At 45.4% G+C, this 70,003-nt stretch overlaps 4 protein-coding genes and 1 pseudogene across 10 annotated transcripts; 3 read left to right on the top strand and 2 right to left on the bottom strand.

Annotated features, from left to right (window-relative positions):
* The first annotated feature begins 15,234 nt into the window (after positions 1–15,234).
* Positions 15,235–16,182, top strand: Or2z2 (olfactory receptor family 2 subfamily Z member 2). The gene has a single exon (NM_214821.1). The coding sequence runs from the start codon at positions 15,235–15,237 to the stop codon at positions 16,180–16,182; it is 948 nt and encodes a 315-aa protein (NP_999986.1).
* A 1,117-nt stretch (positions 16,183–17,299) lies between these two features.
* Lypd9 (LY6/PLAUR domain containing 9) lies at positions 17,300–26,144 on the top strand. Of its 5 annotated transcripts, none has more exons than XM_006246405.5 (4): positions 17,300–17,450; positions 18,448–18,538; positions 25,119–25,295; positions 25,885–26,144. In XM_006246405.5, exons 2-4 carry the CDS (start codon positions 18,472–18,474, stop codon positions 26,076–26,078), a joined length of 438 nt encoding a protein of 145 aa, XP_006246467.1. In that variant the 5' UTR covers positions 17,300–17,450; positions 18,448–18,471; the 3' UTR covers positions 26,079–26,144. The 5 variants fall into 5 exon arrangements, with proteins under 5 accessions (XP_006246467.1, XP_063125969.1, NP_001103104.1 ...); NM_001109634.1 differs by lacking the exon at positions 17,300–17,450 and adding an exon at positions 18,007–18,032 and having other exon boundaries at positions 25,885–26,136; XM_006246404.4 differs by lacking the exon at positions 17,300–17,450 and adding an exon at positions 18,039–18,188.
* Positions 26,145–30,482: 4,338 nt separating this feature from the next.
* Positions 30,483–38,853, bottom strand: Lypd8l1 (LY6/PLAUR domain containing 8 like 1). 2 transcript variants are annotated; one of them, XM_006246377.4, is made up of 7 exons: positions 38,582–38,720; positions 36,852–36,941; positions 36,534–36,650; positions 35,930–36,082; positions 35,089–35,217; positions 31,573–31,705; positions 30,483–31,372 (listed from the first exon to the last, which is right to left on the bottom strand). In XM_006246377.4, exons 2-7 carry the CDS (start codon positions 36,922–36,924, stop codon positions 31,255–31,257), a joined length of 723 nt encoding a protein of 240 aa, XP_006246439.2. In that variant the 5' UTR covers positions 36,925–36,941; positions 38,582–38,720; the 3' UTR covers positions 30,483–31,254. The 2 variants fall into 2 exon arrangements, with proteins under 2 accessions (XP_006246439.2, NP_113725.1); NM_031537.2 differs by lacking the exon at positions 38,582–38,720 and adding an exon at positions 38,761–38,853 and having other exon boundaries at positions 30,486–31,372.
* A 14,773-nt stretch (positions 38,854–53,626) lies between these two features.
* Positions 53,627–58,586, bottom strand: Bpifb9a (BPI fold containing family B, member 9A). Of its 2 annotated transcripts, NM_001109633.2 has the most exons (6): positions 58,505–58,586; positions 57,922–58,011; positions 57,395–57,505; positions 56,826–56,978; positions 55,760–55,891; positions 53,627–54,031 (listed from the first exon to the last, which is right to left on the bottom strand). In NM_001109633.2, exons 2-6 carry the CDS (start codon positions 57,992–57,994, stop codon positions 53,793–53,795), a joined length of 708 nt encoding a protein of 235 aa, NP_001103103.1. In that variant the 5' UTR covers positions 57,995–58,011; positions 58,505–58,586; the 3' UTR covers positions 53,627–53,792. The 2 variants fall into 2 exon arrangements, with proteins under 2 accessions (NP_001103103.1, XP_063125968.1); XM_063269898.1 differs by lacking the exon at positions 58,505–58,586 and having other exon boundaries at positions 53,641–54,031; positions 57,922–58,181.
* Positions 66,946–69,137, top strand: Ybx1-ps15 (Y box binding protein 1, pseudogene 15; annotated as a pseudogene).

The raw sequence follows: 70,003 nt of genomic DNA, 5'->3' as shown, positions 1-70,003 counted from the left end.
AAAGTCTTGATGAGGACCACACAAAGTCCAGAGCTGGACAACCAAACTCAGTGGCCAAGGACTACAGGGAGTCTGCAAGGTGTGCTGTTTAAGTGCCAGGACCTGAGATGTCCCAAGCATTAGGTGGTGCATTAGTGACTTTTCTCTTGCTCTGACCAAGTACCTGGTAAGACAGAACTTAAACAAGGACAGGTGTGTTTTAGCTCACAGTCTGAGGGCACAGTCATGGTAGGGAAAGCACAGTGTCTGCAGGAGGCTGCTTGCTCACGTCTGGGTGAGAAGGAAAATAGAGAAAGGGGAATTCATTGCTTACACAACATTATCACTCCATTGCTGTTCAGTCCAGAACATCATTCCATGATGCTGTCCAATGTGGGTGTGTCTGCTCCTAATCCTCTTTGAAAATACCCAGAAACAAGCACAAAGGTGTCCCTCAATAATGTCCTTTAGAACTCTTAACCGAATAGAGTTGATGGTGAAGATGAACAAGCATAAACACCATGTTTGAAAAGGTGTTGGTCAGTGGGTGAGGGACCTGGTTGCCAAGCTTGATGGTCTGAGTCTGATCCCTGGAATCCACATGGTAGATCTGACTCCCACAGAGTCTCCTGACCTCCACATATGCTGACACACAGACTCTTGTTCACACACACACACACACACACACACACACACACACGCGTGCACGCGCATGCAAGCACTAAATAAACAAATAAATAAATGTTTCAAAGGTCCATTAAGGAGCACAACACCTCAGCTAAGAGAAATAAAGTGTATTTTTGCCACTTGGGATGTAGTATAATACATTCTGATGAGTACAGCAAATTATTATTACAGATTTTAATTTGCTGAGCAAATATTGTCATCATTGAATGTAGTATTTGATGTGATAGGATATGATTTGATATAATTATTTTGATTAAATCACTTGACATTGTTACAGTACAAAACCATGGCATACTTTTTTACCACATGAGCATGAAAACTGTAATTGATTGATTTTTGAATAAAATATTTTATAAGTCAAATGCACTCAGTTTTTAAGTTGTTCAGGAGTACTAATAGAAAGAAATGAGGTGTGAATGTCCCATGGCAGTTGAGAGGCAGAGCACTCCACTGAGGAGCGGATGGCCAGAAATGAAGTCTTCCAAAGATAAAGAGGGGACTCTGTTAGGGTCGAGGTGTAGAGTCTGAGGTATGAGGCTGAGAAGGAAGGTTGAAGTGGGATGGATGAGGTAGAAGGGTGGAGGTGTGAGGGCTAAAGCGGGAAGTCAGTGTGGTGTCTGTGGTATGAGGGCTGAGGTGGAAGCTTGAGGTGTGAAGGCTGAAGTGTGAAGCCAAGGAGTGAGGCTGAGATAGGAAAGCTGAGGCGTGAGGACAAGATGGCAGGGCCGAGGTAGGAGAACTGAGGTGTTAAGGCTGAGGTGGAAGAGCTAAAGTAGAGAGGGTGGCGTATGAGGCTAAGGGGTGAATTAGAGGTGTGAGGGCTGAAGTATGAGGTTGAGGTTGAACACTAAGGTGGGAAGGCTTAAATGGTAAAGCTGAAGTGTGAAGGGTAAGATGTAAGACAGAGGTGTAAAGACTAAAGTGAGGAAGATGATGTGTGAGGGCTGAGGTGTGAGGCTGAGGTATGACGGATGAGGTGGGAAGGGTGAGGTAGGAAAGTTAAGTGTGAGGGCTAAAGCTGGAAGGCTGAGCTGTGAGGGTTGATGTATGACACTGTGCTGGGAAAGCAAAGGTGTGGGGCTGAGGTGGACATGCTGATGTAGGAAAGGTAAGGTAGGAAGGTGGAGGTGTAAGACTGAGGTGGGAAGGCTGAGGAGGAAGGCTGAGGTACGAGTGCTGAGGTAGAAGGTTGGGGTGTGAAGGATGAAGTGGAAAGGATGAGGTGTGAGGGCTGAGGTGTAGGACTGAGGTAGGAAGACTAAGGTATTAAGCTGAGATGGGAAACGCTGAGGTATGAGAACTAAGGGGAAAGTGCTGAAGTGGGAAGACTGAGGTGTGAGGGCTGTGGTAGAAAGGCTGAGGTGGGAAGACTGAGGTGTGAGGCTGAGATTGATAGCTTGAGGTAAAGGGGCTGAAGTGTGAGAGATGAGATAGAAAGGCTAAGGTGTGGAGCTAAAGTGTGAGGCAGAGCTGGAAAGGGAGGTGTGAGGGCTATGGTGTGAGAGCTAAAGTGGGAAAAGTGAGGTGGGAAGGCTGTGTTATGCAGCTGAGGTGAGAAAGCTATAGTGTGAGGCTGAGGTGTGAGGCTGAGGTGTGAGGCTGAGGTGCGAGGCTGAGGAGTGAGGCTGAGGTGTGAGGCTGAGGTGTGAGGCTGAGGTTTGAGGCTGAGGTGTGAGGCTGTGTGAGGCTGAGGTGTGAGGCTGAGGTGTGAGGCTGAGGTGTGAGGCTGAGGTGGAAAGGCTGAGGTGTGAGGCTGAGGTGCGAGGCTGAGGTGCGAGGCTGAGGTGCGAGGCTGAGGTGCGAGGCTGAGGTGCGAGGCTGAGGTTTGAGGCTGAGGTGTGAGGCTGAGGTGTGAGGCTGAGGTGCGAGGCTGAGGTGCGAGGCTGAGGTGTGAGGCTGAGGTGTGAGGCTGAGGTGTGAGGCTGTGTGAGGCTGAGGTGTGAGGCTGAGGTGTGAGCCTGAGGTGTGAGCCTGAGGTGGAAAGGCTGAGGTGGAAAGGCTGAGGTGTGAGGCTGAGGTGTGAGACTGAGGTGTGAGGCTGAGGTGTGAGGCTGAGGTGTGAGGCTGAGGTGTGAGGCTGTGTGAGGCTGAGGTGCGAGGCTGAGGTGTGAGGCTGAGGTGTGAGGCTGAGGTGTGAGGCTGAGGTGCGAGGCTGAGGTGTGAGGCTGAGGTGTGAGGCTGAGGTGCAAGGCTGAGGAGTGAGGCTGTGTGAGGCTGAGGTGTGAGGCTGAGGTGTGAGGCTGAGGTGCGAGGCTGAGGTGTGAGGCTGAGGTGTGAGGCTGAGGTGTGAGGCTGAGGTGTGAGACTGAGGTGGAAAGGCTAAGATAGGAAGGCTTGTGTCTGTGAAAGATCCCTTAAATCTCCAGATGGAAAAGTCAACACATTGGAAGTTTTCTAATTCTTAGGAGTCCCCAAGAGGCCTGGGAATTTTCCCTGGGTGTCCCTCAGGCCCCTGATGGTTGTGAATCCCTAAGAGCTCATGAACAGAGTCTATAGGAACAGGTTCTGATTATCTGAATGTGTACTGAAGACTGCCACTATTTGTCAGAGCTGCCCACCAGGCACCACTCCGCACCATGAGCAGGGTGTGTCAGGAGAGAGAGTCCTCTGGAGGAGCATCATGAACCACCATGGTGGCTTTTTACCCTGCTGGGATTTGGTCCTCCCCACCCTTAATTGAAATCTAGAAAATGATTTCATGCCAATAAACAAAAATAATTATCTCCACTGTTGCCAGTCAACATAGGGGAGTACCAAAGCTAGCACAATTCCTGAGCTCCTTAGGGATGCCATAAAGCACACACACTTTCTGGTAAAATTACAGCCATGGTTAAGTCTGACTCAACAGTCTGACAATTTGAATTTCACTTATAACTAAGTGAAAATAGTCAGTTTACTATCACTCCATGCATCATTATAACTTATATTCTATGATAATTATATTAAGAAAAAAGGTAAAAACACTGATCATTGACCATCTCAGAGTTCAAATTTCCCCCACTTTCTGTATGTGGAAAACACAGTTTTTACCATTGTAATTATAATAAGCTTTAACATTGTATGCTGCACCATCCTTGCTTTCACTACATATGACATGCATGGTCGGTTTTAAGGATTAATGACACTCCATGGGGTAGACCCAAGAACATGCACATACCTACGTCTCAATAGCTTGGCAGCATCTTGGACTATGCTAGTCTAAGCTACATGGAAGCTATGAGCCTGCGACTTTCTCATCTTCATTCATAACTGCTTTAGCATAAGTCCACAGAAACAAAACTGGAGGATCAAAGTGTTCTCTGAACGTTTTGTTAACCCGTGCTGTGACCAAATCTGAACACACACGCAAAACTTAGCATGTACGATTTGGGATTTCAGGTTCCGTGAAAACCAACTACTTTGAGGTAACTCCTCCATAAACTTATGTGAATGGTCAGGACTCAGCACACTCAGCTCTCTATAGTCTACGAAAGGCTGCTCCTGATGTGTCTGTCCAGATCTGCACTAACCCAGCCAGCTGGAGTCAGGACACGGCAGCTGCTCCCAAGAATGTCAGATCCCCTCGGTGGTGTCGGGAAAATACTTCTGTGGATGGAGGATAAAGACTACGTGTTTCCATGTGATTCCCAGATTCTGCACAGACATAAAATCATGTACATATATGTGACACAAAAATGGAAGAGAAACTGTGTGGGGACAGAGCGGACTCATGGGAAAGGGAGGGAGAGGATGGGAGTGTGCTCGATGTACAGTGCACGTTGTGTCCTTACACAACACAGCACTAATATCTCAAAGCCTATCCCTAAAGCAAGCTATAGGGCCTGCTACTCCTTGGTTTAAATCCTGGCTCAGTCCCTTGGCCCCAAGACACTCATGTAGTTGTCCCTGCTGCCTTGAAGCTCATGGATGTGATGATTCATATCTCATGGTTACTGATGTGGGGATGAAAACCCTACATCCACACCCGACATATCAAGACTATGAGTGGTGACTATTTATGTTGTTATGCTAAATAATAATAATAATCAAACTGTCAGAGGCTTAAAACACTCATTTTAAAATATCACATTTCTTCTCTTATGTATATGCACCTCTATATGCATGTATGTGTGTATGTCCTTATGTGTGTGTCCTCATGTGTATATGTACACACAAGCTTGCACACACATATGAAGGCCAAAGGTCAACTTCAGATAGTGTGATGGTTTGCATATGTTTGGCTCAGTGAGTGGCACTATTAGAAGGTGTGGCTTTGTTGGAAGATGTGGGTCACTGTGCGGGGTGGGCTTGGAGACCTTCTTCCTACCTGCCTGGGGATGCTCAGTCTGTTCCTGGGTTCCTTCAGGTGAAGATGTAGAACTCAGCTCCTCGGGCACCATGCCTGCCTACATGCTGCCATGCCCCCACCTTGATGATAATGGACTGAACCTCTGAACCTGTAAGCCAGCCCCAATTAAATGTTGTCCTTTATAAAACTTACATTGGTCATGGTGTCTGTTCACAGTAATAAGACCCTAACTAAGACCTAGTATCCCTTAGGTTCTATCCACCTTATTTTTGAGACAGAGTCCCTCCTTGGCCTAAAACACACTGACAAGACTAGGTTGGCTGGCTAGGGAACCCTAAAGAACCCCCAGTCTCTACCACTCCAATACTAGGAGTAAGCACAGATCAACAAACTCAGCTTTGTTAGGTAAATTCTAGGAGCCAAGCTCAGTCCTCAGGCTTAAAAGGCATACATTTTACCAGCTGAGCTATGTCCCCAGCTCTAAAATAGTACATTAACAAAAATACTCATTATTTTAGGAAAAAAATACTAGAATGACCACATTTCCTATAACAATATTTAGTTGCTCACCTGCGTAAGAACATTACAGTGGGGTAACTACAGGATAGTAGACACAGGTCTAGAATGGGTGATGCCAAAGTGGAGTGGGTCCAGTTTTAAGCAACGATGCAAATAACTAGGGACCGACAGCTGGTGTCACCCAAACAACCACGTTATGCAATGGAATGACTGCAAATAAAATCGACAGAAATTGTATTCTAAATACAATTTAGAGCCTAGAAGTGACCACCACATTTCTATCAGTCAGAAAAGTGTTAGAACCCAGATGACCACAGTATGCATAAAACATAAAGAACTTAGAAGGTAATGAGGAGGGGAGTTCATCAAATGGAGGACAGACTTGCAAAGACGCCATTTAAAATGTATGAGTGTTCAGTGACTGGAGACAGGAATTGACTTCTCCTGCTCTGTTCTATGAAGCACCAAGCAGAGGATGCAAATTAAGCAAAAGCAAGCTAAACTGGACTACCAGCCATTCCGTCTACCAGTTCACTGAGCCCAGGGTGCATCCCAGAGCACTCTGTCATGGTAGCTTTAACTCTACATGTGCAGAGAACTGGGTCACATGACCTCATGGAAAACTTTATCTGATGCTTATGGATCAGAATGCTGTTAGGGTAAGCAGTGCTTTGCTAATGCAGCCCAACCTTGCAGGTACTTCCTAAGTACTGTTGGCCAAACAAAGTGTGAGATCACTTAAAGAGGACAAAAAGGCCTAGGGTGAATCTCAGTTGTTACCCTGCTTGCCTAGAACACATGAGGCCCTGGTTTCAACCCTCACCAGATAAAACTGGCATTCGTCGTGAATGCCTGTAATCCTAGCACTTAGGAGGTAGAAGCAGCAGGACCTGGAGTCAAGGTTATCTTTAGCCATACAGAAATTTTTGAAGCCAGCCTGGACTATATGAGACTCGGGTGGGAAAGGGAATAGCGAGAGGGAACAGCTTCAGTCCCACTGCAGGCACCTGTGTACCTGTGATGACCTCAATCCAAGGATAAACACAGGTCTGGTGGGCCACACGCAGGCCATGTTAAAGACCAGAGAGGGAATGGGCTCCATGGTGACCATTGACCTGTGCCCACATCTCAGATCTGCTGTTGGTTGTACAGGTCACCTGGGCACTGAACTACTTAACCGCCTGTGTTTTCATGTTTTAAAACAATGATTGATCTACCCGTGTCGGGCTATTGTGCAAGTGAGATAAGGTTGTGCATATCTAACACAATACTGCAGGTAAAGGAAGATGAGCTCACTTCCCATCCTAATTTCTTTCAAGTTGAGAAATAAAAACACATAAGAACAGTAAGACTTTGAAAAGTTATAACTAGAGCTGGAGAGATGGCTTAGCAGTTAAGATCACTGACTGCTCTTCCAGAGGTCCTGAGTTCAATTCACAACCATCTGTAATGGGATCTGATGCCCTCTTCTGGTGTGTCTGGAGACAACTACAGTGTACTCATATAGAAAATAAATAAATAAATCTTTTTGTTAAAATTATAACTGGAGTGGGAGTGGTTGGCACATGCCTTTAATTCCAGCACACAGACAGGTAAATCTCTGAGTGCAAAGCCAGACTGGTCTACCAAGTGAGTTTCAAGGACAGTCAGAACTAAACAGAGAAACTCTGTCTCAAAAAAACATATTAGCATACATACATACATACATACATACATACATACATACGTACATACATATAACATACATACATGTTAAAACTGAAGCCAACTTCAGTTGACAAAAGAAAAGGATGAGGGGAAGGGAGGGGAGGCACAAGGGAGGAAGGGAGGACTTGCATGTCTCTAATTGCTCACTGGTGAGGCAGTTTCCCCCAGACACCAAGCTGATGCTCTGTTGATGTGTTTACTTGCATCCAAGATTGCCCAAGCATTTTATGAATATATATGTGATTTAGAACAATAGCCAGAGGGCCTTGGTGCCCCTGAAGGTCCTTAACTACAACTGAGGTGTGTGTGCGTGTGTGTGTGTGTGTGTGTGTGTGTGTGTGTGTGTGTGTGTGTGTGTTGTGTTGTGTTTTCTTAGAGAAGCCTCCACTTCCCTAGAATCGAAGAGTTCTATGGCAGATTTTGACACAAGTCATTTCCAACTTGAGATCTAGCTTGTTTCCCTTTGCAGAATCACTGAATTTCCTGCTCAGAAATCAAGGAAACACTTGGGATCCTGTGGGATCTCTGGGTTTCAGATTTGGAAGACTCCACCAGCCCAGGGACAGACTGGCCTCATATCTGTGCACAGGTGAGGAAAATTTCACTCTCAGAACTGACTGAGAGAGGTTAAAGAACCCAAACTTTACTTCATCTGCTCTTTTAAGGATAAATCCCTCTCTGCTGGGGTATCCTCCTTTCCAGAAGCCTGGCTGTCTCAGTTCACTGGCCCAGAGCCTCTCTCTGCTTGAGTACTGAGTTGGGACCCAGAAGAACTGAGAACTATAAGCCTGTTCGTCATCTTGTGTGTGTGTCTTCATAGATAGTCCATTTCTTTAGATAGTTCCACCTAGATTTAGCTTGATCAATGTCTGCAAGTTATATGTCATGAAACATAATGTCTGTAAGTTATGTTGTATCTCCTCATTGTTGTCTCTTAACTGATAGGTAGATATCATTCACCAATTTTGGAGATGTGAAGTTTTGGAGAGCAAATGTCAAAACAAGACCTGACTTTTGGTCAGAACCCACCACTCTGTCATCTCAGAGTCCCAACTTTCTATAGCTGTGAAAGACTCTGAGTGTGGTCTTGGCTTTCAGAAGGCATAAAAGGAAAGATATTATAGCCATTGGCATCCAGAGAGACTAGACCTGAGAAATCCCAGTGCCGTGTGGCTGTGCAGCACAGAGAAAGCAACCTCTCCTCCTGGAACTGTTCCAGCCAGTGACAAAATGTCTCAGAAATTAGTGACTCTCATCATGGCCTTGACAGCCTGCAGAACAATGAAGCAAGAACCATGAACATTCCATCTTTAGGTCAGCGGTCTGGAGCCCTATATCAGCTCTAGCTTTCTGGCAGAAACCTAGAGGAACCTAGAAAACCCCTGGGCTCTGCAAGACAAAGGGCTCTGCCTGTTTGCTGTGTGTCTCTCATTCACAAATATTAATCTATTCAGTCAGATGTTTGTACCAAGCTGTTGCTTACTTGCTTAGAGCACTATGACTGAATTTCTAGAAGCCTGGGCTGAGGATGTTGTGGTGCTACAAATGATGGGAATTGACATTATTTAGAGGATTTCTCTTGGGCTCTAGAGATAGCTCAGTCAATAAAATATTTGTCTTGCAAGCTTGGGACCCTGAGTTTTATCCCCTACAGTCCGCACAAAAAGCCAGGCATTTTGGTGTGCTTTTATCCCAGTACTGAGGAAGAGGAGATTCTTACCCTTTCCTCCACAGATGATCTGTAGTGATCACACCCATTCATACTACCCCTCAACATGCTAATTCATCTTCCACACAGGAAAGGGGATAGCAGCACCCTCGCATGTTTGGGAGACTTCAAGCTCACCACAGATAAGGGGAGATCAGGAGTGGATTTACTGGGCCTCAGAACTGTGGATGTGTTGAGCTGGCTAACTCTTTGTGGGGAGATCCTTGGACTGTGCCTGGCTTCTTCCCCAACTGGATGCCAACAGCATCCCTCTTCCTCCTCATGAGCACCAAATTAGTCTTCAGACAGGGACAAAGGACCCCAAGGGGCAAGAAACTTCTGCTCGTGAACATGTGGTTAGGGCAATCGTACTTAGGAGTTCTCTTAGTGGCTTACTTGGAAGGCTGTTGAGGTAGACTTCTAAGATACAAACAAGTTCTCACTTGTTGGGTCTGGGTTGGAGCCTGAGGATTTTCACAGCAGACAGATGATGCATAGTGCTTATCAGGAGCCCATGGTGGTCTACCTCTGCCACTGCTGCAGCGGGGTTACCTATCATTCCTGTCCAGGAAGTCTCTAACTCAGTAGATTTGTTAATGCTCCAAACTTTTTCAAAAACCTTCCAAAGACCAAACTATGCCTCCAGACCAGACCAATGGCTGCTTTTAGGAACATAGCACAAGTGCTGGGGGTTGTGGAGCTGTGAAGATCATTTCAAAATGAAGACCGCAGACTTCTAAGTCCCTTAACTTCAGGTGAGGCTGTTTCTAGCCTCTCAGTAAGCTTGTTGTGTAAATCTAAACTGCATGGGAAAATGATGAGCATCTCCCAGGACTGTGGGAAAATGATGAGCATCCTCCAGGACTGTGTGATTGAAGTCCTGAAAGTGGGGGAATCCAGGCAGGTCAATCATGGAAGCTTCCCAGTGGTAGCAATCGTGGAGGATGTGGACATGCTAGCAATAGCCACCACTTGCAGTAAAGCTCAATAGAATATATGGTGAGGAGAAGGGGCTCTAAGGAGTGTGAGGATTCTTTGTCCTGTGTGCAGGGGACAAATTTCACCCTCAGCTTTCATGGCTCTCCATGCAGACTTCCCAAGAGAGACACTTTGGTCTCTGAACCTCAGCCTACAGCTCTGAGTGAACATGAAAGAAGAAGTCAAGTCAACAAGAGAGGCAGGCTCCTGATGGACAGCACAGACTGGGACGGTGTGAGGTGAGTTGTAGAGGGAAAGACAGTTCTCTTGTCTCTCAAAGTCTCAGCATCTTGTATCTCTGATGGTCAGCAGGCTTTTCTACCGACAAATGCCTGACATGGTTAAAATTAAGGCTACCCCTTCTGAGTGTGTGAGTGGTGGGAGGAATGAAATACAAATCCCATCATGAGATTGAATAAGATGTGAAGTGAGCCCAGAAAAACCAGAAGGAGTCTAAACCACCAAGCGAACCCTAGGCTAGATGCAGCCTATAACAGCAAACAAGTGAGTCACGCCCATATATCCCTTTATTCATAAATTCTCAGTGTCTGAAGTCTATTGATCCTTCTGTCCACGTGCTGGAAGAGACAAGAACAAAAAACCCCATCTCTTCTGGGACAGTATGAGAGAAAAAGAATTCCTTTGAGTAATTCTCTCTCTTACACACACACACACACACACACACACACACACACACACACACATACACACACACACACACACACACGAGAGAGAAAGAGAGAGAGGAAGGGAGGGAGAGAGAGAGAGAGAGAGTCATTCAGATAAGTGCATAATATGCATATAGGCAGGCACCCGTTACAGGCATTGAAGTGCACATGTGTTCATCAACTCTAAAATCCCACCAAGGGAAGAAAACGGTGTTGGAACTAAGGAGGAAGCACTGCTGTGTCAAGCAGGAGTGCCTTGTGCTCCCAAAGGGGATGTCGACCTCACATGACCATAACATGAGGATAGAAACAGAGATGGAGCCCCTGTGAGGGAATGTGTTTTCCTGTGTACACACCATCCTGTGGTCTCCCCAACATTGACCCAAATTCTGTGGAGAAATATAAGAAAAAGGCATAGCCCTTCACCTCAGATAATCGTCAGCCTGTATGGAGGTGTGTTCACCATACTCCACCCTGTTTCAGGAGAAGGAAAAAAAAAGGGAATCTACACATGGAATGGGGCCGCAAGCCCTTTGCAGAGAAGCGTTCAGTTTTGATGTGAAATTAAGTTGCTTGTATGAAAGGAGTCACTTCCATGCTTGCTCTGGAAAAGGCACACCTCCTACTTACCTTCTGTAATCCTGGGTGGTGTGCACAGGCACCCCACCTTACATAGGAGTATGTGTAAGCTGTGCAATGGCAATAGCATTGCAGCCAGCAGCAGCTAATGCCCAAGTGGTCAAGTCTCCTACAGACACTCCCAGGCATTCACCTCTTCGCTGTCATTCCTTGAGACAAGAGACCTGGAATCGGTGGAGCTCGGTTAGGAAACTAGCAAGTTGTAAACATTCTTAAGCACTACACATTGTCCCAGATAAAAAGGGACATTCAGACAGTTCAGAATAAAAATATTGCACTGTGTGAGCTCCTGGGTTTTTTAATTTGTCTCAGTGGAGAGGAAGGAAGGGAAATGCTTTCCTGAAGAGATTCCCTGGGGAGTGAGGGGTGGCTATACCTGCAGGAGGCATTCTATGATGTCCTGAGAGTCTTGGGGCTCTTGTGCCGAGGTCAGGTTGCCACTGGCATCTAGAGGATACAGTGAGGTACTGCACTAAGTGTTCTACAACACACAGGGCATTGCTGACTGCAAAGGATTACCCAGCCATGAATGCCAGTGGTGCTGAGGCTGAGAAAGGTCGTGGCAGAATAGCTGCAAAGATCCCAGCCGCAGGTGAAAGGCCAAGTTTGTTGACTGCGTTTCACATTGCTCCCAAACAGCGAGGTTCTTTCCAGATATAAAATCTGACATGTTTGAGGCATAAAGCAAGTTGTGCTTACAAAATGTCAAGACGTCTTATTCTCTTTATGGGAAAGTCTTGAATGCACCTGAAGCTTCATTTTTATTTTAGTACAGGGTCAGCAGATCAGGAGACCATTGGCAAGATGGCTTAAGACTCCCAGTTCCCCACCAGAGGGAACACGTCATGCTACACGGGGTCATACCTGAAAGTACCATTGTTGGTCAGGAGTCAGAGGGAGGGAGCAAAAGGTGTAGACAAATTCTTCCTGGCTTGTTATTTTGGGTTTGAGGCAAGTTCTCATGCCTCCCAGGCTGGCCTCAAATTCACTACTGTAGACAGAGACGACCTGGAACTCCTGATCCTCCTGTCTACACCTCCCAGCTGCTGAGATTTTAGGTATATAATACCACTAGGTCTGGTTTATGTAGCACTAAAGATCAAACCCAGGGCTTGTGAGTGCTAGGCAAGCTCTCCCTCAACTGCGTTACAGCCTCTTTGGCTTGTCCTGGGTTTCAGTTGGTTGGTTTTGTGTTCTCTGTAAGCACGAATGACAAGATAGGTAAGTGGTGTAGGCATGGTTCAAACGGTTTGAGCTGGCTCTGGATGTGGGCATCAGTTCTAGTTGCCAAGACTCTCCTCTAGTATCATCTAAGATAAGAAGATAGGTGTCCCAGATTGTAACCCCTGATACTATAAAATGATGGCCTGTGAGGCGAATGCCAGCAGCAAACCACTGAACTGAGAATAGGACCCCCGTTGAAGGAATCAGAGAAAGGACTGGAAGAGCTTGAAGGGGCTCGAGACCCCATATGAACAACAATGCCAACCAACCAGAGCTTCCAGGACTAAGCCACTACCCAAAGACTATACATGGACTGACCCTGGGCTCTGACCTCATAGGTAGCAATGAATAGCCTAGTAAGAGCACCAGTGGAAAGGGAAGCCCTTGGTCCTGCCAAGACTGAACCCCCAGTGAATGTGATTATTGGGGGGAGGGCGGCAGTGGGGGAAGGATGGGGAGGGGAACACCCACAAAGAAGGTAGAGGGAGGGGTTAGGGGGATGTTGGCCCAGAAACCGGGAAAGGGAATAACACTCGAAATGTAAATAAGAAATACTCAAGTTAATAAAAAAAATTTTTTTAAAATGATGGGCTGTAGAATTAGAATAGAATATCAAAGGCATGTGCACAGGTCTATTATTAGGAATTAGCCCTGAGAGTCCTCATTCACTTACCTTAGTGCTGTCTGCAATAGTTGGTTTCAACGGCACTTTTTTGTGCTCTACTTCTGAGACAGGTTTCAGAGTAGACCCTGGGACCCTGAGACAGTCTAGGTCTGATCTTTGAATTGTATCTGAGATCTTGCATTCCCAGCATGAGGAGTCTGGGAATGGTGAGGTTGAAGTTATAGACAGGGCCCCTTGGCAGAACTGTAAGAGCAGAGAGCTGCTTCCTGTCCCTGTTCCTGACTGTCTTACTGTGGGACCTTCTCCTGGTTTCAGTCAGCAGTGAGATGCTGAGATTCAGGCTGGGGTCTCGTTAGTGGATCTCAACCCAGATCACCCATCAAAGCACTCTGAGACAGGATGGTGCTATAACTCAGCAGGTAGAGTGTTTACCTAGCATGCAACAAGCCTGGGTTCCACCCCCTGCACCTCAGAAAGCCAGGCGTCAAGGTACATGCGTATAATTTCACCTGGACCGTGGAAGCAGGAGAATCAGAAATGTTCAAAGTTGTCCTTGGCCACATAGCGAGTTTGAGGCTGGTCTGATTTTTGTCTCAAAAAAAAATTTTTTAATTAAATTTTAAAACCAGCAAGCAAGCATTCTTGGAGACTAGATCCCTGGACAAGAAACCACCACTCAGACTGCTGGGGGGGGGGGGGGCGTGTTGTGATGAGCTGGGGGTTTTCCTGGTTTGCTCTGTGGAATGGGAGGTTGAGCTGTTAGTCTTTGGCCTTCCTTCTTGCACAGCACACATTCGGAGTAGCGTGTTTCCCTCTGAACACTGCTTCACTACAGGCTGTGGGGTGTGAGCTATCACTTGTCACATTTGCCTCCCTCCCTGCTGTGTCCCAGAGAGCCATCTGCCAACAGCAGGGTTCCCTTGTGCCCACAGCTCCTTTGTGGAACTCTAGGCGGCCCCTTTTACATTTCCTCAGGCCCTCCACTTAAGTCATTGGCTGTCAGACCCTAACAGGATAGGGTTTAAGGCATTTCCTGGAATTAAAGATGCTGGGAACATTGTTGCAACGTGCCATGGTAAAAAAAAAAAAAAAAAAAAAAAGATTTGGGTAAAAGGAATTTACCTATAATCCTCATTGTATCAGAGCTTGGCCTGAGCTTGCCCCCTCTCCAGCCTCCAAACACTGCCTTTGGGTGGCTTGTTTCCCAGGGTAGCTTCCCTGAACTGTTCTTCGAGACTGGAGTTCACCTGAATGAATGCAGTCTGAGGATAGACGAGTTGTAGTGTCTGGTGCTCTGGGCGAGGGGGGGGGGGAGAGCTACCACAGCTAGTTTCCCCTTACAAGGGGCCAGTGCGTCTATATTTTCAGAGCCCGGTGGGCATCAGAATGTGACAGGGGCTCTGACTGCCAAGATAAGACTCATTTATGAAATTATTGAAGACGAGAAAGCAACTGTATGAAGATGGCCACATAGTGTCAAAGCAGTATCTGCACCAGGGCACAAAAACCCAAATGTGAGTCTCCTGGTGGCCAGGACCACAAAGGAAAGGTGGAGCTGGGCAGGCAGCTTTGGCAGAGGACAAAATGCCCTTTCTCAGGTACACCCACAGCTCTCGCTGGTAAGAAAAAAATGAATCCCACAAACCCTCACATCAGCAAGAACGTTGAACCATATAATTCAAAGGGATATAGAGCTAGCCCTCCAGTCAGTCAGAGGTCTGTGAAAAAGAAAGAAAAAAAAAAACTTCCCTTTGTGCGTTTGTTTGCTTAGAACTGAAAATATCAATAACAATGTATATTTCAGTAATGAGGTGGGAGGGGCGTGTTGTGATGAGCTGGGGGTTTTCCTGGTTTGCTCTGTGGAATGGGAGGTTGAGCTGTTAGTCTTTGGCCTTCCTTCTTGCACAGCACACATTCGGAGTAGCGTGTTTCCCTCTGAACACTGCTTCACTACAGGCTGTGGTTCCCAATAGTGGTTTTCCTATGAAATAATGACCCAGAAATACCAGCAAGTACATTAATGACAAAGTATATCTGGTACTCTCTGGCTCCCTGGGTGGCCCCTTGGCCTCCATGGGTGTTCTCTTCTTACCTCAACTCTTCTCTCTCTCTCTCTCTCTCTCTCTCTCTCTCTCTCTCTCTCTCTCTCTCCCCCCCCCCCACCCCGACTGGTGAACTGGTTCTTTCTCCCCACAGTGCAGCTCAGCAGGAGATGAGCACCGAGCCCTGGAACCACTCCATCACTGGCTTTGTGCTGACGAGCCTTTTTGACAACAGCCAGACACACCTGTTCCTGTTTAGCATGGTGGTGTTGGTCTACATCCTTGCTATGGTGGGCAACACAGCCATGGTCCTTTTGATTTGGATGGACCCCCGACTCCACACCCCCATGTACTTCCTCCTCAGCCAGTTGTCCTTTCTGGACATCTTCTTTACCTCAGTCACTGTCCCCAAGATGATGGTAGGCTTTCTCTTTGGTTGGACAAGCATCTCTTTCGGAGGCTGTGGGGCACAGATGTTTTTCTTCATGTTCCTGGGGGCTGCAGAGTGCCTCCTGCTGGCCCTCATGGCTTACGATCGTTATGTGGCTATCTGCAACCCTCTGCGCTACCCAGTGCTCATGAGCGGCCGGGTGTGCCTGCTCATGGTCGTGGCCTCCTGGTTGGGAGGATCCCTCAACGCCTCCATTCAGACTTCTCTGACCCTTCAGTTCCCCTACTGTGGATCACGGAAGATCTCCCACTTCTTCTGTGAGGTGCCCTCGCTGCTGATGCTGGCCTGTGCAGACACTGAAGCCTATGAGCAGGTACTATTTGTGACAGGCGTGGTGGTCCTCCTGGTGCCCATTACATTCATTACTGCCTCTTATGCCCTCATCCTGGCTGCTGTGCTCCGAATGCACTCTGCGGAGGGGCGTCAGAAGGCCCTAGCCACATGCTCCTCTCACCTGACAGTCGTCAATCTCTTCTATGGGCCCCTTGTCTACACCTACATGTTACCTGCTTCCTATCACTCACCAGGCCAAGACGACGTAGTATCCGTCTTTTACACCGTTCTCACACCCATGCTTAACCCTGTCATCTACAGCCTCAGGAACAAGGAAGTTACAGGGGCAATGAAGAAAGCAGTGGGGAGGTGTAGAGTCAGTAGGAATGCCTGAGACCTGAGAGAGGACTGAGAGACAAGCACCTCAGCTCTCCACAGCATCATACACATGTGTTGAATTCTAAGGCAAGTAGGAGGGCCTCTACCTCAGTAACTTCAGGACCCAATCCTGGGACTCCTCTCCAAGCCAGAAAGCCAACTCCCAAATTCATGTGCAAAGAAGTGAAAGAAGAAGCCATCGCTCCTCCCCCTGTACCCCCAGTTACTGCTTTCTTTCTTCAGACAGTGTCTACACTGCCTCCCCTCCACCTCAGCAAACACCAGCCTTCTTTGTGGACCATAGCAGTAATCCATCCCCTCTGAGAGCTTCCCCTCCAGTCCCAGTAAAAGCCAAGGACCCACAAACTCCTTCATCCCTGGCTACTTCCTCAAACTTCCCTATCAACACCCTTTCTAACACAGCTTTCTTATACCCCACCATCCTCCCCTCATCCTATTTGTGGATTTGAAGTTTCTTTTTCCCCGTTAGAGTGTACAGAAAACAGACGGCAGAGAATTTGCTTCTTTAATGCCACACTGTCAGCTTCTAGGTGGGAATCCGGAACCTGTGATCAGTAACAAGTACTGGATAAATAAAAACTACAAAGAACATTTCCTTAACTGATCTCAGTACTGCTGGTCCAGCTTCTTGGAATTTGTTCCCGCCTTGGCTATGATTACACATCCCTAATTCTCCCCCTCTCCTGTGAAATGATAAAGGTCCCTAAAGCCTGAGGCTAGCCCTTTCTTTTCACACACACACACACACACACACACACACACACACACACACACGATTTAAGGCAAGGCTTTAGTCATCACCTGACCACATACATACATACATACATACATACATACATACATACATACCGGTTGACCAGACTTCCCAACCCCCTCTCTCAGCAAACACCATCTCTAACACCACACACCCACCGAGTATTTCAGAGGCATTTCAAATTCATCCTTCCACAAAGTCCCTGTGAAGCCTGGCCACTGGGTCTCATCTGATATACCATGCTTACCCACCCTCCTCCCCACCATCCTCCCCACCCTCCTCGTCAGAGAACTCTCACTACAGGTGGAGGCTGCTACCCCACTATGATTGATCAACCCTTGGGCTTCCTAAAGTTTCTGATACCTTAATTACGACCATATATCATAGCAGAGCACAAGAACTCATCCTTCATTTTGGCTAAAGAACGCCCCATTGTGTATATATGGCACCTTTTCTTTATCCATTCTTCCGTTGATGGAAAAGCAAAGATTCAACAATGGAGTCAGCAGGTGAGCAGAGGTATTCTGGTACCTTTAAGATCTGTTACTAACAACATGCTCACAGCCAAGGCACAGTGCTAGGGTCTGGCAGTCACATGCCCACACAAAACACACACATACAGCCTTCCAAAAAATGATACTGACAGACAGGGTGGCATTAGAAAATGCCCTGAAATGAAGGGTTGCTGCTCTCCATGCCTCGCTCACAGGAGGGCGTTGTGGGTAAGGAATAAGGGTCAGTTGAAAGTACATGGGTATTTCTCGTCAGAGGGTCTTCCAGACAGTAGCGAAGGCAGAAGCCACAAGAAGTGAGGGGTGGGGAAAAACAGAAGCCCCCAGTGTTCAGGTCTTTAGTTTCTCAGACCTGCAGAAAACTGCTGCCAAGATATCTCTAATCCCTTGAGAGCTAAATCGCACTTGGGAGGCAGTGAAATCTCATTGGTCAGGACTCCGAGAAGGTGGGACGAGTGTAATATGCAGACCAATGAGAACAGGATGATGACCTGGAGGCCCCACCCCCCTTGCACCACACGCTTGCGCAATGCAGTTTGGCCTACTTTAGAAAGAGCCGCGCTTCAGATCCTAGCACCGGTACTGGTTCTTGGTTTTACCCTGGCCACCCAGCCTTCCCAGTTCTTCCAGAAGACATGATGTTCATCCAAATGAACCTCTTAAACTGCCCTCGCCCACCCATTACAGTTTAGCCTTGTAAAAGAGAAAAATTGGCCAGAGTTCCCTTCAGGCCTTGTAAGTCTAGGTAGTTTCTTAGTCCCGCCCCTCCTCACCCCGAGAGTCTCCTAGAGCCAGGCTGTCAGCATGACCCACTCAGCCCCTGAGCCCATGGGCTTGCTTGCTATATCCAGTTTACGACACTTAGAGTCCTGGTTCCAGTTGTGAGGAGCTTCAGACTGAGAGGCAATGCTGCCCACGTGGGAGAGGAGGTGAACCATGGTGACCGAGCCTTATTGCTTTGTGTAAACTCCACCTGACCATGCTCTCTCCACAGAGACGGGACCTAATAGTCTGGACCATGCATCCTGCCACCCCGAGCAGGCTTCTCTTGGCCTGTAGCCTCGCCTTCATGCCCTTCTCTACAGGTGAGAGTAAAAGGGGGGCCATTCTGTCCCCGCCCCCCCCCGCCCAGCCCATCCCAGCTTCCATTTCTCTTCTGAATCCCTTCCCCTGAATTCTCTTTTGCGTTCTCTACACTACCATCTTGTATTCCCACATCTCCACCTTTTATGCCATTCCCCAACAGCTGTGACCTCACAATCGGAAAGCGTCGCCCCCTTCAGTGGCACCTCTCTTGCACTGTGCTCTCTGCCTGGCACCTACAGTGAACCAGCACACACGATTTCTGCCTGCAGATCGGGTGCAGTCCACTCGACTGTGCTATGGACTGGACAGTCATGAGTGTCCCCTCCTGACTCCCTGACTTCAGGGGAACAGCCGGGCCTATCTGCATCCTGTGTCCCTTCTAGAGAGTTAGGAATGTGATTTCAGCCCCTTGGGATTGTGGGGCATGCATGAGCTCAGACTAACACGATGACACTGTCCACTCGCTAAGGTCTCGGGACTTTTCACTTTCCTAGAAGGGCCTTCATGTTGAAAGAAGGTGATGTGTTCCGCAGACTAGGATGCAAGACTTCCGGTAAGGTGCCTCTGCCTCTTTCCTGTTTGCCCTGAGAGCTGGGTGCCCTGTGTAAGCAGCCGCTAGCGTGCATCCTAGCACCAGGGGCTCTTGTTTCGGCTTTGAGGCCTCTTTGTGTAGTTAGTGAAGCATGGTCACTTTATGTGTTTTTGTTGTTATTGTTGAGATGAGGTCTCCTTCTATAACCCAGGCTGGTTTTGATCATAGAGAAATCCCTCTGCCTCTTCATCCCACATGCTGGCATCACAGATCTGAGCCATATTTATTCTTAAAGCAAGTTCTCTCTCTCTCTCTCTCTCATGTGTGTGTGTGTGTGTGTCTCGCGCGCACACACACACACACACACACACACACGTATTGAATCTAGGACCTCTTATATGTCAAACAACCGCTGAGCCACCCCTAGCTCCTGTGGGGAACTGAGGAAGCCTTGGGTAGGTGTGTGAGGAACAGATTTAGTCCCAAGTGAGTGTGTATTATTGGCATGGGTTTGACCTCAGACTGATGGGAAAATTGGCAGCACCTTTCTTCCTCACCCAGAGGGAAGGCACTGGCATCAGCACACATATTGACGGTGTGTACAAAAACTGACAACTGCAGCTTCCTCCTCCCATAAGCTTGCATCCAGAGACAGCACCCCTACAGAGACCTCTTAGGGAGTCTGGCTGCCTCCTCCCCTCTGTGCTATAAGTAATAATGTCGAGCTTCTGGACTGCTGCAAGGTTGGTGTGGCTCCATCAGGGCGCCCTGACTCCAGCTTCTCTGTACTTGTGTCTGGGTGTCTGGGTGTCTGTCCTTCCCTCGTTCCCTTGCTCTAGACGGGCAAGGCATCAAGTCATGTGAGACACCAGAACCCTGCCTCCTGAACATTTGTCCATTTTCCCCTTGCTAGCAGATCCTCCTAAGCTAACCACAGTCACTCGGCCCACTAGTTCAGTGGTCAGGGGCCTGTGCATGACCTCATCATTTCCACTTTCCACACAATATGGTGGGGAAAGGCTATTTCCACAAAGTCATTTCTTTGACAGGTAAAGGGAGAGATGACTGGACCTGCATGTACCACCCACCCCTTCTTTCCACTAACAGACCCATTGTCACAGTAGGAAGCAGCCGTCAGGAAGAGTTTGTGAAGAGTCGATTTAGGGTGTCGCTGTGAACCAAAGATCAGCGTAATCGTGTTAGCAGAGATTTAGGGCAAAGCCTGCATCTCTGGCAGCCACAGTAGGCTCAGCCTCCTGCCCCTCTGCTCCAATCAAAGGAGCAAGTCATAGCAAAAAGCAGTTTTGATGCAGCCACACTGGGAAAAGAAAAAACAAAGGGGTCTGTCCAGTTACCCCATAGCCATCTACCAGGACAGTGGTAAGAGTTTACATCGAAAGAAAGGAGGAGGAATTGGGGCAAACAGGGCTAGGAGTCTGTGTAAGTCAGCAGTCCTGACCAAGATGTGAAGTGGCCCTTCATTGTCTCAGGTCTGGTCCTGCACGGCAGCCCGGAGGTGGCATCCTTGAGGTGACTGACCAGTTCCGCAGCCTTGCCTCCCTGGATCAACACCCTCGTGTATCCTGCAGTTTTGCTTTGTGGGAATCGAGTGGGGCTCGGGGACAGTTAGGGACTTATCTTTCTGCCTTCAGGGCAAGTAAAGGAGACAGACAGAAGGAAGGCAGAGAGCCCAGGTTTCCACCCCGTGCTTATTTTCTTCATGAGCTCTCTTAGGAGTCATCCCATTTTAGCAAAGGCAGTTTCTAATGCCTAGTACAGCTGCATGTAAAACCCTAGCTGTTCCCTGCTTTAAAGGTTTCCTTGTATATAGTCATTGTATTTCCTTCTGCACTTTATAAGGACATTTTCATATATGCGTGCATTGTATATACTTCTATGGTATATAAAGACAATGTATGTATTCGTTGTGCTTCTATGCTGTATATAAGGACATTTGCATACATTGTGTACGTCATAATTCTATGTTATGTAAGGACATTTGTATGCATACATTGTACATATTCATTGTACGTCTATGCTATGTAAGGGCATTTTCATACACACATATGTTGTATACATCATACTTCTATGCTATATAAGGGCATTTTCTGCATACATACATACACCATATATATCATATTTACACCTTTGCTATACCCAAGCATTTTCACATGCACACATATGTTTTAGTATTTTTGATTCTTTCACATCATATGTACAGACAAGATTTTATATATCTATATAAGGTAGGTACCACACACTAGAGAAACATATCATTTGTCTTCCTGAGACTGTCTTAGCTCCTTTGATTTTGTTACTCCACTTACCTCCATTTTCCTACAAATAACGTAACTTCTTTATGGCTGAAAAAGTCCACATTTTTTTATTTGTTCTGTTGTTGAACACCTAGGTTGACTCCATAAGGTAGCTGTTGTGAATAATACCCATCTTTTTGTTAATCTTTCTCCCCTCCTGCTTCCTGTGAACAGATGGTAGAAAATCACTTTGTTTTCAGGGGAAGAAAAGTCCTAGAAGATGAAACGCGCAGGTTGTTATCCCAGTGCACTCTCAAAGCCTCTTGGCCTTTCCCGCTCTGTCAGGTCTTGCCTCACCCATGGCCCAAAGCCATCCTCACTGAGGGTTTCCTGTCAGGGCTCATCTGTCGTAACAAGAGGCAGGAAGGGTGTTGTCTTCTTTGTACAAATATCCTGTGTGCTCAGCATCTCAACAGAGCCCAAACCAAAACCCAAACTTTAAAAAGAAGCAAGCATTTAATATAATTGGTTGATGGTAGTGTGGCGTCCATTTGGCTGAGGGAGCAGAGACACTGCTACCAATTGATCTGCACAGCACATTGAATGGTTCCATTTCCGGGTCAGGCACCTATGCTTTGAGAGCCAGCATCCGTCCCAGGAAAAGGCTAATAGGGACAGCTTCAAAGGGATGGGGAAGAAATGATACATGCTCTTGTGCTTCACAGAAGCAGGATGGGAGGTGACCACTTGTGTTCTCAGGTATGCTCCTCAAAGGTGCCTTTGTGGGTGTGGTTTTCAGAGATGTTTTCTTGAATATTTGCTACGTTAGACCTTTTTTAAAAATGTGTATGGGTATTCTGTCTGCGTGCATGTCTTCATACTATATGCATGCAAGACCAGAAGAAGGCAAAAGACCCCCTGGAACTGGAGTTAACAACAATTGTGAGACACAACATGGGTGCTGGGCATCAAGCGAAGGTCCTCTGAAAGAGTAGTGGGTGCTCATAACCACTGAGCCATTTCTTCAGCCAAAAAAGGCCCCGTTCCCACCAAGAGCAAAATTCTATAATCCTTATTCCCCTTCCTCCTATTTTAATTATTCATGCTTATAGCCTTTAAAATAAATAATAGATGGTTAAAAGTCCTCTCTCCACCCCAGGTCGGCTTCTGATGACATCACTGCTATACCTTCAGATGTACTTTTCAAGGGGTGGACACTCACTGAAAACCTACACTAGCTTCTCCTCTCCTTCCTGGGCAGAATTGTACACCAAGTGTGCAGTGTCCAGCCCACACCCATCAAAAGCATGTCCCTGGAGCTTCCTCTCTCAGTGCCTGTAATGCTACCTCTGCTTACCTCCTGCCTCCTAGCTGAGCCTCCCTGTGGGGACGTAATCGTCTCCAGCCACTCACCCTCACAGACAGCTGCAATAAGAGAGCTGAGGTGAACACATTTACAGAGCAGAAAGTGCGTAGGTACTGCTGGGCTTAGGTCCTGCTGGATTTGGCAGTTGATACCTGTCTCACCTAGGTTTTCCAATACTGTGAAGAGACACCATGACCAAAGCAACGCTTTATAAATGAGAACATTTCATTGGGATTGCTTACAGTTTCAGAGGTTCAGTTCATCGTCATCGTGGCAGGAGCAGCTGAGAGTTCTACATCCCAACCAAAAGTCAGCCAGGAGGAGATCAGCATCCTCAGGCAGCTCAAAGGAAGTTCTCTTCCACAGTGTGTAGAGCCTAAGCATAGGAAGAGACCTCCAGTGCCCACCCCCAACACTGACACACTTCCTCCCATAAGGCCACACCTCCAAAAAGCACCACTCCCTATGGGCCAAGTACATTCAAACCACCACAGTACCTATGGTAAATTGATTCTACATCATCAAATTCTCCCCCAAAAGTAATGCTAAGGTCTTGTTGACTTTTGATGTTTGGGGTATGTCTGTCTGTCTGTCCACTTATCAGTTTGTTTTTAAACAGAGTATGTTACCCAGCCTGCCTTGAAGTTGCTTCAAATAACTCTCCTCCCTTAACAAGTAGTCCCAGTATGACCACCAGAGTTAAATGCTGCTGCCTGCTGTCATTCACCGTTAACTTCTATTCATTTGTGCATTCCACCAGGATTGGTATACACAGAGGTTATAGCTATGCGAACCTGCAGCACTCCCAGGTCACACATTTTAATTATATTTCATTTTGATTTTAATCAAAATAGTCACATTAGATGTAATAGAGAGATAATGAAAATTCACAGGAGATAGAAGGAAGAGAAATTTCCATATTTGGGGAGTTCTGTGAAGTCTCTTCACTGTTAATGGTTGGCATTCTTTTTGAGATGTTTTTCTCAGGTTTTTATTGCTTTGAGTATGAAGCTTTTGTGTTTTTATAAATTGTTTCTCTCTTTATTTCTCCTTTTCTCTTTATCCCTGTTTTTTTTTATTTTAATTGCTTCAGACTGGGCTCCATCCATACTCTAGAGGGAACCAAGGCTAGGCTCACCCTGGGTGTCTAAGGATTTCAGTGCCTGGAGCATTCAGGCATCTAAGGGTCCCGCTGCATTAGCTCCTGCTTCTGCCCAAATTGGAGAGGTATAGACCCTCCCATCAGCTGGTCCAGGGCAATGTGGACAGTAATTGAAAAGCACACATTAAGCAGAATTATTAAAATATTTTGCCTCATGTGTGTATGTGTATATATATACATATAAAGTGTATATATGTATATACATATATAATATACATATATAATATATATATTATCCTTCAGAAAAACAAAGGCCCCAGTATTTTCACATTTACCATAGTTCCTTGCCAGGGAACAAAGCTCTGAGGTATCCACGTATGCTGCCCAGCCCATGTCTTCTCCCTGCATGACCTTCTTCACTGTGGCCCAATCCTCAAGGCCACCTGCCCATTCCTCCTCGAGTTATATGGGCAGTCTTCATTCTTTCTACACATGAAATCCCAGAACTCTTGGTATGCAAGAAAGGTCAGGAGACAGTGTGGAGGCTCCAGTGGGCGTACCCTTATGGTTTTCTTGCCTCAGCTCATGGGGACACAGAGCCGTGGAGAGGTAGCACTCCTGAGGAAGGTGGCCGAGAGCGCTTCTGCAGACAGCCCTGGCTCTCCCTCTCTCCTTACCCTTCCTTCACCATCTCAGCTTCTCCATTCCTAGCTCCTGTCACTCTCTCCTCTGCCAAGAACCTCTCTCTAGAGTAGCCAAGCCCTGTCATAACCCATGACGGCTGTGGAGACATGAGGGAGACACAGATTTGCTGCCTGACAATTAAGAAGAGATTATGAATCCCCAGAGGCAGAGGATGCAGGAAAAACAGGCTCTACCTTATCACTTGGAGCCCATTCTGAGGGCATCCTGTGCTTCCAAGGCCAAATCCTTCCTGCAAGTGTTTGGAACTAAACTGCCTCTGCTACTGCACTCACAACATGGCCTTTCATTGAGGGCATCCCTGAGCCCTTGCACTGCAGGCCTCCCTGAACTCTCTGACACACTCATTTCTCTCTGTAACATTAGTGTTGCAGATGTAGTGTCTTCCCTGTCAGACAGCATGTTCCTCGAAGGCTGGGGACTATGTACTGTGATTCTAGTATAACTAGGCAGAATTAGAAAGTGTCACTTGAGGATAGCAAGGGTGGAGCAGAAGAGAGGCTGAGGGTGAAGGACCACTCCACTAAGCTGTGGCTCTTTGGGCATATGTATTTCTCTCACCTGTGACCAGTGGCCAGCCAGTTTTCTGTCTTGTCTTGTCCTCCCCTGCTACCCCTGACAGACTTCTGGGAAATTACAATGAACGAGCTAGAGGAGAAGGAGGTGGATGAATTCAGCTCCAGTGGTCTCAAGTGTCCCACATGCTTCTCCATGAAGGGGAGAGAGTGCAGACCAACTCTCAAGTGGTGCTCAACGGACAAGATAAATTGTGTGGAGTTCTCCGGCATCGTAAACACAGGTGCCTGAAAGAATGGACCCAAAAGCACGTTGAAAGGCATAGAACATAGTCACAGGTGATAACTCTGGGAGCTGTGGCTGTTATAATAGGCAGCTCAAGCCAAGAACAAGAGGTGATATCTTCATGATCCTAAAACACGTGGCTGGCTGCAGCACAGGTCTGCACAGCTCCCAGCAGCAGCAGCAGCAGCAGCAGCAGCAGAAGCAGAAGCAGAAGCAGAAGCAGCAGAAGCAGCAGCACACAGGATGCTCCCAGCACAGCACAGGTGTCTGCCCACCACTGCCACACAATGTCAGTCAAAACACTACAGCATCCCAGTGCTAGCGGGTCACTACAGGATGGCAAGGGGACTGTCCACTGATGTATAGAAGACATACCAGTACTTGACTGACATAGCTTGGGGGAAATTTAGGGATTGGAAGACCTTGTGGTAGGAGAAAAACATCCCGACCATTGCCTGACTTAGGCCTAGAGAGCAGAATGAGTCCTGTGAGAAGGCAGCTGGTCTGCCACCATCTACAGACCGGTCTGTGTGGGTCAAAGTGGGATCTAAGGCCAGGGAGGGAAGTGTCATGTGTTTTTCCCACAGGTGTCGACAACATACCCATTCAGCTGATGAAATGCATAACCGTAGAGCAGTGCAAGGACACAGTGACCACTTATATGGGTTTTTCCATCAGTAACAAAAGTGAAATCTGTAAGTCAGCCGTCAGAAATGGGGCCAGAATCAGAGCCCCAACCCCCATCTTCCTTATTCTCTTCCTGAAGAAACTGCTTCACTGAGCAGCTGTGGAGGCTCAGCCACCATCCCCAAAGAATTAAAGTTGCAGTTTCTGTTTGTTGATCGCACTGATTGTCAATTTTGATACAAGTATATTCAGTTACCTCCTTAAGGGCTCTCCAGAGCCTTGTGCATCCCCAGGCACACAGGGAAGGGGACAGCACCCTCACATGGCTTCCTGGGGACTGATGAACAAGCAAGCATCTGTTCATTCACGGAAAATGGGTCACTGATGGCAAACCAAAGGAATGGTTCTGCCCATGCCTGATTTAGTAAGTCAGTGAGTTTGGGGTGTTGTTTATGGAATGTGAGGGTGTCAGCAGTGGCATTACCATCTCCAACAAGACAACCTCCAGCCTGGGTAACAGCTCAGAAAAGTTGCATCCCAAGAGCTCCCTGCCCAACTGGATGATGGTCCCACCAGTCTCCCCCTCCCCAGAAGCTGCAGAACCTTGAGAGGCCCTGTCGATCTTGTAACTTTTTGAGTTTCCTGGGTCTAATGAGCCTCCTTCCTCCCTTCCTAGGAAAATGCTTTAGAGTAGCAGAGAGCAGTGACCATCAGAAAGCATGTATTTCTGATGGCCTTAGGAACTGACACGTTGCTCAGGAGCAAAACTACAGTTATGAAGTAACAACAAAAGTAAATTTGTGGCTTGGAGTTCCTAGGACATTGAGAAATGTGTGTTTTCTGATGGTCACAACCCATGGGTCGAGAACCGCCACTTTAGAGGAAACAGCTACAGCGGGACCAAAGCCAGGTCTTTAAGGTTTCTGAGCATTCAGAACAAATTAGATGTAATCACAAACATGATTAGAAACCGGTGTAAGAAGTATGAATGAACAAGGCTCTCCCCACTAACCCTGGATCCGGCTTAGACACTGGGTGGAAGTGGAAGACTAGGGCTATGACCAGGGAAAGGCTGAGCTAAGCTAGTGGGTAAATGTGAGGTCTGTGCTATGTCACCTGGGAATGGTTGGGACACAGAGATGAAGATGTGAAGAGATTACATGTCTGAGGTTCCTAGCAGGTGCTGGGCCAAGAAAAAGAAGGCGAACATATGATTGGTGTTTGATGCTCCGTGGAGGTGCTGCCCAGTGCTAGGCACAGTGGAGGTCCCTGAGCTGAGCGTGGAGTTGATGTGCAATGGAAAGCTGTCGGCTGCTCTTCATTTCACTGGAGAGAGAGCCTGACAGAAGTGTCTCTAGATAATGGAGTCTCTTCAGGTCCTTCTTCCAATCATTAGGATAGCCAGGGAACCTGATGCTGGACCACTCATCCCAGGCCAAGTACCAGAAACTCTGGATGGATTTCTCTGAAGCAAGCTTTGCCACGACCACCATCTCTCTTTCCGAAATCTGCTTGTTTTAATCACACACGCACACAGCCCCAACCTATGTGAGTCTTCCTGTCAGTTGCTTTGGTCTTTTTTTTTTAATCTCACATGATCTTGCTAAGTAATAGAATTTGTCGAAGGTGAAACTTTCCATAGGACAAATAGTAATGACTTTACACATCCTTCTAAAAAGTTACTTGTGGTGTGACCGCAGTGTCCTAGAAGACCACGAGAGGGTGCAGCGGATCCCTGCAGCTGGAGGTGCTTACAGCTAGATTCAGGGCCTCAGCAGGAGCCACCAAGTGCTTTTAAAGCCAAGCTACCTCTCCAGTATAGTACTGTGCCCAACATTGTTGCTTACAAGGGATACCTAGCAAACCCAGGAATCAGTGTCCTTAACTGGATCAATCAGCTCTGAAACGGATACACTTCTGATTCAAAGTCAGATCGCAAATCATCACCACCAGCTTTCAATCTACAATGACAACACAACCCCATAATTAGCCATAAATCAGAATGACCCCAAAGACCCATTACAGAATCTACAGCCACTCGGTGGAGAACATTATGGAGCATACCTACAGACTGTATCCCTAGTTAGATCAGATTAGATGATTTGCCCCCCACTCTCCATGCGTCCACTCCTGAGAGGGGGCCGGATGCAGTGTACCGTCACCACTAGTATAATCTACCTGTAGCAAATCGCTAAGGTCCCCAGGTGGCTTCCACCAGAAGATACATCATCTTTCCCCACTGGGTAGCCAGCAGTCATTCCTGTAAGAGCCCACAAAGCCCATATGGCTAAACACCCCATGGATCCCCAGGCCACGCACACCAAAGCAGAAATTGCTGTTAAACCATGACACAAAGGAGCTGCCGCCACCCTACAAAGTGGCAGCAGCGTACAGGTAAGTTCTGAGGCCTTTTTCCCAGGACCCTCCCAGACACTGCATCCATACCCACAGCAGCTACTTGGCCCTGCAGTCTCCAGCGCAGAGTATAAATGGCAGCACATCTGAATCGAGGCACAGCGGAATCACGCAGAGGGCTAGGCTACACGCCCAGGTTCTTCCCCTGTATCCCCAGACGGTGCAAGACTGTGCCTGACTGTGCCTCCATGCTTGGCTCTCTACTGCTTCACACCTCAGGAGCCCCTGAGTCTCAGCACCATCTGCCCATCCTAATCCTGCCTTCAGTCCCCACTAAGCTGTGTTTCAGGCTTCAGAGTCAGCCAGGGCCAAGAGACCCACCTGCCGACATCACTTCCCCTGTTGGAGGAACAACAGGAACTGGGAGGACCTATCACCCCTGAAGACGTCAGTTGGCCTGTCGCCGCTACGGACATCCACTGAGGGCTTCAGGGGTCCCTGAGGCATCATCCACATTGACCTCAAGTGACAGAGCTGCTCAGAGTTGCCATGGAGTCCAAAAGGCGGCATGGTTAGAGCGAATAGAATGAAGTGAAGGAGGAAAGCAAAATAGGCTAAATTATCAGTTATGCCATGAGTGGTCACTAGGTGGAGATGCCCCCCTCCCCCCCCCCCGGCCCCTCAAATTTTGTGCCGTTTGGTTGGTTAGTTTCGTTTCCCTGTGTAGCCTTTGCTGACTTGGAACTCACTATGTAGATCAGGCAAGCCTCTAACTCACAGAGATCTGCCTGTCTCTGCCTTTGTAGGCCACCATGACTGCATCCCTTTTATCTTGATATGCCTCTCCCCACACCTTGGGTCTCTCTAAGATGTATTTCCTCTGATTGTGTGTGTGTGTGTGTGTGTGTGTGTGTGTGTGTGTGTGTGTGTGTGTGTTTCTCTTCCCTTTTTGTATTTTGTTTGTCATTTCTTATAGCTATGAATGCATTTTATTGAGATTTCCATACATGTACATATTACATTTTAATTAACCCCCCCATTCCATCCCCCCAATTCCTCTCCTATTCCCATCCCTTTCCCTCCTTTCACAGGCCCCACTTTTTAGTGATACCTGTACACACATGGATGCAGGGCTGTCTACTGGAGCATGCGTAGCCCCTCAGAGGCCATATCCCTGAAGGAAACTCAGTCTCCCTCCCAAGAAGACTTCAATTGCCTGTGGATACTTGGGTAAGGATGGTACATTATGATCCCCTCTCCCATCTAGGTGGGGATTTTGGCTGGCTTGATACTGTGTGACATTCAAACACAGGAAGATGGCTCAGTGGGTAAAAGCATTTGCTGTGCAAGTCTGGGGACCTGATTTCAAATCCCCAGCACCTACATGGGGCGGGGGACCTAAATATGACTGGCCATTGAAGCCTGTAATCCAAATGGCTGGGGGTGAAGTGGACCTTCAGATACATGGAAGGAAGGAAGGAAGGAAGGAAGGGAGGAAGGAAGGAAGGAAGGAAGGAAGGAAGGAAGGAAGGAAGGGAGGGAGGGAGGGAGGGAGGGAGGGAGGGAGGAAGGAAGGAAGGAAGGAAGGGAGGGAGGGAGGGAGGAAGGGAGGGAGGAAGGGAGGGAAGGGAAGGAAGGAACTGGCAGCCCTCTTCCCTCTCAAGCACCACTAGAAACCAGTTCCCTCAGATTCTCACAACTTTTTATTATTCCCCACCCCACCCCCGCCATTCTTGCTTTCATGGTGGGGCAGTGGCTTCTTGACTCCATCCTGCTGTGGTGTTTTCCCTCTGACTCTTGAGGTGTCCATCATCTGTCCACTTCAAAGCCCCCCATGTTGTTTATCACAGAAGAGAATGGGGTACAGGGGAAGATCGGTGAGAGTGGGAGCCAACAATGGAGAGTCTGAAAGGAAACAGGTTGGGAAAAAAAAGATACAAGCAGACAGTGCATCAAGAGGAGAAAAAAGAAAAGGAAACTGGCTTGTACAATCCACTGTATTCTGGCAATCTGAGTTGTGCCAGCTGTTCCACACTGGAGCAGCAGCTGGGCTGTACCTTCTGTAAATTTTTGTTCACTACAGTCATTCACTGTGAGCTCAAAAACCCCCTCATTTGATAATGATTACTCTAAAAGTGCTGTGACAAGAGAGTGTTCTAGATTGCTTTCTACTGCTATAATAAATACCATGACCCAAAGCAACTTGGGAAGGAAAGTCTTTATTTTATCTTACAGGTTACACCGTGGAGGAAAGCCAGGGCAGGATCTCAAGGTAGGAACTTGGAGACAGGAAATGTAGTATCATGGAGGTGCACTGCTTACTGACTGGCTCCTCAGGCTTATGTTTGTCCTCCTTTCTTTCTTTTTTTTTTTTTTTTTTTTTTGGAGCTGGAGACCGAACCCAGGGCCTTGTGCTTGCTAGGCATGTCCTCCTTTCTCATTCCTCCCAGGACCACTTGCCTAGGGATGGTACTGCCCATAGTGGGCTTGGTCCCACATCAAACATCAATCAAGGAAATGCTCCACGAATTTTTCTACAAACCAATCTGATGGAGGCATTTTTCTCTGTTGAGGTTCCCTCTTCCCAGGTGACCCTGGTTTGTGTCAAGTTGGCAAGACAAGATTATATATGTGGGTACACTGTTGTTGTCTTCAGACATACCAGAAGAGGACATCTGATCCCACTACAGATAACTGTGAGCCACCCTGTGGTTGCTGGGAATTGAACTCAGGACCTCTGGAAAAGCAGTCAGTGCTCTTAACCACTGAGCCATCTCTCCAGCCCAAGGCAAGATCTTTATAGAAATGATCAAATTAAAATGAGATCACTTTAGCCGGTTCTGGTTCTTGCTATTCTTATTGAAAGGGGGTTTTGATGCTACTACTTTTCCAGAAATGATGTCTTAGTTTCTTTTCTATTGCTGTGAAGACGCCATGACCAAGGAAATTTCCAAAAGAAAGAGTTTACTGAGCGTTCACAGTTCAGAGAATGACTCCATGACCATGATGGCAGGGAGCACAGCAGCAAGCAGGCACAGTGTGGGAGCAGTTGCTGAGCTCGTCTTTTGATCCGTGCTGAGAGAGGGGGAGTACCTGGAGTACAGAAAGAAGAAAGAGGTTTCTCAGTTTAAAATACAAGCAGCCACTGGCCTTTACTTCTGTTCTGTTGGGTAAAGGAGTCACAAAACGTTGTTGATGTGTATAAACAGGAAGCATCGTGGTAGTGACAGTAGCCGAAGGATCAAAACAAGGCTTTCATTAGGAAAAGACTAGCCAGAACAGATAAGACAGACCTGAGTGGGGGGCTCCCACTGACACAGGAGGTATCGATTTTAATATTATTCAAGATGATCACGTTCTTCAAGTTGCAGGCAGTCTGGGTTGCACAGCCCATGGCGTGTATCTTAATGAAGTCCTCCCTAATTCCTGTTAATGAAAAGACCCAAGAATCACTTTTTCTCTCTCATTTCATCTCCCCTTCTCACCCACATCCTTTGAAAGGAAACTGCTCAGAATGGTCCAGAATTTGTGACTCCCACCTCTGGGTGAGATTATGAGCACAGCTCCATCCATGTGGAAGTCGGGCCATCTTGTCCTCTGGCCCCACTGTCTCAGACACAAGACGAACAGTGAGACCTCTGGGTAACCATTCAGTAGGAGCTTGATACGGATGAGGAAGAAGGCCAGATGCAGGGTCTCGATTGTTGGCTAAAACCCTTCTTGTGAAACCTGCCTTCCCCACTCTATCCTTTTTCTCCTTCCCTACCTGGAGGAAAATTTGTGGATCTCTCACAAACTGATCCTTCTTCCGAGGTCTCCGAGTTCCCTATGAGTATAACTGTAGAATACACCAGACATCTCTTTCCCAACATAAGCTGAGGTAGAAGCCTGTCCCACTGTGGATGGTTTTAGTCATCTTTTGAATTCTGGGACACCACATTTTCCTCATTAACATCAACCCATCTAGACAAAGAGCCCTTCCCTTGCTTGCCCCAGAACTTCTGTCAAAATTCTTTCCAAGTAAAGTAAAAGCATAGCTTGCCTCCAGTCCCACCATTCTTAGTCTACCATTCAAACAGCACCCAAAACACCACTCATTCTATGGCTCCATGAGATTTTCCAAATATTGGTCAGGAAAGAGTTACCAGCCCCTCCCTCTGGCTGTGCATTCCAGAAAGAAAATTTCTACAGTTGTTTTCCAAGTTCCTACCTCAGTGGTTTGTGGGACCTATGAGGAACCATCTAGGAGAGGCTAAGGCTAACAGATGACTTTTATGAATTTGGCCCACCATTTTTGCTTTGGTTTGGTTGGGTTGGGTTTGGTTTGGTTTGGGGGTTTTGTTTGTTTTGTTTTGGGTTGGGGGAGTGTTTTTGTTTGTTTTGTTTTATTTTGTTTAGCATGGTCTGTGATAGGTGAGCTCTGAGAGGCAAGGCCCAAGAGACTTCATCCCTAAATTGCTTCTTGCTATTTATATGCCTCTTCTATCACTATTACATAGTCTAACAATTCCTGGGCCTCAGCACACCCTCTTGGGCAAATTTCCTGCAGATCAACATGAAGATGAGCTTTCATAAATTAATGCTATTTAGGTAAATTAATGATTTTATAGAATTCCTGCTTTGATTCAAATAAATTTTAAAAAGAAAGTATTAAGAAATGTTTTTACTTGTTTTTCTAGAAAGATGTAATAAGGTTAAAATCAAGAATAGAATGTGCCCACTCCTCATAAATATTAAGTAAAAGCTGCATAAAAAGAAACACAATGAGCTTTCATAATTACACTAAAAAGAGATATAGGCTTGGGACAAATTTGTGTTCAAGGAAAAACATTCAAGTCCAAGGATGAAGCCACAAGTGGGCACTGTGATAAAGCAAGGCCATGTAAAAAATGTTGCTTTGGACTTACAATGAGCTTACAGTATGAAACACTGTTCTCAACCCCTTATTGATACCTTTCTGTAACTCTTCTTTTTTTGTAACATTTTATCTATGAGGTAATTCTTTCTTTTTTTTTAAATCTTATTTTATTTATATGATACACTGTCGCTGTCTTCAGACACACCAGAAGAGAGCATCAGATCCCATTACACATGGTTGTGAGCCACCATGTGGTGGCTGGGAAATCAACTCAGGACCTCTGGAAGGGCAGTCAGAGCTCTTTTTTTTTTTTTTTTTTTTTTGGTTCTTTTTTTTTTGGAGCTGGGGACCGAACCCAGGGCCTTGCACTTCCTAGGCAAGCGCTCTACCACTGAGCTAAATCCCCAACCCCTCAGTCAGAGCTCTTAACCTCTGAGCCATCTCTCCAGCCCCCATGGTAGTTCTTTCTTACATAGAGAACTTTTTGTCTAAAAACTACAAAAAGCTGAAAGCAATAAAGAAGGTAGTGTAGCCATTTCTGTGTTGTCTGCTTTTTTTTTCCTTTGCTTTCTTTTCTCTCCAGTTCAAAAGAGTCGATGAGCTCCGAGCCTCTTCTCTAACCAGTCAGGGACTCCTGTCTGACTTGTCAGAAAAAGGAGCACAAGCAATAAATCCTTACCGAATTTCCAGCTCCTACACAGCACATGTTAATCACCAGGAATCAGAGATTAACTAAGCACAAATAAGGAGAGAATGGCAGAGTAAGATGTTATTAGCACTGATTTAAGCACAGAACAGTAAGAAAGAGTTAAGTTTTCAGTGTTTAATAAAGGACAGAGAGTTGTAAGATAAAGATACAGTGCTTACTAAAGCACAGAGAGTTATGAAGCAAAGATACAGAATTTAATAAGGTACAGAGTTATAAAATAAAGATACAGTGCTTACTAAAGCACAGAGAGTTAAAGAGAAAAGAAGCCAGTGGTTTTCAGCCACAGAATAAGCAAGAGAGTGTTAACTTTCCAGAGACTGTCAGCTTCTGGCCCCCAATACAGTCAGAGTCAGAAGGCTGGAGGTCATCAGTCTTTTGGCCTCCATCAGTGCTGTGTTCCACCTCAGCTCTGAACCCTAAAAGGCCAGGGCAAACCCCTGGCAGGACCATTTATAATAAATATATATTTTTCTCTTAGTAAATGATTACATGTTTTTCTAAATTAAGAGTGACACCAGGTAAAACTTGAGCGCTTGTGCTAGGCTTTGGTTGCCACAACGGCAGTAGTGGTAAAGACATCTAGCACTGAAGTGCCATTAGCCTACACTTCCAGGACGTCATAGCAACACAGGTACCCAAATCTGACTCTTCCGTGACAAACAGTTACATTCCTTCATGCCCATCCCTTCCCATCCATCCTTAACTCTTACCTCCCAACAAATGACTCCTTCCAAACCTTAGGAGCACTTAGCCCCATACGACCACTTTCTCCATGTGGAGACAGGTTTCAAAGATGCCCCAAGCAGCCAATTGGCAGCTCCCACCTATGTCCAATCAGGGTTGATCTAAACTACCAACAGTCTATAAGAGGAAATAATGTGTCGATTCTGAGATAGAGCATTAAATCCACAGCTCCCCGTCTCTGTCTGTGTCTCTACTTTACATCTGCTCTGAGGAAAGCCAGCAGTGAATCATGAGAACATTACAGTAGACCATAAAGAGACCATAAGTAAAAGAATTGAAACGAGTGAGCTGGGAACAGAAGTTGACCAATGAACAGAGCACCCTAGGAACACTCTGAGCCAGGCCCATGCACGTGGCCATCCTCAGGTTACAGATTGACACATTCTGAGATATAGTATATATTCACTGTTTTTCAGTTGCTACATTTGGCATAATTCACTACATAGTGATGAATGGCCTGCTGTGCCCTTAACAAAACATTTGAGGGAATAATCATACCTTGGCCAGTGACATTAACACACGTCGTCTGTGCCCCTGTGCACTTTAGGGAGACTGGCCTACACGTGCCAAGTTCACTGTAGCAGGTTGGACATTCAACACCATTGGGTTGTAAAGACAATGGAGACACTGAATGGAAAGAGAAAAGTTTTCATCTCGGGAAACAGGCAGAAGAAACATGTCTATCCATGACTCATCTAATGCAAGGTTTTCCCAGGATTCTACCAAAAAGCGTTGCAGTGGGGATGAACTGGGAGGAGGTGCAGGAGAAAGGCACTGGGGTGAGAGCACCATGGGGGACCTCATGGGGATTCAGAGCCATCCTCACCTTCATCAGTTACTCTGCTCTCTGCCATGGAGAAAAAGTCCTAGGTAATGGGAGAGGAGATGATCCGTTTTCTAAAAAGGGTTCCGCTCGTAAGTTGAGAGGGATGGCCCAGGTGTGGTCCACACACACCTGTGCTCCCAGCTACTCTAACATGGGAGGCTGAGGCAGGAGGACTGCTTGAACTAAGAAGTTAAAGACAAGCTTCCAAAACACAGCAAGACTACTTCTCAACAAAACAAAAAATGAACCTTGGGGATTAAATAGGTGAGAAAAGGCCATCAGTCAGAGGGGCAGAGCAAAGCTGTTAAACCATGAGAAAATTTAGAGAAAATCCCCAAGACCAAGTCCTGCCATCTAAACCCCACTCAGTCTACCTCACAGGAGAAGAGTCTATGTGTAATTCAAACCATTTCCAAGGAGCGCTACAAGAAGACAAGCATCTGTGATGAGCCCCCATGGAACAGCAAAGGAGATATGAGCAGAGAGTGGAGGTACAGAGACAGCTACACTCACCATTAATGGGCTTGTTGTTGCACTGTTCACTGTAGCAGCATTGATGGTTATAACTAAACATCCAATCAATCCCCAGTGTTGCCGAGAATGCTAGTTCAGTACAATTGTCTTCAGAACAGCCTCTCTGCTCAACTCTTCGGTTTAATAGAAGTACTGTGAAGTAAACAAACACACCCCCCCCAAGAATTGTTATCTCCTGAGACAGAGAGGATGACGCATCCAGTGGTAAGAAGTCTGTCCCTTCATTCTCTCTGTCTTTGTTTCTCTTTCCTCTGAGTCCCTTTGTGATTGTTTCGGAGAACCAATCAACAGAGGGACAGTTTGGTGCAATGGAGACAGTGTCCAGTAGTAGATTGTTCACTAAGGATGCATGGTGCCATGAATTTGATCCCTTGCATGGCAAAAAAAAATGTGTGGGCTCACTCTTCACTCTCCAGTAGCCCTGTGAGGTTGATTTGAGAAACAGAACCGGAATCTCTCAGATTTATCCCTAGTGACTACACCCAGTATCATCATCCCCACTATCTCCCAGAAGCCCACATTCCCAGCTCCATCCTTGAAGGAGCTGAAGGTAAACTAGAAGTAAGACTGAAGAGTGGCTTACGTGGGACTGCAAATTCCTGCAGTTGGGAGAAACAACCTTTGGAGAATTCACAAGATCTAGTAGTATTATGTAAACATCTTCCACCAAAGCATGTTTTTCTTATACAACCATAACTCTCTGCGGAAAAGAAATAAAAATGCTCAGAAAGCTGTCCCAAATCTCTGCAGCTACCGACAATGTTTCCCAGGGGTCAAGGAGCCACGAACGTTGAAGGGACTCCTGGAGGCTTGAGTGGTCTATGAAGTTCTCCTAAGGCACCTTATTGCTCAACTCCCACTTTTCCCATCCTTGAAACGAAATGTGCCTTGCTCCTCTTACCTGTAGAGCTGACAGATAAGTGAGAGATGATGCAGACAGTAAGGAGGCACTTCAGGACCAAGAACCAGGACATAGCAACTCCCAAGACCACTGCACAAGGAACAAGTAAGAACAAAGAAATCAGGGCTAAGGGGCTCAGCTTTTGTAATCCAGCAAACCAAATGCCAGGCAATATTGTCTGCTCATCATGTTTGTATGTACATATGTATTTATGTATGTATGTAGTATGTATGTATGTATGTATGTATGTATGTATGTATGTATTCTACAAGCTAAATTTTATCAAACACTGGCTTTATGCTGGATGCGGCCATTTAGAAAGATGCAAAACTGGAAAAGATGCTACATCAATCATCGAGGAAGCAAGGCAAGTACCATCCTTCCCTAGGAAGAACTTTTGCTCATGGAAGCATTCTTCTTGCATGGGTCTGGAAGGTACTAGCTCTCTTTCCACTGCCGAAGTGGCTGAGTTGGTCAAGAAATGACTCCTCCGGGGAGCAGGTAGAGACTCTCTGTGTGCTAGAAAGTTCTGGGTTGTTGTGCTCATCAGCTCTTTAGCTAAGGACATGGATTCACCACTTCCAAAGCCACCAGGTCACAAAGACATGGTCCCCACCACCATTCGTCACAACCACACACTAGAAATGTTCACCAAGAATTACTCCTGATTTTCTGAGAAGGAGAGAAAATCCAGTGTTCTCAGCTGGAGACAGAAGGAAAGGGTGAGTGTTGAGGACAAGCTCTTTCTGTCCTTATTGCTGCTGACTTCAATAACCTAGTGATCATTGTAAACTGTTAGAGTTTGTGCATGCAGTCAAGTGCACTAAATTGCAACTGATCTCCTAGAGACAGAGACCATGAGAACAGCTCTTCCTGTGCTCAGGAAGGGAGGGAGGTTATATAAAGGCCCTGAAGCCTCTGTGAGCATGCAGGAGTCTCCTGTGTGCAAAAGTTATATAATGGAGCTTGGTCATGGTGAGTGTGGCTAGCATTTCCTCAGGAAAAACCCCAGCATTGCTTCAGTAAAGTCCCATCCCTTCCTTTCTCCTGGACTCATATGCAACTCTGCCAGTGTGGGACTGTGTTTCTCTAGATCTTCGTCCTCTTTCTGCCCATTTTTATGCCAAACTCTTGTTAGGACAGAAGCACTACATTTCTTTGCAATGGAGAGAAACAATAAGCTATGGGGACTCATGCATCCTCACCTTACTGCAATCATCCAGATTTTTATCACATACTCTCAAAGTCCAGGACTGTATGCTGGATGTGCAGGCTGTGAGGACCTTCCTGGGAACCCAATGTGCTAAATGTGGAAGAAGGCAGGGGCTGCAGGAAAAGCACATCGGGGGTGTCCAGACACTTCAGAAGTTGGTGTGTAGAGGTATAGGAGGAGGGACACTGGAATTCTGGGCAAGGGAAAGGGTCTTGTTGCCCACACTAAGTTGACAAGAACTTCGGCGGACACAGAAGCATGTTCTTGGAAGTTTGCCACACCCCAGGTGTGGCAGGTGAAGATGGTCATGATGCCTGATGAGGAATCCACTATCCATTCCAAAGAGTACTAGTTAGGGAGCAATCTATTTTCAAGGCCTATACAAAGATGATGAGCAAGGTTTGCTAGGCTGATCCTGATGGTCTTTCTAGAATTATGTCACCAGGACCTCCTTGCATTTTGCCAGCCTAGAAAGGAATAGTGAGTTTCCTAACAACCCAGCCTCCAAGCCACTTACCTTGATATCCTCTGCAGGACCCTTTAGTCAATGTCCAAGACTGTACATTTTACTCCTCTCTTACCTGCTCAGATTATTAAGGCTTCTAGTTCTGGACCAAATCTCCCTGACCAGCTGAGGAAGCTGGAGATAGGGAAGGATCCCACAAAGAAGATGTGAGGCCAAGAGGCCAGACTTACAGCAGAGCCTGCGACGAGACTTCGATTAACCTCAACTGGGCTGTCACCCACTGCCAGTGGTCTAGATTCTGCACAGCAGGCCAGTCAGAAATAGGCTTGCTCTGTCACTATGAACAGCAATCTGAGGCCACTGCCATTTATCAGTGAAGAACAAAGCATACCACCCCCACTGGCCAGGAACTACCCAATTGTACCACAACTTCCTACTCCTGAGCCAAGGCATGGTGAAATCTCCATGATGACAACCAGTGAGGTATGTGCTAACTTGTGATTACTGTGGGGAAAGTAGCAGATGCAATTGCACAGACACGAGTGCTTTCTGGAGACCTGGAGAATTCACCATCTTTGTTTTCTATCCCATGTGCATTTGGAATGGTCCCACAGACCCCCTCAAGGACTCTCCATCCCATGCTCATTCTTGGCCAGAAGCATCATTCTTCAGACTGTGGCAGCCAACAGGGCATCTGCAGAGACCTAGATGCCCAGAGGTGACAGTCTTTCTCATACTGTGGGATCATCCTGCAATCTGACAGCCCTGAGTTATAGGTGACTTTATCCAATGGGAGCCTTAAGAAGTCTCTCTCCCCGCTATGGGTCTCCTCTCATTAGAAGAATCTGATACCTGGGTCTAATGTCTGTAAGAGAAGAGGGCTGGGCTTCATTTTAGGAGATATCGGACTTCCAGAACACTAGCGCCACACCTGCTGAGAGGCAGAGTATTAATCACAGACTTCAAAATATAATTAGAGTTATTGGAAATCAGAGCCTGGGCCCAACAGCTCTAATCAACCATGTCTGACACCTATTAATAAAGCCAACTAAACAGGTAAAAATAAAGAACATAAAAAAAGAGATGTATTCAATGCAGCCACACTGGAAAGAGGGACAAAGAGGTTTGCTGAACCATCTCCCAAGTCTATCTTTTGGATCCTGACATGAGGTTAAATCTTAAGTATAAAGCCAGTTACATGCCTACATAAGTAGTCCTGGCCAAATCAGAGGAACACACACACACACACACACACACACACACACACACACACACCCTACTTGACATAATAACAAAGTCAAGTCTTATCTGAATTGCAAACATGCATTCTAAAATCTCATCAGGAAAATATAATAGGTCTGAAATAGGCCAAAGACCACAGAATGGAGACTACTGTAGCATACAAACTGTTAGTCGCTCACTAACCCACAGTCATAAAAAGAAGGGAGGATGTGGTCAACAGACATTTTGAAATGGAAGAAAACCAATGCAATTGTTCTTGAAGTGATGAAATAGTGAAAGGGAAGTGAGATCCTAAAAAAAACAGAAGAGTTCTAATGTTCTTACCACAAAGAAATGGCCAGTGCTTGAGAAGATAGACATGATTATCAAGATGTAAACATAAAACAGTGTATACATGTGTTGAGATACCAACATCTTACTCCACAGATATAAGTAATTTTCTTGTCAAAACATACACATTGTGTGTGTGTGTGTGTGTGTGTGTGTGTGTGTGTGTGTGTTATGTATATAACAAACAGCAATGAAGAGTATGAGAGCAGAGGGGATAACAAAGGCATCAAAGATCACAAACTGTGTCTAGATAGCATTCTTAATCTTTAGCAGCCACCCTATCAACAAGGTGACCAAAGAAAGGGGAGTGTGTTGTGGTGGAGGTAAGTTGGTAGAATACTTACGTAGCACACATTTGGTTTGATTCTCAGCATTTCAAAAACCTGGGCATGGTGACAAAGACCCATAATCCCAGCACTCAGGAAGACCATAAGTCCAAGGTCATCCTCATATACCCAGCAAGTTTCAGACCAGTTTGGATTACATAGAACAAAGTCGTAAGAAAGGTAGAGTGGGAAAGAGGTTCTTGACTTTAAATGGGAGATGTCTTCACCAAGGTTTAGAATTTAAATAATCAGACAATATCTAAACAATTTGATGCCAAGAAGTTGATCTGTATTTCAGGCTATTCAGAATATGTCCTGAGGCCCCCGAGATTATTGTAATGAGGGACATGGTGGGGGGCAGAGTCCTGCCTGCCCTTTGCTCCTTGGGAGAACATCTGGTGTGTTCCTGGGAAAGAGTCACATCTCAGAGGACTCTGGAATTTCTGATCTACATAATCACGTGAACCCTCTCCAGCTGGATGTCCATCATGTTGTGAACCACAGACAAGAGAGAAAATACAGATACAGACGCAGGACCCAAACATACAGGAATAATGGAGACAAACCATAAGGTAGTTCCCAGTGGCATCAGCAGAAGACACAGGTAACAGAAAGTCATGTTCTCCAGGTATTCACATGTCTGGGATCACTGGGTCATCCAATCCCTACAGTTCAACACCACAGCTCAGACTGCTAGCCCTCCTCAGCAAACTTCCATATTCAGAATGGTTACAGAAACTTCAGCCTATAGCAGCAAACCACTGAACTGAGAGCAGGAACCCCTTGGGGGGAATTAGAGGAAGGATTGAAAGAGTTGAAGGAGCTTGCAACCCCATAAGAACAACAATGCCAACCAACCAGAGCTTCCAGAGACTAAACCACTAACCAAAGACTATACATTGACTGACCCAGGGCTCCAACTGCATATGTAGCAGAGAATAGCCTTGTTGGGGCACCAGTGGAAGGGGAAGCCCTTGGTTCTGCCAAGGTTGTACCCCCAGTACAGGGAAATATGAGGGGCAGTAAGGGAGATATATGGGGGGAATACCCATATGGGGGAGGGGGAGGAGAGGGGAGAGGGAGCTTATGGACAGGAACCCGGGAAGGGGAATTGCCTCTGCCAGCGGGGACCCAGTTATTTGTGAGTGTCGAGGGGGACCCATACCTGTGGGAGAACGGGCAAAAAAAAGGAGCGAGACCAAGCAGTGTCCTTGTCAAGGTCTGTTTATTGAGAGGAATGTACAACATTTAAAGCTCTGAAGCAGGAATTGAAGCTTAGGGCAGGGGGAGTACTGAGAAGTGCCCAAGGACATAAGGTGAATCATTAAATTCCAAGATATCCTCCTTAGACAAAGAGGCAACAGTCTTCCGGGGACATGTTCTTTCTTTGAAAAGGTCAAGCCCTTAGGAATCTGCTCAGGGCAGGGTGCCTAGTCCAGCAGTCTGGTCCCGGTCCCCAACAGGGAATGATATTTGAAATGTAAGTAAAGAAATATATCTAATAAAAAAAATTTTTAAAAAGAAACTTCAGCCTAAATACCATGCTGACAGACATACTTTCACTTTCCCACAGACTCTCTCTCTCACCCCTCCCCCTCCATGCCCCCTCCCTCCTCCGCCAGTACAAGGAGCTATAGGGGAATTTGATCTCTTTTCTGCACAAATATATGCAGTTACATGTAGAATGGCACCTCAGTTTAACCCCACACACATTAGAGACCCTGTGTTCCTTCACAGGCCGGACTACAGACCCTTCACCTTACATCAAACTCAATCATCAAAAAGACAGATCAGCATCCAGGATTCTTCTTACATCGACCTGCTCATTAGCTAATGGCCCAGTCCATAGCCATTAGCTCATCCTTCTGGAAGCATGCAGCCTTCTGACCATGAACCAATATAGCATTCAGAACTTTAAGAAAAAGATTACTGGGTTGGGGATTTAGCTCAGTGGTAGAGCGCTTGCCTAGGAAGCGCAAGGCCCTGGGTTCGGTCCCCAGCTCCGAAAAAAAAGAACCAAAAAAAAAAAGAAAAAGAAAAAGAAAAAGATTACTGCAAGCATACCTGAGCTCCCATAAATGAACCAATTTCTCCATTAGTTAAAAAGCAGACTTCATAGTACTCAGCCTGCAATTGACACAGACACCAAGCCCTCAAAATTAATGAGGGGATGGCCACAGCCAACTCAAGTTCTTGGTTTCAGTTAAGTCCCTGAGATGGGCAGATAATGCAGCATTGGCCACACTCCTCCTGACACATGCTGGAGCATCCGCCTCCACTAATGTCTATTGGCCTGTCCTGAGAGCCTACTTCTACTCATTGCACCACCCCCACACCAGACAACAGGCAGAAACTCTCCAGATTTTGAGTTGAAGGTGGTGTCCCCTGACTTGAACATTCATAGCATCTGACTGTTTCTAATGGCTACAGACAGAGTATATTCGCCAGCCTGTGGACCAATATTCTAACATGTGGATAGACTAGAAGCAGAGAAAATAAGCATTATTGGTTATTAAGGAAAGAGCATGACTCCAAGGTTTGTTATTAAACTCTTAACCATCCATATACTAGAATGTAACTGTATTTGAGGACACAGTCTTCCCACACACAAAAAAAAAAAAAAAATCAAAGCAAGGCTATCTGTGTGGCCTCATCTAACACAGCAAGAACAAGAGGTCGGGACCTGACATAAGCAGAGAACAAACCATATGAAGATAGAAGAGTCAGTCACCTGCAGTCATCAGAGAAAGAAAAAATGCTGACACTGGATCTTATACTTCATCTTCCAGGATCCCAAGAGCTCCTACTGCGAGTGCTATCCCTCTGTAGTGTGTTGCAGTGGTAGAGCTTGCGCACTCAAACTTTGGTAGACCAGAAGGCTAGAATAGTTCAGCTTTACAAAAGCTCTGAGTTTGCTTTAAGAGAATTTTAGGCAAACTACAATGTGGGATCAAGGAAGGAACCACAGGCTAGCTCACAGGGTCCTGATAAGTTCCTATTTAACATCAAAAATATCAATACTCAAAGACAGTCCACGTTAGCACATGCTAGACTCTTCCAGACTGTCAGCTAAAGCCTTACCAGAGAGTGGACTGTTTCAAGTCTGAGAATCAAGTTCTCATCCCAATGGGGAGTGTGAATCTGTAGGTTTCTATGTTTCTGCACCTCAATATGCAGAATTCAAGGATCAGGGTCTGAGAGTTCATTGCGATTGTTCTGGCTCTATGCAAATGACCACAACAAGCAGTGTAAGCTTCGAATTGCAAAACACAAAATGTTCTCTAGATTTAGAAACAGGACTGGGAGAGGCCAGTAGCTAAGTGGAACACAGACCTCAGTGCAATTTCAAGGGGATCTAGTGGAGACATTGCTGCCTACACAGAGTTTCAGCATGAAGGTTTTAAGTTAATTTTGACACATGCAAAGTCAGTGTTTAAGATAATGTTCAAGGTGCCAGTGGCATGTAGAAACTTCCTGAGCCTGTGGGATGCTTGACCATTCCTGGAGATGCCTCAGCTCTGTGAAGCTGGTGTCTAAAACACTCGGATGGCAGTAGTGAACCATCCTGTCTGTTTGGTGTGCAAGGGAATGGGCCCCATACTTCAGGAACAGGAAAGGCTTTTGAAACCTGATTTAGACAGCATCTTTACTTCTTTATTATCATTGTATATTTCAACATGTACAGAGTAACAAACAGTTTTTGAAACATTTTTATTGACTTAATCCACACACTATATAATTCAACTGGAAAGGGGGAAAGCTTCAATCAGGCCCTCATAGAGACTCTCAGATATCCTGCCATTGCCCTGAGTTGTGGGGATCAGCAGGACCTCTCCCTTCACATACTCTAGCAGATGGGGAAGATGTTGGGTGGGTGACAGAATCCATGCAGAAAAGGCTATGACAAGCAAGCGAGGTCTCTGGAAATGGTCCACCAGTTTGCATGACTACAATGGGTGTGCTGAGAGAGGCATGGACACCAGAGACTTCATCCCAGGACTGCTTCTTACTGCTGATATACCTTTCCTGTCACAAATACACAGCCTAATGAATCCTGAGCATCAGAATTGGACAAATTTCCTGTAGATCAATACAAAAATGTACTTTCATGTAATAATGCTGTTTAGACAAATTGATGATCTCATAATTAATGGTGATTTTATAGAATTCCTGAATTAACTCAAGTAATTTTAAGCCCCCTGTAGAATAAAAAGCTACAAACAGAGTTCTGTGTCACAAGCTAATTGTACTGGGAAAAAAAATAGACTTGGAACAAATTTAAAATTAAGGGAAAACATTCATTCCAGGTCAGGTCCAAGGATGAGGCCGCAGGTGTGCACTGTGATAAAGCAAGGCCATGTAAAACTATTGCTTTGAACTAATAATGAGCTTATAGAATGAAACACTGCTTTGAATTTATAATCTACATTCTGCTGCAACTCCCTTTTGTCTAACATTTTATCTATGGGCACTTTTTTTCTTACATAGAATACTTTTTCTAAAAAGCTATAAAAGCTAGAAGAAAAATAAAAGCTTGGTGTACCCTTTTCTGCTTCATCTAGTGGTATGTGTATGCTTGTGTGTCTATCTGTGTGTGTGTGTGTGTGTGTGTGTGTGTGTGTGTGTGTGCATAACTTTCTTTCCTTCTTTTCCTTTCTCTCTAGTTAACAAGGAGTTGATGAAATCTGAGCCTCTCCCCTGGTCAGTCAGCCACCCCTGAACAATATCAACTAACTGGACCACACAGAGCTCTCAGGGACTAAACCACCAACCAAAGAGTATACATGGAGGGATCCGTGGCTCCAGCTACATGTGTAACAGAGGATGGCCTTATCTGGCATCAATGGGAGGGGAGGAAGGCATGATGCCCCAGTGTAAAGTAATGCTAGAGTGATGAGGCAGGAGTGGGTGAGTGGGTGAAGGAGTGCCCTCATAGAGGCAAAGGGGAGGGGGATGAGCTGAGGACGTTGGGGAGAGGAAACTGGGTAGGGGGGATATGATTTGAAATGTAAAAGAATAAAATGATTAATAAAAAAGAGTAAAGAGCCAAAGTAACTAAGTTTCTTTTCCTAATCCCCTACTACTATCAGTAGGAGTCAATTGCCAGAGCTATCAGCTCCAGCCCCTCCGGAACAGTAAGAAAGAGTTAACTGCCAAAAGCCATCAGCTTTGACCTCAGAATAGGAAAAGAAAGTCAATTGCCAAAAGTCATCAACTTCTGGTCAGTATGATGATGCATCGCACTCATTTCCTGGGCGTCAGGATGGGACCTTGACAGAGGGGCCACCTCAAAGCCCACACCACTAGAGCTTGCTCTCCTGCTGGCCAGGTGAGGGGCGGCCAGCTCTCGCATGCCCTCACCATCAGGGCCAACTCTCCTGCACCCATGCTACCAGGGCCAGCTCTCCCACATTGCCAAGGGGAGGAGTAGGGCCAACTCTCCAGAGTGTGTCAGCCGGTGAGGGGTGGCGAGAAGATATTTTAGTAAAATAACGTCAGTAAGTTTTCTAACATTGGGGAAACAGTAGTTAAGCAAGAGGGGAGTAAGGAAACATTAAACATTACAGTTTCTACAAAATGCTAAAATTTTTTTAATTTTTTTATTAACTTGAGTATTTCTTATTTACATTTCGAGTGTTATTCCCTTTCCCGGTTTCCGAGCCAACATCCCCCTAGCCCCTCCCCTTCTTTATGGGTGTTCCCTTCTCCATCCTCCCCCCATTACCGCCCTGCCCCCAACTATCACGTTCACTGGGGGTTCAGTCTTAGCAGGACCAAGGGTTTCCCCTTCCACTGGTGATCTTACTAGGCTATTCATTGCTACCTATGAGGTTGGAGCCCAGGGTCAGTCCATGTATAGTCTTTGGGTAGTGACTTAGTCCCTGGAAGCTCTGGTTGCTTGGCATTGTTGTACATATGGGGTCTCGAGCCCCTTCAAGCTCTTCCAGTTCTTTCTCTGATTCCCTCAACAGTGGTCCTGTTCTCAGTTCAGTGGTTTCCTGCTGGCATTCGCCTATGTATTTGATGTATTCTGGCTGTGTCTCTCAGGAGAGATATACATCCGGCTCCTGTCAACCTGCACTTCTTTACTTCATCCATCTTGTCTAATTGGGTGGCTGTATATGTATGGGCCACATGTGGGGCAGGCTCTGAATGGGTGTTCCTTCTGTCTCTGTTTTAATCTTTGCCTCTCTATTCCCTGCCAAGTGTATTCTTGTTCCCCTTTTAAAGAAGGAGTGAAGCATTCACATTTTGATCATCCGTCTTGAGTTTCATGTGTTCTCTGCATCTAGGGTAATTCAAACATTTGGACTAATAGCCACTTATCAATGAGTGCATACCATGTGTGTTTTTCTGTGATTGGGTTACCTCACTCAAGATCATATTTTCCAGTTCCAACCATTTGCCTATGAATTTCATAAAGTCATTGTTTTTGATAGCTAAGTGATATTCCATTGTGTAGATGTACCACATTTTCTGTATCCATTCCTCTGTTGAAGGGCATCTGGATTCTTTCCAGCTTCTGGCTATTATAAATAAGGCTGCTATGAACATAGTGTTCATATGTTCATATATGTTGGGGCATCTTTTGGGTATATGCCCGAGAGACGTATAGCTGGGTCCTCAGGCAGTTCAATGTCCAATTTTCTGAGGAACCTCCAGACTGATTTCCAGAATGGTTGTACCAGTCTGCAATCCCACCAAAAATGGAGGAGAGTTCCTCTTTCTTCACATCCTCACCAGCATTTGCTGTCACCTGAGTTTCTGATCTTAGCAATTCTCACTGGTGTGAGGTGAAATCTCAGGGTTGTTTTGATTTGCATTTTCCTTATGACTAAAGATGTTGAACATTTCTTTAGGTGTTTCTCAGCCATTCGACATTCCTCAGCTGTGAATTGTTTGTTTAGCTCTGAACCCCATTTTTAATAGGGTTATTTGTCTCCCTGCGGTCTAACTTCTTGAGTTCTTTGTATATTTTGGATATAAGGCCTCTATCTGTTGTAGGATTGGTAAAGATCTTTTCCCAATTTGTTGGTTGCCATTTTGTCCTAACCACAGTGTCCTTTGTCTTACAGAAGCTTTGCAGTTTTATGAGATCCCATTTGTCGATTCTTGATCTTAGAGCATAAGCCATTGGTGTTTTGTTCAGGAAATTTTTTCCAGTGCCCATGTGTTCCAGATGCTTCCCTAGTTTTTCTTCTATTAGTTTGAGTGTGTCTGGTTTGATGTGGAGGTCCTTGATCCACTTGGACTTAAGCTCTGTACAGGGTGATAAGCATGGATCGATCTGCATTCTTCTACATGTTGACCTCCAGTTGAACCAGCACCATTTGCAGAAAATGCTATCTTTTTTCCATTGGATGGTTTTTGGCTCCTTTGTCAAAAATCAAGTGACCATAGGTGTGTGGGTTCATTTCTGGGTCTTCAATTCTATTCCATTGGTCTATCTGTCTGTCTCTGTACCAATACCATGCAGTTTTTATCACTATTGCTCTGTAATACTGCTTGAGTTCAGGGATAGTGATTCCCCCTGAAGTCCTTTTATTGTTGAGGATAGTTTTAGCTATCCTGGGTTTTTTGTTATTCCAGATGAATTTGCAAATTGTTCTGTCTAACTCTTTGAAGAATTGGATTGGTATTTTGATGGGGATTGCATTGAATCTGTAGATTGCTTTTGGTAAAATGGCCATTTTTACTATATTAATCCTGCCAATCCATGAGCATGGGAGATCTTTCCATCTTCTGAGGTCTTCTTCAATTTCTTTCTTCAGAGGCTTGAAATTCTTATTGTACAGATCTTTTACTTGCTTGGTTAAAATCACACCGAGGTACTTTATATTATTTGGGACTATTATGAAGGGTGTCGTATTCCTAATTTCTTTCTCGGCTTGTTTCTCTTTTGTGTAGAGGAAGGCTACTGATTTATTTGAGTTAATTTTATACCCAGCCATGCTGAAGTTGTTTATCAGCTTTAGTAGTTCTCTGGTGGAACTTTTGGGATCACTTAAATATACTATCATATCATCTGCAAATCGTGATATTTTGACTTCTTCTTTTCCAATCTGTATCCCCTTGATCTCCTTTTGTCTGATTGCTCTGGCTAGAACTTCAAGAACTATATTGAATAAGTAGGGAGAGAGTGGGCAGCCTTGTCTAGTCCCTGATTTTAGTGGGATTGCTTCAAGTTTCTCTCCATTTAGTTTAATATTAGCAACTGGTTTGCTGTATATGGCTTTTACTATGTTTAGGTATGGGCCTTGAATTCCTATTCTTTCCAGGACTTTTATCATGAAAGGGTGTTGAATTTTGTCAAATGCTTTCTCAGCATCTAATGAAATGATCATGTGGTTTTGTTCTTTCAGTTTGTTTATATAATGGGTCACGTTGATGGTTTTCCGTATATTAAACCATCCCTGCATGCCTGGGATGAAGCCTACTTGATCCTGGTGGATGATTGTTTTGATATGCTCTTGGATTCGGTTTGCCAGAATTTTATTGAGTATTTTTGCGTCGATATTCATAAGGGAAATTGGTCTGAAGTTCTCTTTCTTTGTTGGGTCTTTGTGTGGTTTAGGTATAAGAGTAATTGTGGCTTCGTAGAAGGAATTCGGTAGTGCTCCATCTGTTTCAATTTTAGTTTGAATAGTTTGGATAGTATTGGTATGAGGTCTTCTATGAAGATATGATAGAATTCTGCACTAAACCCATCTGGACCTGGGCCCTTTTTGGTTGGGAGACCTTTAATGACTGCTTCTATTTCCTTAGGAGTTATGGGGTTGTTTAACTGGTTTATCTGTTTAACTTCGGTACCTGGTATCTGTCTAGGAAATTGTCCATTTCCTGCAGATTTTCAAGTTTTGTTGAAATATAGGCTTTTGTAGTAAGATCTGATGATTTTTTGAATTTCCTCTGATTCTGTAGAAAATGCTATAAATTAATCCATATCTTTCAACAATTTATCTTAATATTAATATTAGTGCTCTTAATTCCACATTTTAAAAAAATAGTCTATCCAGTTAAATTAAAATACAGGGTTTATATATTTATTACCTCAAAGAACAAGCTTTGTGATGAAAGACAGTTACCAATTTGGAGTGAGAACATGGAAAGAATGTTCCAAGCATGTAGCTAGAAATCAAGCAGGTCATCATTATTTTAAAATCTAACAAAATAAACCTTAACACAACTAATCAGAAAAGATAAAAGTCACTTCACTACAATTAAGAAAATTATCCATCAAGAGGGCATTGAAATTCTGACCATGTACCCAGAGTAAGCATGGGTGTACCAAGTTTTGTAGAATAAATACTATACCTGGAAGATCAGAAATAATATTTCTTCTTCTTTTCCCAATTCCAATCTAGTATTTGTTTTCTTGATAATAGCCTTCTAACTAAGCTAGTTCAAAATAGCTTAAATTCTAATTTCTATGATAGCTAAGGATGTTGAATACTATTTGCATTTCTTCTCTTCAGAACTCTGTTCAGGTCATTAACCCATTTTTTTATTTGTTTGTTTTATTAATGTTTAGTTTGGGGGGATGGTTTGTCTGTCTGACCACCTATCTGATTGTTTGTGTTAGATCTTTGTAAATTACAGTGTTAATCCCCTGTCAGATATAAAAGTGCAAAAATCTGGCAGTAAAAGAGAAGAACTAGAGGTTTAAAAACCATGCCTGAGAATGTAACTGCATTTGGAGACAGTCTTCCCAGAGTTCATTAATGTGGATCTCCATTCAATAAAGCAGGTGGCCTTGTAAGAACAGGAAATGGGACCCAGATGTACACAGCAGACAGACGATGTACCCAGGGAGAAGATGATGGCACCATCCTCAGAAAAACCAAAGTTTACAATACCACACCGCATTCATCCAACATCAGGGTGAGGAGAATGTGAGGTTACGTTTCTGCCCTCCATCTGCGGAGCTCAGAAAAACTAAAATCTCCAGACAGACACAATGTTTTTGTCAGGGATATATAACAAGAAGCCATATGAAGTCCAGGTCACATGGCCTATGCCTGCTCTATAGCTAATTCTAGGACAGCCTGGTCCACAGAGAGGGACCCTATTTCAAAAGAAAAGATAACAGCATTATGTACTGGCGTGTCATGTGGTTTGGGGTGATAAAAGGCTATGCAGCTATTGGTTGTGGAAGTTCCAAACACTGTGAATGTACCCAGTGACACACCAGCACACAAAAATGGTTACTCTGGTCTGGACGAATAAGTGCTTGCTTCTTGGTTATGTTTTCTCAGGGGATGGTGAAGGAAGCAACAGTGTGTGCCGCAAAACAGTGAGATGTGGAAGGTTCTAAACTTGAGCCTGGATACAGCATGAACTCTCCATGGAAGCAGAGAAGTTCCAGCATTTTCCAGAGTTAGTAAAGATTTTATTGTTATGATCAAAGATGCTAATATATTTAGGTACATTTTAGAAGTCATCAGGAATTATATCCTAATCCCAAGTCAAAATGTACTTAATGGTGTGTGTGTGTGTGTGTGTGTGTGTGTGTGTGTGTGTGTGTGTGTGTGTTTGCAACTTGAGTCAGCAACTCTAAAATCAAAAAGTCTAACACTGTCCCGTGTAACAACTTACATCTGAAACATGTAGCGGAAGAAGTATTTCTTGAGGGAACAATCTGGTTCCTATGAAATAACTGTTCCTGCTTGAGGGACAAACTTGTGGGGTAACTGCTTCCGTTTAGGGGCTGATTGCATGACAGGTTAGTCTGAAAGTCTCTACTGTTGCTGGAATCGAAGGTGATTCCAGGCTCTGGACAACAGCTGGAGAAATGCCCTTTGGGGAACCTGAATAAGATGGGAAAGCTGACCATCAGAAGTCTCAGTTATTCTTCGTGTCTTTCATTTGAAGGGGGAAAAGTGGGTAAATTTAGGGCTAACAATATGTACCAACAGTTCAGAAACTCCCCTCCCTAGACTAAATGTGATATGCTGAACTGAGCAAGATTATGACCAGAAGAGTTAATATAAGGGACACAGGCAGAAATAGAAGGCTAAAATCTCCAGCTTTATCCTCCTTTGACCTGTGAACAAGATGTCCACAGCTTCACGAGACAGCTATACAGAGCAGTGGGACCCAGTACAACCAAATAAGAGATTGCTTTCCAGCTTTCAGCCACATGATGTAAATGCAGACACAGCCAGACCAGAGGAGTCCTGGGATCAGGAAAGAAGAAGAAGGCTGAGGAGCTGAAGTGCCACAAAAGGAACTACAGCAACACGTGTGAGCATGCAGGCAGCAGAGAGAGGGCAGATGCCAGAGCAGGTAGCATATTGTCTCACACAGATCCAAGGACTGGTAAGTCAGAGGGGGTTCTGAGGAGGATGTGGTAGCCACAGAGAATGGGCAAAGGTTTCTGGTGTTAGGTATGGGCTTGCTAGAGTAGGGCAATAGTTACAGGAACAGAGGGATGTCCTGACTGCAGCCTTCATGAATTGTTTGACAAACAAGAAGAGTGTGATTGGGCCTTAGAGAGTGCCAAGCCTTCATTATAGAAACACTCAAGGAAGAGCCAGGAGTAAGGACAGTGAGCCAGTTGGTTGCCACCACTATGTCCTCTGTGCAGAGAGGAAGGAGTAGCAACTACCATGGACAGCTACAGGCCAAGAAACTCCTGACCTGATCCTTAGACTCACAAAGCAGACTGTGTCTCACCAACTTCTTGACATGATGGTCTATGGCATGCTACACCCTATTGCACTGCTTCACCAGGAGGCAATGGATGGGATTTCCTTATTTTTGCCCAGCATCCTATGGAACACCATGCATCATATCCAGAACTCCTTGAAGAAAGGCTCCTGCAATAACTCTGTCAAAGGACTACTCTCTTGACACTCTAGCATGCTTTGTGTCAGCCGAATCCTCTCCCAAAGACAGCCACAGCCCTTAGTGAGTTCCCGAATGCAGGGCGATTTCTCTCCTAGAGTCTCCTTGCTTCACTGGCGTCACAGGAGGAGGGCTAGAAGTTTACAATGGTCCAAATCCTGCCATGAGAGGGGCCAGCTTTCAGGGATCTTGGAACTACTATCTTCATAACTTCAAACTAGTATTTAAAACTTCATTGACAGACAGCGTCTGCCTGGCACCCATCTCTCCTGAGCTACAGAAGTACAGAGTGAAGGGAGATGATTCCATGCTCATGGCTCTGAGATGAGAGAGCTTCGACAGTGCCTGACACTTCCTCTTTTTATATGTACCTTGTTTTATTTTATTCTATTTTTTTTTCTTGGAACAAGGTCTTGTTATGCAGTCCTAGCTATCCTGAAACAATGCCCTTGAAACCCTCCTTTATTTATATTATTATTATGGTTAGAATTAAGTATGACTGGGTTCATGGAAAATCCCTAACCAGCTGCAGAAGACTAATACAAATCTGGTGGTCAGGATGAATAATGATATGATAAAGTTCAGACCTTGCTGAGAAATACATCTGACGTCAGGATGTCCAATGTGATGACCTGTAACCTTTCTGAGAAACCAGCATCCTGTTGACATCAGCTGACCACACAAATACTGTGTCCTAGGCCTGTGGAAATGTTTCCCACTTGCCCCCTCCCTCTGTTACCCCTATTATGGTATAAATTCAGCCTTGGGAAAAAATAAAATTGTTGCCTTGATCAGACTCTTGCCTTGGCGTCCTTCTTTGCGTCTCTTGTTTCCCGTTCTCTTCCAGGTACCCTCAGCCCCATCATTGACACTCGCTGTGAAACCCATGATGACTTCAGACACACAGTAATCCTCCTGCCCGGCATCCTGAGTGTTGAGCTTGTGTACCACCACATCTAGCTATACTTGAGCTGTGCTATTATAAACTGTGAGAAATGATCCTCCTGGGGCCTAAATTATCCATTCAAACTCATCTTCCTTAGTAAGAATCAGTTAGAGATTTTTAAGTAGAGATTAACAGTCAGAAAAGACATGTTCCAGGATGTAGGGCTCAAGGAATGGTGAAAACAATAGTAAGTGTAAAGAGACTCTCATGTCATCTCAGATGCCTTGGACATGCGACACATAAAGAAGAGGTTGCTACAGGGGCCTGGAGAGATGGCTCAGCAATTAAAATCATGTCCTTACAGAGAACAGGAGTTCAGTTCTTAGCACCCACATCAAACATTTCACACCTGTAACTCACAAACACACATGCACACAATTTTTAAAATTAAGTAAAACTCAAAATGGATTGGAGTTTTTAATGCTGAAGTACAAAAACATCAAGCACTCACCAACATTGAATTCTCACTAAAGGAAGCCCTCCAAGTGTGTGTGTGTGTGTGTGTGTGTGTGTGTGTGTGTGTGTGTGTGTGTGTGAGAGAGAGACTGTGAGATGGCCTGAGCCTGGAAGATCAAAGCAAGACTTTCAGCAAGAGGAGACTAATGAGAACTGGTACTGTTGAGATGAATGCAGGTCGAAGGCCCGTCCTATTCGGAGATGACGAGGTGGTTGAAAATACAGGTAACCCACCGGAGCAGAAGGTACGGATATTTACGCTGTCAAAAACGGTCATATTCAGGTTGCAGGCACTTTCTGTCGCACAGCCCATTCCAATCACCACTAACGAAAGGAGACTACTGCTTCCAACAGCTGAGAAAAAGATCCAGGAGTTAGTTTTCCCCCTTTCCTCTCTCCAGCCCTCCCCACCCACATCCATTAGGAAAGGAAACTGTGCTTAGATGGTCCAGAATCCACAGCTTCTGCCTCTCTCCTGAGATGCATGCATCCAGTTCCATCCCATGCATGCAGAGGCCCAGCTTTAGTGTTCTCTGGTCCTATTGTCCCCCGTGTAGAAGAAACCTTGTAGGGACCCTCACATCTCAGACACAATACTAACACTGGGGCCTCTGGATGCCCACTCACTAGGAGAGATAATCTTGAGGCACATAGGGAAGACGACCAGATGTAGGGCATCAGGTTGGCTAAAACCCTTCTAAGGTACCTGTCTACTCTATCCAGGCTCTATTGAGGAAAATAGACACACTTGACATCCCTTCTTCTGAGGGCCTTGAGTTCCCTACGAGAATAACTATGGAAACAACTGGATGTCTCTGTTTCTTAAGGTAAACTGTGGTAGAAGTCTGTCCCACTGTGGATGACTTCAGTCCTCCTCTGCATTTTGTGACACCCCATTTTCCTCATTCATTCAACTCATCTGGACAAAGAGTCCTTCCCTTGCTTACCCATAACCTCTGTCAAAATGCATTCCAAGTTAAAGCATAGCTTGCCTCCAGAACCACCAAGCTCTCAGTCTACCACTAAATCAGCTCCTAAAACACCAATCATTCCACACAACTTCTCATGTTTTCATCAGAAGTGGCTTGCTCATCTCAACAGCATACAGTCCAGAAGAAAAACCCTGTGGTTATTTTTACAGTTAACCCCTGGAACGTATCTGTGTCTCTCATGACAAATACATGCATTTCTCCTACATAGGAAATTATAAATATTTTTACTAAAACCAGTGGCTTTAAGTAAAACTTGAGGGCTTATTGATGGGCTCTGAGTCATCACAACAGCAGTGACAGTGGCACCTGGAGATCAAGTGTTGACACTGTACACTTCTGATCAAGGTCCCACTCCAGAATATCCCAACAACACAAGTACCCAAACCTGACATCTCTATGGCAAGCATTTAAATTTTTTTCTCTGCTCCCCTCAATACCCAGCCCCTACTTCTTCTCCTGAGGTTTAAAGGGACAACACTTAGCCCCTTGTTGTCCTTGTTCTGTGGAGAAAACAGCTTCTTGGATGGTCTGCCCCTATCAGGCCCATCTCTTGACAGAGGTGTCCAAGTGTTGAATCTGTCAGATTCATGTATGTCACATCAAGGTTGATCTATATGACCAACAGGGCACGAGCTGAAATGGTAAGTCAGTTCTGAGATGGGGGCTTGAAAGAAAAATATCAGCTCCACTTCTGGGGCCTACTTCCAGTTTCTCTTGGGTTGCTCTGAGAGGGAAGCAAGAGGATACGCTAGGAGAATACCTGCAGCCTGTGGGGAGGCTGCAGGAAGGGAAAGTGAGAACCACCAAAAGCCAAGAATGAGCTGGGAAGCTGATCCTCCATCTGACCATGAAATACTCTGGGCATCTGACAGACTACAGCTCACGACAGAACTCAGTGTAATGAGATACCCTGAGACAGCCACGAGGCAATGCTGTTCTCAGAGTATAGACTTGCAGATACTGAGTGCTGGTAAACGGTTCCTGTTTTCACCCATTAGGTTGTGGCATAATTGGCTGTGTGGTGATAAATGGCTGAAACACTGTGCCCTTATCAGTACGAACATCATGATGCTTGAGGAGGTAATCATACCTGTGCCCATAAATGAAACGCACTTCGTCTCGCTCCCTGTGCACTTTAGGAGAGTTGGAATACGTGGCATGCCTGCCTCCATATACCAGGCAAGACACTGGACACCATTGGCTTTTGCAGGCACCTGAGATGCTGAGTGGGAAAATTTTTAAAAAGTATTAATCTTGAAACAATAGCTGAGAACATCACTACCTCACCCGATCTAATACCATTGTTGTTTCATGATTGTACATAACAACACAAAGATACAACTAAAATGCCGGTAGAAGGCAGGTTCCTGAGATCCTTTGGTAATGGTTGTACACCCAAAAATCTTCACATTTCTTCAGTCACTTGCCTCTCTACCATGGCAGGAGAAAAATTCCTAGATATCGGAAAAGAAGATGATCTGCGATCTTTAAAAAAAAAAAAATGCTAATCAAAGGGTAGGGAATTAGCTAGGTGCAAAACTCTCTCTCTCTCTCTCTCTCTCTCTCTCTCTCTCTCTCTCAGACACCCACACAGAGAGATATATACACACAGAGAGAGACAGACACATAAAGAGAGAGACACACACAGAGACAGACCAACAGGACAGGATACACAGACACACGCACGCCCACTCAATTAGGAAGCTGAGGCAGGAGGATTACTTAAGTCTAGGAATTCAAGACAAGCCTGGGAAAGACAGCAAGATTCTATGTCCATAACAAAAACAAATAGGTGAAAAGTAATCTCTCAGCTGGAGGATGAGGGGAAAGCACATTTAAATCAATAGACTCAAAAGAATGAGTTCCAATCCAAGGCTTTCAACTGTCACTCATTCTCCCACCCAGGCACGGGGCTTCCAACTATTCTTGTGCTTCCAAAGGACAGTGGTCTCAGACAAAAGGAAAGACAATCGAGCAAACGTCCTGTATCCCAGTGCAGGAAGGAGTCCCCAGAAGCCAGAGGAGCCATGGAGCTGGTAATGAGGGGCCATGGAGCAGGTATCAAGGGGGCATAGGGCAGGTATCAAGGGGGCATGGGGCAGGTATCAAGGGGTCAAGGGGCAGGTATCAAGGGGGCAGAGGTGAACTTCACTCACGTTGCGTGTCCAATTGGTTGCACATATTACTACTACAGCATTGCTGGTCATATCTAAATGTCTGTTGGTCCCCCAATGTCGCCGAGAATGCCAGTCCAGTACATTCATCTAGAGAACAGCCTTTCTGGTGGACAATTAGGCTTGTGGATGGCTCTGCAAAGAACCAAAATCCTTCATAAAAATGTTCCTTCTGAGCCCCAGAGAGAATGAAGCCACCAGTGTTGAAAAAAATTCTGCTCCATCACTTGATATTTTTACTTCTCCAGAAGGGACCCTATGTTTCAGAGAACAAAGCTACAGAGGGATGATTTGTTACAGAGTTTCCTGAGGTAGAGCTTAACATGCAAGATACTGTGAGATTGATTCCCCAGTGTTTCAAGGAAAAGTAAGGTAGGGTGGGGGTGACCACTCCAAACCGGGTGAATGAGGCTGATGGAGGAGCCAATGTCTCTGAGACCTTCGCTTTGGCTCTGTGCTTCATTCCCACCACCCTGACGCAGCTACACTCCCAACTCCCAACCTAAGAGAAAGGAGGATAAGTTGAAAGAGGAGTAGCAGGGGTGGCTTACGTGGCACTTTAAGTTCCTGTGTTTGGCTGAAGCAGCTTTTCGAAGTTTCACATGCACTGAAGTTCTGACAGAGTCCATTTGTGCATATAGACTTTCCGCAAGTGAAACTCTCTGAAGAAAGACATAAACATGAGCAAAAAACAATCGGAGGGTACTGCAGCCGCTATTTCCAGCATGCAAAGAGTCCTAGGAAGCAAGGGGGGCCATGAAGCTCTACACTTGGGCAGCCCATGATACACCCACCTCCTCTTCCCATCTTGGGAGAAAGGAATGTCTTGTTTACTCTCTTTTCTTAAGATTTATTTATCTATTTTCATTTTATGTGTATTAGCGATTTGCACACATCTGTTTAAGTACATCACATATGTGTAAAACCAGAAGAGTGTGTTGGATCTCCCAGAACTAGAGTTACAGACAGTTTGGAGTCCTGTGGGTGCTGGGAACTAACTGAACCCTGGTCCTCTGCAAAGTCAGCCAGTGCTCCTAAGCTCTGAGTCATCTCTTTGGCCCCTCTTTTTGATTCTTACCCACAAAGATCGCAGCAAACTCGGTGATAACACAGACAGCAAGGAAGCTCTTCGAGACTGAGGACCAGAGCATGATGACTCCCAAGAACCCTGCATGAGGCCCAGATGAGGATGGAGGCGTCAGAGCTGTGGGTCTCAGCCATGGAATCCAGTAACCCACACACGAGACTGTGTGCTTTGTCCATGTGTTCATTCATTCAGTTCATTTACTCAACTCTTCTATAAACCAGAATTTTAAAGTCCTAGCTTTATGCTACATATTTCTCTTTGAGGGGGTAAAAAGCACAATAAAAAAAAAAATGCTGTATCAATCATAGAAGCATCAAAGGAAAAGTCTTCTTTACTTGGGTGGGTCTGGAAGATGGTAGATCTCCTTCCACAAAGCAAATGGCTGAATTAGCCAAGAAAGTACTGGCGGGGGAGGCCAGTAGAGAGGTACTAGAAAGTTCTGGGCCATGGTGTTCAAGAGCAATCAGACCCTTAGCTAAGGACATGGCTTCACCACTTCACCACCAACAGACTCCTTCCCCCTAACATCTGGCTTCTATCAACAGGTGTCACGACCCACACTGGAAATGCTCACCAAGAAGGACTCCTGCTCTTCTGAAAGGACTGCTGGGAGCTGGAGAGGAAGCGATCTCACCTAGAGAAAGGGTGAAAGGAGCACTTTCTCTACCTCTCTATCACTTTAATAGTGCAGAGGACTATTGCCTGGCAATTAGGGCACTATAAATGGTATCTTGGCATGAAACCAAGTGCACACTAAACTTCCTGATCTTCTAGAGATAAATTGATACTATCAGAGCAGTGCTTCCTGACCTCGCCTGCTGGGGGTGGGGAGGAGGTTATGATGGTCCCGGACTGAGCTACAGGAGACACTTTAGGCAATCACACGTTGCAGAGATCATGGCCTGTGGCATGTGACTACCATCCCCCACTTTTCCTCCGTGCAAATTCCCAGCATTTCCTCTCATGGACTCCATTCTTCCCACCCAATCAGAACCCAGGACCCACATGCATCTTGGCTGGAAAGGAACTGGGTATGTTTCTCTACAACATATTCTTTTTCATCCTTCTTGCTTTTATGCCAAACTCCTGCTAACTCAATACCAGTCTGTTTATATAATGAAGAGATAAACAAGAGAGAGTCACAATTCATCTGCCCTTCTGCAATCATCCAGGTCTTCATTACATTGTCTCAATATCCAGGACTGTGTGGCAGAGAGAATCCACCTAGCCAACCATTATGTTGAAGAGTGCTGGGGCTGCAGGAAAGGGACAGAATAGCTATCCAGACTCCCTGAGGCTGGAGTGTGGAAGTATTGGAGGGGACATTTTGACAGACACAAAGATCAACCAAGCCTTGACATGGAGACCCAAGGAAGAAGAACGCTAAGCTTTGCCCTTGATGATCAAGAGTGTTGTCCATCATGTCCAAGAAATAAACAGAGATGGAGTCATAATGCAAGTCTACAAGAGCAGCGAGGACACCAGCAAGGTGCCCAGACCTAACAAGTGTCTTCAGAAAGCAATGGTGATCAGAGGTTCTCCAGGCTTTCAGGTGCCTAGGATAACAGCTTACCTGTCCAATATATCATTAAGCACCACAGCTAGACATTCGCTCAATCCTCACCATTCACTCAATCCTTACCCTTTCCAGATTAAGACTACTCAAATAACCTGAGCTCTAAAAGGCCTAGCTGGCTGGCATGGTTTTACATGACCATACAGACATAAATGCTCTTCCTCCATCCGTGTACTGAACTGTGGGGAGGTTTGATCTCTGTTGCATAAAACTATAGCCAGCTTTGTGTTGGCTGGCGCCACACCAAGGAGCCTATCTAACTCCCTAACCTGGGCAACAGACTACAATTAATTCAACTGTCAAGAAGGGATTAGTAGTGCCAGAATTTTCTCATCTAAACTGTTTGTTTGCATATGGCTGGGTCGGTTAAGCATCCGATCATCCATCTGGAAGCTCAGGCTTTCTGAGCATTAGCCAGCAAAAACATTTGGAACACTTCAGCAAATTTTACAGGGAAAATATGAGTATGCTTAACAGTATGACACATGCCTTTAATCCCAGCACTCAGAAGGAAGAGACCGGCAGATCCTTGTGAGTTCCAGACTTACAAAATTTGGTTTACAAAAAGGCTTCATTCAGGGATTCATAATAAAACCCTATTTAATAAAGGGGGGAGGAGAAGAAGAAGGGGAGGGGAAAAAGGAGGGGGAGAAAGAGGAGGACAAAGAAGAGAGGAGAGGGGGGAGAGAGGGAGAGAGAGAATGCAAAACTTCCATAGAGGAATAATTATTTCTTCTGGTGTTCCCTGGGCTTTCTTTGTTTTGTTTTTTTTTTTTTTCGGAGCTGGGGACAGAACCCAGGGCTTTGTGCTTGCTAGGCAAGCGCTCTACCACTGAGCTAAATTCTCAACCCCTTCCCTGGGCTTTCTATCTCAACATTTACTCTTTGTGCCACAGCCAAAACTCGAAACTCAGCCCACCATCTATACAGCTACCAGGCCTCAAACATTAGTGAGAAATGCCCCACAGCCAGCTCAAGTTCTGGTTTCAGCTAAATCCACTGAGAAAATAAGCAAATGGTGCAGAATCAGCCCACACTCTTCAGTTCCACAAACAGAAATAGCTGAGTGTTTTATGAACCTTCCTCTATTTAGTGCCACTACCTTTGTGTCAAGAAACAGGCAAGAACTCTCCAGTCCTTCCTCAATTACAACTTCTAACCCAAGGGTGGTGTCTTGAACTTTCAACATTTCTGACCCTCCCTGATCTGTGGACAGGGCATATTCACCAGCCCATGGGCCAATGTTCAAACATGTGAATGAACTAATGGGAGAGACCACGATCTACTTGGTGTTAGCAATAAAAGAGTCTCCAATATTAGAAGACAGACGTTAAAAGACGTTAGAAGACAGAATCCGTGCACCCTAGAATATAACTTTATTTAAAAAGCACTGTCTTCCTAGAAATGGGAAGTCAAGGCAAGGTCATTCCTGTGGATCTTTATCCAACAAGAGGTCAGAACTCAACATGAGCTGAGTACAGGCCAGGTAAATACAGGGGAAGATGCTGACCACAGTCCAAAGGCAGAGTCTCAGAGACACCAGACCTGCTGACCCTAGATGTCAAACTTCCAGCCTCCAAGATTATGGGAGCAGACGGTGTGTTGTGTGTTATCCCACTGTGGCATGCTATTGTGGCAATGCTTTCAATCTTACACTTAGGTAGACTAGAAGATGACTAGAACAGCTTGAAAGAAACATTGTCCTCCCTAAAGAGAATTCTGGGTAAGTTATAATGTGGGATCCAGAACCACAGGCTAGCCCACAAGGTCTTGATAGACTAGTCTATGTCAGAAACAGCAATGCTCAAGCATGACAGCCTTACAGAAGCTGGCAGTAAAGGTCTTGTCGGACAAACTGGATTCTTTCAGGTCTGAGAGCCACATTCTCATCCCGGTGGTGGGTATGAATCTGCAGGTCTGTGTCACAAGATCTCACCACCCAAACAGCAGAACTCAGTGACGTTTGTCGAGAGCTCTGGCAACTACTCTGCCTCCCCATAAGCAACCACGGTGAGCCCTGTAAATGGTGAGGGCGTTTTGAGCCATAAAACCTCATATGCTTTCTTTAAAACATTTGCAGGGTCTAAATGGGAAAGTGGGCTGGGAGAGTCAGGTTGCCTAACTGGAAAAAAAAAAAAAAAAAAAAAAAAAAGACAGACAAGGCTCTGCAGGAGCCGCATCAGTGCCTCAGTGTGATTTCAACAGTACCTAGTAGAAACATGGCTGACTTGGCAGATACATCAAGGAAACCTTAAACTCTATCCACACATACAAACTACATTGAGATGCTATCACATCCTAGACAAAATGTCACTAATCGAGAAAATAAATAATATCAAACGATGTCTGGAATATATGCTAAAAGGAATCCCAGAGTCCTGAGCAGATTCAAGCTAGCACAGCTACTATGGAAAGCAATGCAGTTAGTCCTCAAAAAACTAAAAGTAGACATTTCATATGGCCCGGCTGTGGCACTCCTTTGGGACTCTGACTTAAGGTACTACAGAAGGATCTACGCATCAGTGTTCATTGCAACATTGCTGCCAATGACTGAGTCATATAAACAACATAGATGTCCCATATAGGAGAAAAAAATAAAGGAAACATGGTTGGATTTCTCAGCCATCTAGAAGAGTGAAGTTGTCTGCAAAAAAACAAATGGGTATTACTGGAGATGATCACATGCTGTGAGATATCAGCCTCAGAAAGACAAGTACCACATACCTTCTTCCATTGTGGGCCATAGGTTTAGTAGACACATAAAACTATATATGTTGGGGTTGGGGATTTAGCTCAGTAGTTGAGCGCTTACCTAGGAAGCGCAAGGCCCTGGGTTTGGTCCCCAGCTCCGAAAAAAAGAACCAAAAAAAAAAAAAAACTATATATGTTGAGGATTTGGTCTAATGCTGCTTATATTATGTTAATTTGGTCCCTAAACTTGCACAAGAATCTGGACTTCCACACATAAGATGCTGAGGGACCCTGCCCCCAGTTGGTTTTGATTGGTAAATAAAGTTGCCAACAGTCAATGACTGGGCGGGAAAACAGAGGTGGGATTTTAGGATTCCTGGGCAAAGGACTGAGAAAGGAGCAGGAAGGGAGACAGCCAACATGCAGGGAAAGGAATAGAGGCCATGCCTAAGAGGCGCAGGATAGAGAACATAGCTGTTATGTAGATGCTGGGGAATTCAGAGAGGGCTGTAGGTCTGGGTCCGGGCAGCCAAGATGGACCATAGGTGTTAATAAGTAATAGCCCAGGAATATCAGAGGGGAGTGCTAGCCACATGGGGGGTGCAGCTGACAAGAAAGCAGGAGAGAAGGTAGGGGAACACGGGACTAGAGAGAGAGGGATAGCGTGGTATGGAGAGAACGCTAAAAGTACAATATACACTTGCATGGAATTGACTTACATAACCCCATAAAAGAAAAGCGAACAGATCCAATTATTCAAATCTGTTGTTAGGATTAAAATGTGACACTTAAGGGGGCATCGTGGCAGAGGGAGGGCAGATATTTTCATGATGCCGGAAGCTGGAATTTAGAGACCTAGTGTTGGCTGATTCTTCGACATCTGCTCAATTTTCAATGGCTTTGGTTAAATGGAAGAACTTGGAGCTCACTACACAGCAGCACCTCAATACTTCTTGAGGACGGGTAGCTGTGTCCGCAGCAGGCTGCACGCTATAATGATCTGGTTAAAGAGGGAATGCTGGAGATCTTAAGTCCAGACACCATTTGAAAGAATTGTTCCTTTATTTGCTTTCAACTTGACCAGTTGGGCTGATGGGTTGGTTAGTTTGCTGGTTGGTTTGAGCACTAGTTAGTGGATTGTGAGCTCCCAGATGGAGGAAATGGTGACTCTTGTCCAGACCATGAAGTGATAGATAGATAGATGTGGGCAGAATGTTGGATGCTGACTTCTAGGTTAGATGTAGGGTAAGGAAGCCATGGACTATATTGGGAAGGTTGACATGCTCACTGCATTAAATGTGGTTAGACTGAGGTGCTAGCCAGCTCTGATGCTCTACAGATGTGCAGAATAGAGATCCAGCTTCCCCACAATCCCTTAAACAGGCACAGGGAAAGCATCTAGAGCATTTCGTATAAGAGCATAGCAGATCACCCTAAGCATTTAGACCCAAAGCTATGACAGTAACCTTGAACCTGAGAGTTTGAGTGTTGTCAAAGTGAATTCCAGGCTGTGGTTCTGAACTGCACGTATTAGAGAGATGGACTTTTATCCCAAGACATCTGACGACCTGGAGAACATGAACTTCTGATACTTAGAGCTCCACTTCAAGTCATTTTTCAGGAGCTAACACCTGGCAGCTGTCCACAGTGCTCCTGCACATTCAGTTCCTGTCTCCGTTTCTCTATTTTTTTTGTCCAACATAGACATCATTCAAATTGCACATACAACTGGAGAGTCCTCATAAGATTGTGTAGAGCAAAATCCCCGGTCAGCTGACACTCCTAAGGAGCCAAAGGATAGCAAGTCCATTGTCACCTATCACATGTCACATGAAGACAACAGCCTCAGGGACTTCCAGGCATGTTCGTGATTACCCTGTAGGAACTGAAGATTAAGTTTGTGGCTTTTGAGATTCTTTGCATATTGCCTCATTGGACCTGTTTTTATGGTGGGCACTTAGCTTTGGTGGGACCAGTATCATCATTTGTTATGTACTAAAACAATCTCATGCCCATCTAGTACAGACCTCTGACTGAGTTGGCAGGTCTCTATATGAAAGGACTTAAATGAGTTTCTGAATGTGAAGAGAAGGTAAAGTCCCACTGGCTAAATTGCTGCTACAGGGACATCAGGCACAAGGAACTTCATGAATGTGTAAAGAGAGCCAGGTGGAAGACGGTGTTCAGTCATAAGGAACTAGGTCCAAAGTCAGATGACCTCATCCACTAGACTAAGAGATGTTATGTTTTCTTGTAGTTCTGTTTAATGTCAGTGTTCAGAAAGTTTCAAAGACGTTCCTGCACAGAGGCATCTGGAAGAATAAAGGGTAGAGTTAGTATGAAAGATGACATTGGTCACATGGAACATTTCTCCATTTAAGGTTGTGATATCCGGGGAAGCACATTGGCCCTCTGAGACGAAAGAGAGGCTACAGCTGGAGGATCTGGGTTCTAACAATGAAGTTGTTTCTTTTTACAATAAAAAGATAAATAGGGCTGAAAAGATGGTTCAGGAGATAAAAGTGCCTGTCACACAAGACTGACAACTTGAATTTGATCACCAGAACCCATATTTTAAAAAATCCATATATTGAGATGTACATCAACAACTTCATCTGTAGGTAAGATGGGAGCTAGAAGACAGGAAAGTTGTCCAGAACCTCATAGCCAGCATAGCATCAAAACCAAGGGATACCCTGACTTGACATGGTGGAAAGGGGGAACCAACTTTCAAAAATTGCCCTCTGACCTCATCTTAGTCAGTGTTCTATTGCTGTGAAGAGACACCGTGACCAAGGCAAATTTTATAAAGAAAGCATTTAATTGGGGCTTGCTTACAGATTTTAGTCCATAATGACTATGGCAAAAAAGACGGTAGCAGAGAAGCAGATATGATGCTGGAGTAGTTTAGAGTTCTGTATTCAGGTCCACGGGCAGCAGGAGAAAAGCCCAGCCCCAGTGACACATATCATCCAAGAAAGTCACACCTCCTAATCCTTCTCAAATAGTGCCACTCTCTGATGACTAAGCCTTCAAACATAAGAACCTACAGAGGCCATTCTTACTGAAACCACCCCAAAACTCTATACAAGCACCATGGCACACCTGTATTCACATGAACATACACAGGTAGTGCAAGATATATAGCATCTTCAATACATCCAGAGAGATTTTATAATCATAAATTCTGAGAAGGCTGCTTCTCCTAAATACATATATTTAGGAGCATTTCAGAATTATTGGAAGTTCTGCCCTACTCCAATCCAAAGTTGATTGAATTTTTTCCTATGAAACAGGTCACCAACTCAAACATTGACTTTTTAATTCAAGCATTCTAATAGACTATAGTCAACAATTGACTACCTTGACAACTATCACGGTACATAACTAAGCTTATAAAAGATGCTAGCAAATAGTCGAAAGTCTCACTGGTGTAGTTACTTGTGTTTCTAAAGGAGTGGAAGACTTGATGTGTACGAAGAAAACACCCCATTCATAGCATACAGTAGTCTTGATTTGAGCTGATGTGTTTCAGGCAGAGTTTGTTAGCGTCATGAGGCATGGCAGCCAGAGCAGAGAACCTATGTGTCCAGAACCAAGGTGTCAGTAAAGATGTGGGATACAACATGGGTAAGTGCTCCTACACACAGCCTAGACTCGGGGCATTTTAGATTTTGAATTAGCTTTTTGTCATTGTATAATGAGGAGTCTTTCCTTTTGTCAATGTGTTGGTTGGTTGGTTGGTTGGTTGGTTGGTTGGTTGGTTACTTGGTTGGTTAGTTGGTTGGTTGGTTGGTTACTTGGTTGGTTGGTTGGTTGGTTAGTTGGTTGGTTGGTTGGTTGGCTGGTTTTTACAACCCTCACATTCAGTTACATAGCTCCATTGGGGTCATGATTGACAGTTTATGAAGCTATGGTTCAGACCATAGCATGGTTCTAATCTCCCAGCAGGAATTCACATCATGAGGAGTCCAATTAAAATCTACTTTCCTACCTTTTTAAGATAGAAGGGGTAACAAGGTCTGTATACCATAAAAGCCAGCTTTGGTTTACAAAAAAAAAAATGGCATGTTTGGTAGGCAAGGCACTCTGAACAGAGGCTCACTGTGGTGAAAAAAATAACCACAAAGTCTCTGTTGCATAGACTGAAGCTGTTCCTGACCTATACTTGAAGTCACTCGTGTACCTAAAAACACAGCACAGGAGTGAAGGCCTTGAATTAAGCTGCCCCAAATTATAAAGCCAGAATGTGTATGTTGCAAATTCACAAACTGTATGATTGACATCCTGAGGAAGTAGGATCAGTTATTCGTAGGTTAAAATCCTGGCCCACGAAGGGATGGAAGTGAAGAGGAAGTCCACAGGCCCACAGCTGCTGCCCCTCACAAACCTTGTGGCCTGTCATCACAGCCCATCGGACAGGGCAGTTATCAGCACTCTGTCCCAAAATTCTCCTGAAGAAGGAAGGCTTCCCTTGAGAGCTAGAGAGTTGATGGGCCTGTAGCGAACATGAAGTCACCATATGTTGATTGTTAGACAAAAGTGGTATGTACCCTTTGAGCTGCAGTAGAAGCTTGCATTCCGGGGGGACAATTGTAGATACTGCAAGAGTAGTCCTATCTGTTTCTTTGGTATCCGCATTTCTGCATTTTATCTCTCCGTCCCAAGATGTAATAGAACAAATCACTAGATCCAATGACACCATATAGATTCAAGGCCCTTGACAGGATTCTTAAAGATGAACTCTGTAGTTCGATCGGTAGTGGGAGTAGAGAGCGGACCCCAGAGAGCCCTGATAACCCCACCACCGCAGCCACCGGCCTATTCACCATCACACCCGGGAGGAGCCGCCATAGCCATCACTGCAGTCATGCAACCAAGAGCAGCGAGGCCGAGACCCAGGAGCTACTGGCCCACCCCTGCTGCCGCCCTCAGCACCACTGACACCAAGCCCAGGGTGTCCTCATGATGACAGCGCCTGCCGGCAGGCACAAAAAAGTCAGGTTTTGGGAATAGTAAAATGGTTCAATGTAAGGAGAGGATACGGTTTCATCAACAGTAATGACACCAGGGAAGATGTATTTGTACATCAGACGGCCATAAAGAAGAATAAACCCAGGAAGTACCTTCGCAGTGTAGGAGATGGAGAGACTGTGGAGTTTGAGGTTGTTGAGGGAGAAAAGGGTGTGGAGGCAGCAAATGTTACAGGCCCTGGTGGAGTTCCAGTTCAAGGCAGTAAACATGCAGCAGCAGACAGTAACCATTATAGATGCTATCCAAATTGCAGGGGTCCTCCGCACAGCTACCAGCACAATTACTAAAATAGCGAGAGTGGGGAAAAGAATGAGGGACCAGAAAGCACTCCTGAAGGCCAGGCCCAACAACGCTATCGCAGGCGAAGGTTTCCACCTTACTACATGCAGAAACCCAATGATCATTGACCACAGTTTTCCAACCCTTCTGGCCAAGGAGAAATGATAGAGGGTGCTGACAGCAAGGGTACAGGAGAGCAAGGTAGACCAATAAGACAGAATATGTATGGGGTTTCAGACCACTATTCTGCAGGGGGGGGCCTCCTCACTAAAGACAGTCTAGAGAGGATGGCAATGAAAAGGGCAAAGAAAATCAAGAAGATGAGACCCAAGGTCAGCGGCCATCTCAACGTCAGTATCGCTGCAACTTCAATATACCAACGCAGACGTCCAGAGAACCCTAAAACACAAGATGGCAAAGAGACAAAAGCAGCCGATCCACCAGCTGAGAATTCGTCCACTCCTGAGGCTGAGCAGGGCAGGACTGAGTAAATGCCGGCTCACCATCTCTACCGTCATCCTGTTTGGTCATGCAACAAGAAGAAATGAATATGAAATTCCAGCAATAAGAAATGAACAAAGAACGGCCCGTGGAGAAACATGCCTAAGTTTTATTGTGACTACTGTGATACGTATCTTACCCACGATTCTCCGTCTGTGAGGAAGACGCACTGCAGTGGTCGGAAACACAAAGAGAATGTGAAAGACTATTGCGGGAAATGGATGGAAGAGCGGGCCCAGAGCCTGATTGACAAAACAACGGCTGCGTTTCAACAGGAAAGATCCCTCCAGCGCCATTCTCTGCTCCTCTGCCTGCAGGGGCCATGATCCCACCTCCCCCCCAGTCTCCCGGGTCCTCCTCGGCATGGCATGATGCCTGCACCCCACATGGGAGGCCCTCCCATGATGCCAATGATGGGCCTTCCTTCTCCTGGGATGATGCCTGTGGGACCAGCTCCTGAGATGAGACCACCCTTGGGAGTCCACACGCCCATGATGCCCCGGTCTCCAATGATGAGACCTCCTGCCCGCCCTGTGATGGTGCCCACCCAGCCTGGCATGACCCGGCCAGACAGATAAAAGCAGAAGCGCTCTTTATCCTTTTGTATTTCTTGTGGTTTCACCAGGAGATCGTGGTGCTGAACCTGAGTGTTTCCTAGATGCACCACAAGGAACTTCCCTTCCTAACAGAGAGAACGCTGCTGGAGGGAGAAGTGATACCAAAAAAGTGAAGTTTTCACTTACATTGTGGAATGTGAAAATAAAGTCATCAGCTCTTTTAGTTTAAAAAAAAGAAAAGAAATGAACAAAGATAGGAGCTGAAGACCTTAAATGCTTGCTTTTTGCCCATTAACACTAGAGCTGTCTGCATTATCTATGCAGCAGGGGATTTTTATTATTTTTACCTAAAGATGTCTCTTTTTGGTAATGACAAATGTGGCTTTTTTATTTTTAAGGGAAAAAAGCCTAGTTTTTCTCAATACACCTTTAATGGTCTTTAAATTGTTTCAAGTTGAAATTTTTAAGAACTTCAGTTTTCATTTGTAAATAGTTTACAACTTGATTTTTTTCAAAAAAAGAAAAAAAAGTCAACAAACTGCAAGCACCTGTTAATAAAACTCTTAAATTTAAAAAAAAAAAGGAAAAAAATGGATGAACTCCATTGCCTCAGCCTCCTGCCCTCAGAAGCCCCCCATGAACAACTTTGTCTATAGCACTCAATGTGGGTGTGGTCAAACACCTGTCTGGCATGGGAAGTGGTGAAAGGAAACTGGGCTTCATTTGCTCACCGCGCCTCTTATAAATTCTGATACCACAAAACAGCTGCAGCCTCTCTGATTCCCCTGCCGTTGGCATCAGTAGATCAGGTGCCACAAATCCAGGGTAGATATCTTAGCTTGAGATGCACAACTTCTGGTCAGGTACCTTCAGACTTCATAGTCGTCTAGAGACCATGATGATTTTATACCCTATTATGTAATTAAATCTTACCACATTAGGAAGGAGGAGGAGGAGGAGGAAGAGGAGGAAGAGGAAGAAGGAAGAGGAAGAGGAGGAGGAGGAGGTAGTGGTAGTGCTAGTGGTGGCAGCAGTGGCAGTGATGCTCAGACTTGAGAATACATGCCTATTACACAAGCTCTCAGTACACTGAAGCAAGAAGAGTACTGTGGTGGTCAACATTACATTTAGGGTTTGAATTACTATATATAAGGTGATATCATGTATTTTTTAAATGCCTCTAACACATAAACCCCTAACTTATACAGGCTGTACATTAGCAGCCCACTTCCCTTTTCCTTCTACATTTTTGTTCAAGTAAAAATAACATAAAAAGTAATCCACGGTGTGGAGGGAGAGAGACGCTCCCTAGGCATGGTGACAGTCTTCAGTTGGATCTTTGTGCTTCACCAACAAGAAAATATCTCCAGTTCCTAGAGCCTATGGCTGTGGCCCTAACTCTTCCGTTATGTATGCATGTGTGATCATCAAACCT

Source organism: Rattus norvegicus, chromosome 10 (genome assembly GCF_036323735.1).
Source record: "Rattus norvegicus strain BN/NHsdMcwi chromosome 10, GRCr8, whole genome shotgun sequence".
In the NCBI taxonomy this organism is placed as follows: Eukaryota; Metazoa; Chordata; class Mammalia; order Rodentia; family Muridae; genus Rattus; species Rattus norvegicus.
This window is presented reverse-complemented; position numbering and strand designations above follow the sequence as displayed.

Coding starts and splice junctions, on each gene's coding strand:
- Lypd8l1 (NM_031537.2), bottom strand. CDS start 36,924: ATGTCCTGGTTCTTGGTCCTGAAGTGCCTCCTTACTGTCTGCATCATC. Junction 36,651..36,851: donor CTTATCTGTCAGCTCTACAG/GTAAGAGGAGCA, acceptor TCTTTTCCGCAG/AGAGTTATGGTTGTATAAGA. Junction 31,706..35,088: donor TGTTAATGTCACTGGCCAAG/GTATGATTATTC, acceptor TTTCATTAACAG/GAATTAGGGAGGACTTCATT.
- Lypd9 (XM_006246405.5), top strand. CDS start 18,472: ATGCATCCTGCCACCCCGAGCAGGCTTCTCTTGGCCTGTAGCCTCGCC. Junction 18,539..25,118: donor CTTCATGCCCTTCTCTACAG/GTGAGAGTAAAA, acceptor TACCCCTGACAG/ACTTCTGGGAAATTACAATG. Junction 25,296..25,884: donor CTCCGGCATCGTAAACACAG/GTGCCTGAAAGA, acceptor TTTTTCCCACAG/GTGTCGACAACATACCCATT.
- Or2z2 (NM_214821.1), top strand. CDS start 15,235: ATGAGCACCGAGCCCTGGAACCACTCCATCACTGGCTTTGTGCTGACG.
- Bpifb9a (XM_063269898.1), bottom strand. CDS start 58,114: ATGAACACATGGACAAAGCACACAGTCTCGTGTGTGGGTTACTGGATT. Junction 56,979..57,394: donor ACAGGAACTTAAAGTGCCAC/GTAAGCCACCCC, acceptor GGTTCTTTGCAG/AGCCATCCACAAGCCTAATT. Junction 54,032..55,759: donor CGTTTCATTTATGGGCACAG/GTATGATTACCT, acceptor TCTTTTTCTCAG/CTGTTGGAAGCAGTAGTCTC.